Source organism: Phyllobates terribilis, unplaced genomic scaffold (assembly GCF_046119375.1).
Source record: "Phyllobates terribilis strain yellow unplaced genomic scaffold, ASM4611937v1 Scaffold_2__4_contigs__length_985480577, whole genome shotgun sequence".
NCBI classification, from domain to species: Eukaryota; Metazoa; Chordata; class Amphibia; order Anura; family Dendrobatidae; genus Phyllobates; species Phyllobates terribilis.
In genome coordinates, this window is record NW_027362762.1 from 708522826 (window position 1) to 708583773 (window position 60948).

At 44.5% G+C, this 60948-nt stretch overlaps 3 long non-coding RNA genes across 3 annotated transcripts; all 3 read right to left on the reverse strand.

Moving 5' to 3' along the window:
• Positions 1-440: 440 nt before the first annotated feature.
• On the reverse strand, positions 441-4751 carry LOC141252944 (uncharacterized). The gene is made up of 3 exons (XR_012314162.1): positions 4629-4751; positions 4407-4529; positions 441-561 (listed from the first exon to the last, which is right to left on the reverse strand). It is a non-coding gene; the product is annotated as an uncharacterized lncRNA (long non-coding RNA).
• Positions 4752-11685: 6934 nt separating this feature from the next.
• LOC141252945 (uncharacterized) lies at positions 11686-12877 on the reverse strand. Its single transcript, XR_012314163.1, has 3 exons — positions 12777-12877; positions 11980-12116; positions 11686-11891 (listed from the first exon to the last, which is right to left on the reverse strand). It is a non-coding gene; the product is annotated as an uncharacterized lncRNA (long non-coding RNA).
• A 7850-nt stretch (positions 12878-20727) lies between these two features.
• On the reverse strand, positions 20728-57612 carry LOC141252946 (uncharacterized). The gene is made up of 5 exons (XR_012314164.1): positions 57442-57612; positions 24149-24188; positions 23346-23387; positions 21882-21920; positions 20728-20779 (listed from the first exon to the last, which is right to left on the reverse strand). It is a non-coding gene; the product is annotated as an uncharacterized lncRNA (long non-coding RNA).
• Between the last annotated feature and the right edge of the window lie 3336 nt (positions 57613-60948).

Genomic DNA, 60948 nt, shown 5'->3' on the forward strand with positions numbered 1-60948 from the left:
GTTTTTTTCTGTATCTGCTAACAGGAAAAAAAGATTTGTTAAAACTTTAATTAATTAAATGAGACATATATTATATTGCTTCTTTAACCAGTTTTTGTCTAAGTTTCAATACTATGACTACTATGTGTTCATTCAATTTTCTTGCATCACTTTCTTTTCATCTCCCCCAATATATCACAAAATAATTGGACTGAACTCAGATATATAGTATGTTTGATAAAACATAAGTGTTTTTTTTATTTATGACAAATACTCATGGACATACGTAACTCATCCAACAATCAGAAATATAGGAATCCGGTATGAAAACCAAGGCGATTTGCAGTATGGCCAATATCCCATCATACAGCAGATGTCACAGAATGTAAGCCGATAGTATAACAGCACAGTCACTGAACCATGCTCAAGGCTAGCACTGGAAACCATCTGGGTTAGTGACACCCCGTACATATGGTCTGGTATTGGCTTGCTCGCTCCATCTTCTCTCTGTATTCTATGCAGGTTAGCAGATTGTAGAGCTGTTGTGTTCGCCTCCAATGATGGCCCATTGCTCTCATTTGTCTGATGACCATAAAAAAAAGAAGGGAAGAAAAATAAACATTGTCAGGTCCATTTGCCTAGACATGTCTATCTATACTGGCCTCAGTAACAATACACATATCAGGCAAGGTGATTTTTCTCCTTATCTTTTGTCAACTCAGGCATTGTGAATATAGGACGGAATCACAGTATATATGACCGGTGGTCGGTTGTATCTACAGATTATTGGATGCTGGGTCCTAAAACAAAGTCAGGAATGAACTCTACTTATCATAGTGACAGTAAACTGAACTGTGCTAGTGCAAACAGAAGTATAACTATAATTACAGAGGCTCTTCTCACATGAGCATATCATGGCTACATGCACGAGTCATGAGTAGAGATGACTGAACACGAACTGCAAAGTTCAAGGTTCGTATCGGACACCTAGTGTCCGGTGCTGAACTCCGAACATGGACTTCTCCCGAAAGTCTGCTTTAAAGTCCAAGAGTTCGGGGAGAAGGGGTGGGGAGGGGAAGAGAGAGAGAGATTTTTCCAGCTCCAAAGTTCGAGTCCCCAATGATTTCTATGGAGTTCGGGTACAGTTCTGGTACCTGAACTAAACTTTGGACTAAAGTTTGGTCAAACCCGACGAACCTGAATTTCAAAGGGTCTGCTCATCCCCAGTCATAAGTTTAAAGCCAATGAAAGGAGCGTATCTTGCCCTCTAAAATTAGGAACTTTTGTTCCATGGAAAGTCTTGATCTTACAGGACAGGATCTGATCTTGTGAAATAAGCCTTATGGTCATAAAGAAGATTTTCTCACACAATAATGAATGACATAATTGTCATTACTACATCTGTGAGGAGCTGCCCACTTACTAAAGACTATGATACTTTTCCAGCAACGGACCACCATTTTTGTCAATATTATTATTGTGTTTTATTAGTGATTACTTGTTATGTTTTATATAGTTCTGCTAACTTGTCAGTATGTACACTAGATTCAGGCTGTGTGCCCACAATGTGTTTTTTAAGCATTTCTGCAGCGGCAAAAACGCTGCAGAAATGCTTAAAAAACGCATGGTAGAAGGCATGTTCCCCAATGATAATCCGCATGCGCTGTGCACATGCTGCGGAAATTTCCGCTGCGGGTTATCATTGCGGAAAAAACGCAGCACCACCAATTATTTTGCGGAAGCGCTGCGTTTTCGCCGCCAATGACTTTCATTGGAACTCTTGGATTCCGCATCACTGGATCTGTACATGCGGAATCCAAGCGTTTCAATGTGCGAATGGTACCCGGGTGTGGAGGACAGGAGACTCTCCTCCGGACCCAGGTACCATAAAACCTGTAAAAAAAAGAATAAATAAAAAATAAATATTATACTTACCTTCTGATGGCCCGCAGTGCGCTCGTCTTCACTTGCCGGCAGCTCGCGGTGGACTGAAGGACCTGCGCTGACGTCATAGTCATGTGATGGCAGGTCCTTCAGTGTAGTGTACCGCGAGCTGCCGGCAAGCCAGGACGGAGCGAAGCAAGACTCCGGGGGCCATCGGAAGGTAAGTATAGATTTATTTTTTTATTTTTTACCATTCTTTAATGTCACACTATATAAATCCATGCCGTTTGCATGGATTTATATAGTGTGACCAAGTTGACAAGCACTTTCCAAGTGATGCTAAAATCGCTTGGAAAGCGCTTGTCAACCCGCATGCGGAAATTCATGTGAAGAACGCTTCACATCCGCATGTCCCTGGCAGGAAAAACGCATGTACAATCCGCATGTACAATTCGCATGTACAATCCGCATGTACAATCCGTATGCGTTTTTTCTGCCAGGGAGATGCAAAAACGCTCAGGAAAAAATCCTGAGCATTTCTGCATCGTGGGCACATAGCCTCACTTGTAAAATGTCCAGCATTCCACTAATCTGTATCTCAGGATATCTGTATCTCAGGAGTATCTAACCATTGTTCCAACAACCAATAATCTCATTATGTGTGTGTAGATTGTAGACACAGTGGAGCCGTCACCACAGGGGGTCTTACATGCAGTCTCAGATGAAGGCTTCTAGAATATTCTTCATTGTTTTTAGCTAACAGTAAATGCTCAAGGGGGAGGGTGATCACTTCTGACCTGGGAGGGGACTGATCCCAGCGAAAGAAAGGACAGACATGTTTTAGTCAGAGTTGGTGGAAGGATGCCGGATGCCGGTTAGGATCTGTGTCTGTGGACCTGGAGCTGTTGGATGGATGACTTACGGAGTGTTGAAGATCTGTTATTCACTAAAGGGGATGAACGTGCTTCAGTTGTGGATATGTCATTTGGATTAAACTTTATTGAAGGACTGCTGCTACTTGATATCTGTGCTTTCATCGTTTTATCTGCCGTCTAGAGGATCATGGACTGTGGCTACAGAATATACTGGCTGGAGATACGAAATCTGTGGGCCAACCAAAAGTTGGGAGACAGTGAGTATGGCCTTATACAAAGCCAGTGGAACTACTGATCCCAGGTTGAGAACTTAAGGACTGAGAGAACTGTATTTTGGCCATTTACTTGGAATTACTGCATTACCATGGAGGTGATTAATAAAATATTGCTGCATTGTTAACCTGCCTAGGTGATTACTTACAACCCACAACCTCAGATCTTTACAACATCTGTGGCTATAGTTCTATAAATGCGATATTAATATTTTAATAAAAGATAAGGGGTTAAGCAAATAGGTTGATTTTGAGTATACATAAAATCTGCCCTTTCAGATTAAAGCTCTAATTGGAAGGTAAAACTGGTCTATAATGAATGTAAGATTCCATAACCATCGGCACTCCAATGTAGCAATGGCGCATAAAGAGGATAAATAGTGCAAAATCATAGAAGTCCCGGCAATCACGAAAAGTGTAACTTTATATCTTTATTACATCACACTGATCCAACTCAATGTTTCAGCCCATCCCGAACTTTCCACAGCAGTCTACTGCCAGTCTGCAGAACGGTGACGTCACATAGAAGAAGAACAATGGCGCTGGACACCAGAGAAGGAGGCAGTAGGTGAGTATATTAATACACTCACACTACATTACATGCATGTACACATACATTTAATTAATAAGTTATTGAGAGTGTTTATTTAAGTCTAAGTGGGTGTTATTAGATAGTTTAACTGGGGGCGTGTAGTTCTGCCTCTTGTATTTCACTGACCAATCATAAGCAGGCAGCAGCATAGAGATTCAGAAGTACCTGTGATGATGTCATCAGGGTCACATGACCTTTGTCCACATGCCCTGCCAGCCAGAGTGTGCTGCCTAAATAAGCACTAAAGATATATTACACTGCATTGAAGTCCTGGAAATATTAACTGGAGTTAGCAGCTCCACAATTCTAATATATCTCCAATGATTATTTAGGCTACACATTCTGACTTGCAGGGCATGTTGGCAAAGATCATGTGAATCTGATTACATCATCACAGGTTGTTGTGCATTTCTATGTTGTTGCCTTCCAGGAAGTGGCTCCGTACAAGAAGGTCCTTGAGATTTTTGGATCACTTAGCAGTTATGCATGATTTGTCCATAATTATTCTTTTCAGGATCTGTCTGTTGGATACCCCAATGCTTATATATAATCTTAGTGAATTCCTTCCATTGACTATTAAAGGGTGTAATAAGTCTCACTTGGACAGGCTATTGTTTCTTAGGATTGTTGTTACAGAGTAATTGATCTCTTGAGACGTTCTTAGCTTTCACATAGCCTCTCCTGATTGCTCTATGGCCATACCCCCTGTCCCTAAATCTTGAGTGCCTGATATTCATAAATAAGCTGCCTGATATTCAAAGGCCTCTTGAGTGGAACAGATCCTCTTGAACCTTAAATACTGACCTATCGGTATCCCTCGAATAGTTGAAGGTAGATGTGATGAATAGGCGTGTAATATACAATTGGTGGCAGTTGGTTTCCTGAAGATGTCCGTCTTAATCAATCCTTCTTTAATTACCTGAAGATCTGTGTCAAGAAAATTAAATTTCAGACCACTTGAATATGTTAATTTAATATTAACGTCATTATTGTTCACGTTTGACATGAATGAATCCAGTTCCTTACCTGTGCCATCCCAGACAAATAGAATATCATCTATATAGCGCATCCAGTTGTGGGCTCCATCAGACCCACAACTGGAGCACATTGTAGGACCTCCCTTTCCCATGCCCCCATAAACAGGTTCTCATATGAGGGGGTGCAAGCCGTCCCCATAGCTGTATCTTGAATCTGAATATACTGTATACTTGATCCTTAAAGGTAAAACAATTATGTGTTAGAATATATTCAAGTAATATCATAATAACCTCTATAAGCTGGGGATGTAGTGTCCTGAATATATGATGGTAAAGTTAGTACAATCGGCTTTAACAAGTGATCAGTCATCTGACAAATCATCTCACACAGGCTCCCGTTCCCAGATATTATTGGGCGTCCCGGGGGGTCCGTCAGGTTTTTGTTGAAGTTTCGGGATTAAATAGAAGGTTGGTGAGCGAGGTTTCATATTAACCATTCTATCCAGAAATTTCTTTGGAATGATGTTGCTCTCAAAAGCTTTTCGTAAAATATCAATAAGTTCCTGTTGAAATTTAGCAACTGGGTTGTGTAACGGGTCTGGGAGGCGGAACCTCTGGGCTACTATACAAGGGAGCGGTCCTTGTAAGGGAGCGGGTGGCGACCAGGCAGGCAGTCACAGCAGGTGACCGGGACAGTCTCTGGGTGTACGGGCAGGAGGTCACGGCAAGTGACCGGGGCAGTCTCTGGAAGAACGGGCTGGAGGTCACGGCAAGTGACCGGGGCAGTCTCTAGGTAAGGGGTAGGTACGACCTGTGATGGCTGAACCTCCAGGTAGGCTAGCAAGGCAGATGGAGGATGTGTGCTCCCAGGTGAGCAAGCGAGAGTCTCTGGAATAGCAGGTGGTCACAGCACGTGACGGCGGAGCCTCCAGGTAGGCAAGCAGGCAGGTAGCGGAGAAGCGCTCCCAGGTGAGCGGGCAAGAGTCTGGAATAGCTGGTGGTCACAGCACGTGACAGCGGAGCCTCCGGGCAGGCAAGCAGGCAGGTAGCGGAGAAGCGCTCCCAGGTGAGCGGGCAAGCTGGTCCATAGACAGACTGACCGGAGTTGTAAGGCAGACCGTCGGACCTCAGGCAAGCAGGCAGGTAGCTGATGTGCGCTCCCAGGTGAGCGGGCAAGTTGGTCCTTAGACAGACTGACCGGAGTTGTAAGGCAGACCGTCGGACCTCAGGCAGGCAGGCAGGTAACAGGAAATCAGGCAGGATTAGGACAGCAAGCTGGCAGGAATCTGGCAGGTAACTGGCAGGTAACTGGCAACGGGACCTGAGGGCTGAAGCAGAGTAGAACGGTGCAACAACATTGCTCGGGCACCTCCATTTTGGAGGAGGTGCCTTATATATGGTAAAGTCCTCCGGCCATTGGCCGGGGACTCCTTAGGACGGCGCGCGCGGCCCCTTTAAGAGGGAGGGAGGGCGCGCGCGCGCGCCCTAAGCACAGTGGCCGGGAAGGAGCGCGCGCTGCCAGCAGAGCGGGAGAGGGACGCCGGGCACGGAGCAGAGCGGTGAGGGGAACAGCGTCCCTGCCTAGCAGAGGGCAGGGACGCCGGCACTACAGTACCCCCCCCTTTAGGCCCCCCCTTTTTTAGGCCAGATAGAAATTTAGCTAGGATGAGAGGGGCATGGATGTTCTCCCGGGGCTCCCACGTTCTCTCCTCAGGACCAAACCCCTTCCAATCTACCAGAAAAAAGGTCTTTCCTCTTACCCTTTTGGTGGCAAGAATGTTCTCTACCTCAAACTCGTCCTCAGCAGAAACCGGAGCAGGAGGCGTACCTGTAGACTTGGAAAAAGAGTTAAGCACCACGGGTTTGAGGAGAGATACATGGAAGGAGTTAGGGATCCGTAAGTTGGCCGGGAGTTTCAATTTATAGGCCACCGGGTTGATCTGACTGATGACCTCCAGAGGACCGATGAACCGAGGCCCTAACTTGTAAGAAGGTATCTTGAGTCGAACATATTTAGATGAGAGCCAGACTTTATCTCCTGGACGAAATTGTGGAGGATCCAGGCGTTTTTTGTCAGCGTGTCTTTTCATACGCTCGGATGACAGAAGGAGTGCGGACCGGGTACTCTCCCATATGGAGGAAAATTTGCTAACGAGAGATTCCGCAGCCGGGTTGTCCACAGAGGTGGAGACAGGAAAAGGAATCCGAGGATGCTGACCAAAGACTACAAAAAACGGGGATTTGGAGGAGGATTCGCTCTCGTGATTATTATAAGAGAACTCGGCCCATGGTAGGAGATCCACCCAGTCAGAATGGTGGGCATTAACGAAGTGCCGGAGGTAACTGGTCAGGTTCTGATTGATCCGCTCCACTTGACCATTGGACTGTGGGTGGTAAGCGGAAGAGAAGTCCAGGGTGACGTCTAGTAGTTTACAAGTGGCTCTCCAGAAACGTGAGGTGAACTGTACCCCACGATCCGACACGATGTGGAGGGGCAGGCCATGAAGACGGAAGATGTGGCGGATAAAGTCTTTAGCCAGCTCGGGTGCAGACGGAAGGCCTGGCAGGGGAATAAAGTGAGCCATCTTGGAAAAGCGGTCATCGACCACCCAAATGACCGTACAACCGGCAGAGACGGGGAGATCAGTTATAAAGTCCATTGCTATATGCTGCCAGGGGGCAGCAGGTACAGGAAGCGGAAGGAGGCGTCCGGCTGGCAGATGTCTCGGGACTTTGTTGCGGGCGCAGGACACACAGGCAGAAACAAAGTCTATTATGTCCTTGTGCAGGGTAGGCCACCAATAGTGCCGGGCAATAAGCTGGAGGGTCTTTTTCTGACCGGCGTGGCCAGCTAGTTTAGACGAATGGCCCCAGTGTAGGATCTTCTCCCGATCAGGTACTGAAACAAACGTCTTACCGGGAGGGAGACGATTTAGACTCACGGGAGCCACCTGCATTACTCTGGCGGGATCGATGATATGTTTAGGTTCTTCCTCGAGATCGGACACCAGAAAGGATCGGGACAAGGCGTCTGCTTTGACGTTTTTGTCAGCCGGGCGAAAATGAAGAACAAAATCAAAGCGAGCAAAAAACAAGGACCACCGGGCTTGGCGCGGGTTAAGTCTCTGGGCATGCTGGAGGTAAGCCAAGTTCTTGTGGTCAGCGTAAATTATTACCGGATGAAGAGCCCCCTCGAGTAGGTAACGCCACTCCTCCAACGCCAGCTTGATGGCCAATAACTCTCGGTCTCCTATGGAATAGTTGCGCTCAGAAGAGGAGAAGAGTTTGGAGAAGAAGCCACAAGTTACCATTCTCCCGGAAGATGATTTTTGAGTAAGTACCGCTCCGGCTCCAGAGGAGGAGGCGTCAACTTCCAGGAAGAACTGCTTGTTGCCGTCCGGGCGATGCAGCACCGGGGCGGAAGAGAAGGCCTGTTTTAGGGAAAGAAAGGCCTCCTCTGCTTCGGGCGGCCACTCTTTGGGATTAGTACCCTTACGGGTGAGCGCAGAAATTGGGGCAGTCCGGGAAGAGAAGTGCGGGATGAAGAGGCAGTAATAGTTGGCGAAGCCCAGGAACCGTTGAATAGCCTTCAACCCCTCTGGTCGGGGCCATTTCTCGATGGCAGACAGTTTCTCAGGATCCATTTGTAGGCCGGTCTGAGAGATAATGTAGCCCAGAAACGGAAGCGAGGTCTGCTCAAAGAGGCACTTCTCATATTTAGCGTAGAGATGGTTCTGCCTGAGCCTGAGCAGGACCTGACGAACATCCCTCCGGTGAGTCTGGAGATCCGGAGAGAAGACCAAGATGTCGTCCAGGTACACCACTACGCAGGAGTAGAGAAGGTCCCGGAAGATGTCATTGACCAACTCTTGAAAGACGGCAGGAGCGTTACAGAGGCCAAAGGGCATTACCAGATATTCATAGTGGCCGTCCCGGGTGTTGAATGCCGTCTTCCATTCATCCCCCTGACGGATACGAACCAGGTTGTACGCCCCACGGAGGTCCAGTTTGGTGAAGATTCTAGCCCCCCTCAGACGATCAAATAACTCCGGAATGAGCGGAAGGGGGTACTTATTCTTCACCGTGATCTGGTTAAGGCCTCTATAGTCTATACAGGGACGGAGAGAGCCGTCCTTCTTTTTGACGAAAAAGAAGCCTGCTCCCGCCGGGGAGGTACATTTCCGGATGAATCCCCTGGCCAGATTCTCCTCAATATATTCGGACATCGACCGGGTCTCAGCAGCGGATAATGGATAAATACGCCCACGGGGAGGAGAAGTACCAGGTAACAGGTCGATAGGGCAGTCGTATGGTCTATGAGGGGGTAGTGTCTCTGCCTCCTTTTTATTAAAGACATCAGCATAAGACCAATAAGGAATTGGAAGTCCAGGTAGATTAGCTGGGGTAGGAGAAGGACGGACGGGATGAACGGGAACCAGACAGGTCTTATGGCAGCCCTGTCCCCAGCGAAGGACTTCTCCGGTCTGCCAGTCAAGAACGGGTGCATGTTTCTGGAGCCAAGGTAGGCCTAGCAAGAGGGCGTGAGAGAGTTCAGGCAGAACATGGAAGGAGATACTTTCAGAATGCAGCATTCCCACCTGCAGAGTAATGGATTCGGTGATGAGTTGGATGGGGCGTGGTAAGAGCCCCCCATCCACGGCAGCAACAGACAAGGGTACAGCCAGAGGTTTGGTGGGGATGCGGTATTTCTCTACCAGGGACTGTGAAATAAGATTCCCGGCTGCTCCAGAGTCCAGTTGGGCTAGTTCGAAATAACGGTTCTCCCCGTAGACGATTGAAACTGACAACAGCAGGGATGGAGAGGATTTATTCTTGTCTAGGTGGACCTCTCTGAGCGAACCTAGACACAGGCGTTTCCCGACCTCTCCGGGCAGGCACGGATCCGGTGCTCCTTACTGCCACAGTAGAAGCAGGTCCCCTCGGCACGGCGTAAGTCCTGACGGGTCTTGACCATCTTGGTCTGGTCGACCTGCATAGGCTCAGGAGGGTGTACCTGGTTAGAGACAGAAGGAGTGACGGGTTTCTGAAAAGTAGGAGCTAGACGTGGTAACCTCCTCTCACGGGTGACCTCTCTGGCACGCTCCTGGAACCGTAGGTCAATCCGGGTGGCAAGAGTTATTAAGTCATCGAGAGTGGTAGGAATGTCCCGACCGGCAAGTTCATCTTTAATACGGCCGGACAGACCCTCCTAGAAGACGGAAACCAGAGCGTCGTTATCCCAGGCCAGCTCCGAGGCAAGGGTACGGAACCGTATGGCATATTGGCCCACGGTGAGACTTTCCTGACTGAGGCGTAGCAACGATGATGCGGATGAGGTCTTCCGTCCGGGTTCGTCGAAGACTTTCCGGAAAGCCGTGAGAAAAGCAGGCAAGTTGGACACCAGGGGGTCTCCTCTCTCCCATAGAGGATTTAGCCAGGCCAGGGCCTCCCCGGTGAGATGGGACATGATGAATGCAATTTTGGCTCGGTCGGAGTTAAACTGGTGGGACAATAGTTCAAAGTGCAGGGTGCACTGATTTATGAAGCCCCGAGCCTGGGCTGAGTCGCCTCCGAAGCGAGGAGGTGCAGAAAGCCGAGGTCCGGGGTAGGATATCATGGTGTTAGTGGACAGCGGAGCTGCCGGATTGCGAGACATGGCACTGGCGGAGGTTGTTGGTGGAACAGTCAGAGTGTCCAGGCGAGTATTGACATTCCGCAGGTGACCCAGGATGGACTCCTGTTGGGACCTTTGACGGGACAGTTCATGACACAGGTCCGAGAGCGAGGGAGCTTGGGTGCCACCGGGTTCCATGGCCCGAGCAAACTGTAACGGGTCTGGGAGGCGGAACCTCTGGGCTACTATACAAGGGAGCGGTCCTTGTAAGGGAGCGGGTGGCGACCAGGCAGGCAGTCACAGCAGGTGACCGGGACAGTCTCTGGGTGTACGGGCAGGAGGTCACGGCAAGTGACCGGGGCAGTCTCTGGAAGAACGGGCTGGAGGTCACGGCAAGTGACCGGGGCAGTCTCTAGGTAAGGGGTAGGTACGACCTGTGATGGCTGAACCTCCAGGTAGGCTAGCAAGGCAGATGGAGGATGTGTGCTCCCAGGTGAGCAAGCGAGAGTCTCTGGAATAGCAGGTGGTCACAGCACGTGACGGCGGAGCCTCCAGGTAGGCAAGCAGGCAGGTAGCGGAGAAGCGCTCCCAGGTGAGCGGGCAAGAGTCTGGAATAGCTGGTGGTCACAGCATGTGACAGCGGAGCCTCCGGGCAGGCAAGCAGGCAGGTAGCGGAGAAGCGCTCCCAGGTGAGCGGGCAAGCTGGTCCATAGACAGACTGACCGGAGTTGTAAGGCAGACCGTCGGACCTCAGGCAAGCAGGCAGGTAGCTGATGTGCGCTCCCAGGTGAGCGGGCAAGTTGGTCCTTAGACAGACTGACCGGAGTTGTAAGGCAGACCGTCGGACCTCAGGCAGGCAGGCAGGTAACAGGAAATCAGGCAGGATTAGGACAGCAAGCTGGCAGGAATCTGGCAGGTAACTGGCAACGGGACCTGAGGGCTGAAGCAGAGTAGAACGGTGCAACAACATTGCTCGGGCACCTCCATTTTGGAGGAGGTGCCTTATATATGGTAAAGTCCTCCGGCCATTGGCCGGGGACTCCTTAGGACGGCGCGCGCGGCCCCTTTAAGAGGGAGGGCGCGCGCGCGCGCCCTAAGCACAGTGGCCGGGAAGGAGCGCGCGCTGCCAGCAGAGCGGGAGAGGGACGCCGGGCACGGAGCAGAGCGGTGAGGGGAACAGCGTCCCTGCCTAGCAGAGGGCAGGGACGCCGGCACTACAGGTTGTATGACAGTTTACCATAACAGTTCTTATCTAGAAGTAATTTCTACGCTTGTTTTTCATACAACTCACATGGCCATATGACAAGGTTACCACCCTTGTCGGCCATCTTGAAAACAACATCATTCCATGACTGCATTTCTTTTATGGCTCGTTCCTCGCTTTTTTAAGTCTAGGTGATCTTATGGACCCCATTTTTTCTACACCCGTGGAAACACGTTTGAAAAACATATTGACTGTGGGGCAGGAGGCTAAGCTGGGAAATTTTTTTGATTTATTACATAAATATGTTGGAAACGTGCTTACCATATTAGAATCATCATATAGAATCATCATACACGGGGCCATATTCCTCAGCTAAGGACTCTAAACTGGCCAGTGCTGCTTTCTCTTCCTCAGTATCAAGTCTAATCCCCATGTTGCTCTTCTCATGAAATCTTTTTAATACAAGTGTATGTCCTTTACGGTCGTGAAGGTATCTATGGGTTGAGTAGGGGAAAAAGTTAAACCCTTCTCTAAAATGGTAATCTGTAATTCAGTGAGATCATGGGTTGAAAGTTTGATTACCTTTGGTTGGTCCTGACGTCTCTTCCCACTGCTCCCTTTTGTTGGACCATAATATTTCCTTTTTCCACTGTATCTAGTTCTAATTGCGTTTTGATTCACCAGCATACGCTCAGCATGGGCAGATGAGTCGCTGGACACTGATGATGACGAAGAAATAGATGGGCTTTTGGTTATTACATTATCCCTGTCATTGCTTTTATATTGCCACTTAAACACTCTTTTCTGCTCGCAGTCACTGACATCTCGTATATATTTTTTCTTTTTATTGGCACTAATGTCCTGTTCCCATTTCTGCATTTCTGACTCCAGGTTTTTCTAGAATTTTTCTAAATGCTCAGTCTTGATCTCCTGAGTCAGTTGGGTTTGTAGCGAGGTAATTTCCTTATCAAGTCCGTCCAATAATTGTGTATTTCTGGCATTTATGATGTCAATAAAAGTAAGCGAACACATGGAGGCTGTCATCTCCCATTTGTTAATCAGATCAGGTGAAAGGTCCTCTTTAAATTCAACTTTCCTTTGAAATTTCTGGAAATTGTCTTTACTCTCATCTCACTTCCATTTGTAGTCTTAAAGAATTATATCATTGGTCAAAGAGACAACACAATAAATTTTTCAGTATTTGGCAACCCTGGCTTAACTCCTAGATGTGGAGCTAAAGCATTGAAGCTAGATTATAACAACTTCTCTATCATATGTGACTTAAACCTGAGTTTGAAGGACCTAGGTAATAAAACTGGTATTGAATATTACAACTTGATTGTGATGTAATCCCCCTATCTCCCTTCCTATACACCTACCCCGCTTTCATCGCTGTATAAGAGGTTCCTTTGTATCAGCCATCAACTTGAAGGGAATTGTCAGGTCAAGATAACCATTTCTTTGCTGAAGCATAAAAACTGTAGACAAAACAAAAATTATGCAATAAATTAGCAGAAAATAAAGGTACATAGGTGTGACCTATGAAGAATGAATGATCAGAGGAAAGGAGCAAAACTAAGAGTCTCATTGAGACCATGAGGTTGCATAGTTTGGGAGCCAGAACCATTTGCTCACTCACTATGTGCGGAGGCTATTAATGTTGCCCCCTCTAATACCTGGATGAATCCAGTGAATGTCTCTCACATATAGAATAGATGGATTACATTGATGGTACTGTTTAAAATGTCTGAGAATGGTTCAAATATAGAGACAAGCGAACACGAACTGGAAAGTTCAAGGTTTGTACCGGACACTTAGTGTCCGGCTCTAAACTGCGAACATGGACTTCTTCGAGAAAGAGAGAGAATTTTCCAGCTACAAAGTTCGGGTCCACATTGATTTCCATGAAGTTCTAGTTCATGTAAAGTTATGGTACCCGAACCGAACTTTGGACTAAAGTTCAGTCGGGTACCAGAACCAGAACTTCAACGGGTCTGCTCATCTTTATGCATAAATGAGCCAGCTACTTTTCAAACTTTGCTGCTAGGATATCCCTGACGTGTTCCGTCACTCTCACTTTTAATTCTTGAGTATTGAGTCCCACATATATTTTGGAGCATGTACAGGTTGCACAGTAAATGCTTGGGTGGTGCAGGTGATAGATTGAGTAACATGATAGCTTTTATTGCAGTGGAATCAGTCAAATCAGTGGCCTCCTCGATATTCAAGCAGGACACAAATCTTCCGCAGGGAATGCAGACCTATTGAGGACCAGAGTGTTGTTTTTTTGTCTTATAATGGCTTCTAACAAATAGATCTCTTAAGTTCCGTGTTCATCATGCTGTGATAGTTGGTTAAGGAGATAAATACATCTCCAGAAAAGGATCTGGAGGACAATAGTCCAAATATGCTTAATACAATTTTTCATCAGTCTCCAATGTGAATAGTACTGAGTCGTTACTTCTGGTCACTTCTTGGAGGAGTGTACTAGTTCATACAGACTAGTAGATCTGGCTCTAATTATGCCTATTTAATAGATCTTCAAATGTACCTATGGCAAAAAACATTTATTTATATTTGCAGCTTAACCTTCAAAATCTACATCGATGGAGCATATTCTTCTTATTCAAAGAAATTGACCAATCGGAATGGCTATGATCACTTGATGGGAATTTGACGAAGAAGAGTAAAGGACTGAAATAACAGGTGTTTCTTTACAAAATATATTCGTCTGTAACATACCCTTGCAGTCACGTGTACTAAGCACATCAAGGAAATCAATCTGATGGAAGTCAAATTTATAAATCTAACATATAATTAAATTATTCTGATACAGAGGATGAAAAAAAGACCTTCTGTGGCTGTCTGCCAGATCAGAAACACATACCATATTTGTCGGACTATAAGACGCACCGGACCATAAGACACACCTAGGTTTAAAAGGAGGAAAATAGAAAAAAAAATTTAAGCAAAAAATGTGGTCATGATGCCCTGTTATGGGGAGGGGATCTGCTGCTGACACTGGTATTGGGGTAATGTCCACCAATTCTGTTAATATCATCCATCCTGGTATGTATGGCCCCTCCTTCCTGGTATAAGTGGCCCCCCATCCCATCCTGGTATGCATGGCACCCCTTTATTCCCCATCCTGGTATGCATGGCACCCCTTTATCCCCCATCCTGGTATGCATGTCACCTCTTGAGCCCCCATCCTGATATGCATTGCACCCCTTGAGCCCTCATCCTGGTATGCATGGCACCCTCTGAGCCCCCATCCTGGTATGCATGACACCCCTTGATCCCCCATCCTGGTATGCATGGCACCCCTTGAGCCACCATCCTGGTATGCATGGCACCCCTTGAGCCCCCATCCTGGTATGCATGGCACCCCTTGATACCTCATCTGTCAGTAGGATCGTCCCTCCTAAACCGTCTATATGGGCATGTAGGTCACTGGAAGTTGAATAAAATGATACCTTGATATCTGCGATCCGATGTCTTATTCCAGAGAAATCCACGTTTTTCTTGCCTCTCTGAAGTGGCCATGGAGCACTGGAAATGGTTTTGCTGATGGCTACTGTGACTACCAAGGTTGAAGGTAGAGGGGCTGGTGTCTGTTTTCAGTGCCCCATGGCCATATTGAAGCGGCATCGCTAATCAGACAAGACCAGGAGCTCAGAAAATTGTTCTTACTATAACCCTCGTGTAGGGGATCCCTAAGTTAATAACCCCCCCAATATGTACATCCATAATTTATATTCATTAGCTACTAAATCATATGCATCATATAATATCTGTGTATGTCACTATCTCTCTACTTACAGTCTGGTATTCTCTGCGCTGTGGTCTTCTTCTCTCATCTCAAACTCTATTCCATCCATTTCTGATTCTTCCTCCTCTTCCTCACCACTGACACATAACATAGACTATATGTAGTAACGCACTCATAAATGACCACTGTTGTAATTGCTCTTTTTTATAAGGAGTGTTAGAGTGGGTTCATACAATGCAATCATGGTACATTTTTTTTGACAAATACACCGTTCATGAATAGGTGTAAGATTTTTTTGACAAATTCCGAATGTTACAGGACGGCGCACAGTACTGCACAACTCCAGCAGGTGGCACTTTTAAGAGAAAGAGGACTGTGTATTGTGTAGTAAGTAGTGATACAGGTCAACGCAATGATGACATCACACCAGTCTGTGTCTGCATGTAGTAGGAGTAAGGATGTAAGACAGAGGTCCCCTTTCTGACTTTCAGAGCCACATCCAGCTCCTGCCCCACTCACAGCAGTGACACCCAGAGCCCACTATTACAGGTATAATGACAGCCAAAGCTTTTCCACTGAAATCACATCAAGGCAGTATGCCAAGCTCCAGGGTTTCCTCTCTTACCCCCATTCAGATCTGCTCTTCTGTGCAGGGCTACACACAAGAGTCACCATAATAATAATAATCTTTTTATGTATATAGCGCCAACATATTCCACAGCGCTTTACAATTCAGAAAAGTCATACATTATCGGCACTGTCCCCAACGGGGCTCACAGTCTACATTCCCTATCAGTATGTCTTTGGAGTGTGGGAGGAAACCGGAGAACCCGGAGGAAACCCACGCAAACACGGGGAGAACATACAAACTCCTTGCAGATGTTGTCCTTGGTGGGATTTGAACCCAGGACCCCAGCGCTGCACCATCTAGAGATCTACTCTTAATAGCTGTTTGATACACATGGAGCTAATGCACCAAGCTGTCAGACAGTCACGAGCCACACATCACGGGCCTGCGAGCCACATGTATCAGTAGAATTAACCCTTCTAAGCCGTCTATATGGGTATGTAGGTCATAGGAAGTTGACTAAAATGATACCTTGATATCTGCAATCCGATGTCTATGGGAAGAGGCAGATGGCCGTATAACTCAGACGAGGATCGCAACGCAATGCTCAGACTATCCAGAGGCTCTCCCAACCTGAGTGTAACAACAGTATAGAAATACATGATTTCAATCTCGGGTGGGAAAGCCGTCAGCCAGTCCAAGCATTGTGTTGCGATCCTCGTCCGAGTTATCGGCCGTCTGACTCTTCCTTTATTCCAGAGAAAACTTTCTTTGACCTGTATGCCCATACAGACAGCTTACGAAGGTTGATGCTACTGACAGATTCCCTGTAATACTCTTCTGTGCCATATGGGTGCTATATGAGCAATAAACTGGGAATTATCTTCACCAAGAGGGCGCTAAAGGGCCAAACGAGGCATGTAGGAGGCAATGATTTCAGAAAAACTTAGTGCCCCATGGGAACACAACGATGCCATCACGCCGGTCTGTATTTGGTGACTGGAGTCAGGGCGTAAGAGCACAGCAGCCTTCTCGTTCTTCAGCACCGGGCAGAGAGGCTGCACAATTCCAAATCTCTTGTCATTAATTTTAGCTTTAGGTGACTAGATGAGAGCAACTGGGCCTTGACTAGAAATGCCTGGCATAAATAAAGGGGCAATAAATGGCAAACTGACACAAAATTCAGCGCCTCCTTTAGTGCCCACTTGGCATTCAGTCTCCCTTTTTGGTGCTTTTCTGTAGGGTGCTATGTGAGCAATAAATTGGAAATGGGAATCCGGAAGGACACTAAAGGGGTAAGTGGCACTGAGGAGGTGCTGATTTATGTGACGATTTGCCCTTTATTGCTTCTTTTCTGACCCTTTGTCCATTATCCCTTTTACAAGTGACATTCACTGACCCAGTTAGAGGGGCAGGACTTTTAACAGTGTCAACTATAGTAACTGCTACAGGGTCAAAGAAGCCGGGTATGGAGAAGAAGCTGAAAGGGACCACGCTCATCGGTATCTCACGTCATCTGCCAGTTAGGTTTCATTGCAGCAGTTGGAAGACCTCGATTTCCCTGCACCACCTACCAGCGCCTCAACCTCCTATTAGTCACAGTAGCCATCATTTCAACTGTTCTCAATGCACCATGGCCACATTTTGGCAGCACTGCTCAGGCAAGACCAGGGGGTCAGAACATTGTGTTTACTACAACATTGGTGTACGGGCCCCCTAAATAATTAGCCCCCAATCAGCCTTTGATACTCAGGTATATGTACAGCCATGTTTTATATCCTTCTCAGTCTCTACTCAGTTATAACAAGTCATTCCCCATTTACTATTAAAACATCTACAATCGTCTACAATCCATGAAAACTGTATATGTCACTGTCTCTCTACTTACAGTCTGGTGTTCGCTTTTCCACCATTTTCCTTTCCTTTTCATCCCTGGAACACTGCATCTTGTTGTAAATAATTTATTGCTTCTTCTGTGACCTTCCGTTCCTTATCCCCATTCTCACAAATTGACATTCATTATCCTTTTAACAGAACTACAGCCGTGTCAGCCATAGGGACTGCAATAAAGAAATCAAGTTGGTTTGAGAGGATGAGCAGTGAGAGAGAGAAATGTGCAGGAAGAGAGCTGCACAAATCTCCCTCTCCTGCCTGACAATGATCGGTGCAGGAGAGGAATTTGGAGGTTACCTGTAAAGGTCCTATTTAGTTCTAGACCCCTCCCTGATGTCACTTACCTGTAAGGAATTTTATAGAATGGAGGAATAGAAATGGAGAACAACTTTATAGACGGTAGGGAAATGCTCTTGAATAAAGGATCTGACCTCAATGGTCTTTTGTTTTTGGCTCCTTCATCAGTTATCATTATCTATATGCAGCCATGTTTTATACCAAGTGACTGAAAGTGCCATAATTCTAAGTATACAATGTTCTATATTGTATGTATAAATCACCCATTATATATTTAGTCTCACACTCTCCACTTATCTACTCACACTACAATTCTCACTCTTCACAGTTGTTTCCTCTTCTTCCTTGCTCTTATTTTCCTCACTATCAGACACATAAAATAAGTCATATAAATCATATATAATCTACTTTGACATCCGTAGGACACAGGATTATATGAAGACTGGGGTAGTATAGTTAACCTCTTATTAAGGGCGCACTTTCTCTGTGTGGAATGGGTTCAAGAGTTGAGTTTGCTTCCTGCAGCGCTGGTGATGGCTCTGTTACATAGCTGCCACCAACAGTAACTGATGCAATTGGAACTAGCCATGATCGCATTAGTTTAACCCTTTAAATGCTGCTGTGAAGTATGACAGCAGTATTAAAAGGGGCTTTAATACAGCGGCTGTCACTTTGTATGGCCATCTGCCCCCCATGCAAGAGGATCGTAGGGTGCCAATTGGTTGCCATTGTAGCTAGGGATCTACTAGAGGCCTCCATGTCTGCCATGTGTTATCTCCTACAAAGCCCAGCCTGAACTTTCTTTACCCATAACAAGTCATTCATTAAACATCAACAATCATATACAGCCAATAATATATCTATGTATCTCACTGTCGCTCTACTTACAGTCCAATGTTATCCTCTTTGCTGTTTTGCTTTTTTATCACTATCACCTTATTAATGATGTCATCTTCTCCTTCCTCTTCCTCTATACTGAACACATAACATAACCCTTTATAAGTGAGGGTTAAAGGGGGTCCATGCATTGCAATCATGGTGCATTTTTACAATGGTTTCCAAAATCATTGCAAAACTGCAGTGTTTTTACTATGATTTTGGAAAAACCTGGTAAGAAATATACTGTGATCGAAGCAATTAACCCATCCTAGTGAAGATAACTACACCATTCATGAACAGAGGAGATTTTACTGCTGAATTTAGAATTTTACAGTAGACAGTTGGGCACAGCCCCAATAGGTGGTGCTACTAAGCCTAAGAGCACTGCGGATTGTACCATAAATAGTAGTACAGATCAGCACAATTATGACATCACTCTGGTCAGTATCCACAGTCAGGAGTTAGGACGTAAAATGGAAAACTACAGCAGCCTTCTCCTTCTGTGACATTGGGGCAAAGGGGCTGCACGAGTACAAAACCTAAGTCTGATACTGAGTCACTTCTCACGGACAAGCCGTGAGTCAGGGTAGCCAAGGAGTCCGTGGTCTAGAGCCAGGGGGGTACGTCATAAACAGAGGGAAGAGACGAAGGCATAGTCAGGTAATGGTCCAAGTTCAGTATACCAGGAAGATAGTGGATCAAAGCAAAAGGGGTAATACAAACGGGTAGTCAATAGGAAAGTCCAGGGTCCGTCAACAAAATATCAGAAAGTCAGAATGCTGAGAACAAGGCATAGAGGAACAAGCCACACAGAGCTGAAAGCAACAAATGGCAGCTATCTGGGCCAGACAGTTTGGTTAAATAGCTAAGTAATCACTGGAACAGCTGAAGGCACCTCAGCACTTCCTAGACTCAGATTCGATAGCCGAGCTGTCAACAAAAACACCCCCAGTACATCCCTGCATCTGGTCAATGGAGCTGTAAAGCACTGCATAGACAGCTCAGCTTGCCCCTGCATCAGACTGGACGACCGAATTGTCAATCACTGCATCCAAAATATACTGAACGGTGATATTGTGACACTAAGTCAGTCATTGTGAACCTTAGGTGATTAAATGGCGGCACCTGGGCACAGAATATAAATAAATGGCCTCCTTAGTGTCCACTTGTCACTTGTTCATTTCTTATCGCTCTTCTGTGCCATTTGGGTGCTATAGGAGCAATAAATTGGAAATGGGCATCCAGTAGACACTGAACAGAATGATACTAAAGGGGCAAACGGGCACTTAGGAGACATTGATAATTCTCTGCCTCTTTTCTGACCAGAAAAAGTGTTAGAAATTCTTTTAAAGTTAGCTTCTCACACAGATCTAAAAATATATACTATTTTTTTCCAGGATTTCCCCTGTCCTGGTCTATGGGTTCCATTAATACAAATGCAGTAATGAAGGTTCTAATAACTTACTTGATGGATTCCGTGCTCGCCCAGGCTGTTTTTATTTTTCTTGGCCTATAAAGATGTAGCTTTTGTTAGAAACAGTGTGATACTTAAGAAACCTACAGAAAATATCATCTATATAGTGTATCTATAATGCAATAACAAATGATAGCATTCAGGAGCATAACTATATGGAGGAATTTGGAAAAAAATAGTTTTATGGTATCCGAGTTGAACATTTACATCTACTGTAGCTATAGGGAGTGTAGAGCGAGCAGTCGCATTGGGACACCCTCATCTGCCACATATATATTCATCACTGTTACAAATGGTTTATGGTAGTTGAACGGCCCTGTTACATATTTTGTATTAGGGCCCAAGAGGTTCAAGTTACACCTCTGATTGCATCTATGTTTCATAGTCAAAAGAAACTGAAGACTACAAACATTGAAAGTCGTGGACCATGATTGCACCAGTTACTTACGGCAGTGACTCTTCATTAGGCCATCCAATCTTTCTATGGGACTCAAAGTGCCTGAAATTAAAAAATTACAGCTCTGGTTAGAAGAATTGATGCTTAGGAAGCCAATGGATAAAGTTATCTTCCGTGATGTGCATAAAGGCAGTGCACTCTCTTGCCGGCAACAAAACAGAGCGCACTGTTAGTGCGCATTGTAAGATGAATTCTCAGCATGCAACGACCAGCGCCGCCTCTGCAATTGACGTAACTTGTGGGGACTGGTGCTTGTTTCTGCAAGCCGGGTATTCGTCTTACAGGGCAAAATTACAATCGCTCTGCTCTGTTTCCAGGCTCATTACTACTGATCTGAGCCAGCAAGAAAGCGCACTGTCTTTATGCACAGCGCACAGTGCACATCGCACAGGGACTAGCCCAGCCCCTGAAATTAAGGTCAGTGCTGTCGCTTCATTTCAGGGAGTGGGAAGAGGCTGGGACAGTGACCGTCACTTCTGCCCCCTGATGTCGCTTTGTTTGAGAATCCCAGCATGCACTGGGATTTTCAAATGAAGCGTCATCAAAAAAGAAGTAGGAAAAAGAAAGACAAGCAGTTAAATAGTGTTGTTAGGGAAGAATAGAGAATTTTTAATTAAAGTATATAAAAAAAATAGCTTAGATCATGGCATTAAATAGATAGGGATTTAGAATGAAAATCACTTTGTATTTCAGACCACCCTTTAACACCTTGGCTAATATAAAGAATAAAGAAATATTATCTATATAACCTGTCCCTCAGATAACAACATGGACATCACCTCCAGAATCTATATAGCTCTACGTTCACATAGATTGTACTACACACTATGATTATCCTTTAATCCAGGGCTCCAAGACAATATTTGGTTGATCAGGAGTCCGGGTAAATTTTTGGCGTTACTGTAATTTGTTCATGACCTCATTGTTATCCTATGGGGGAAAGGGATGAGAAACAGTATGAAGAATTCAATGGGGCCTAAATTCTTTATTATTGAAAGCAATTGTATCCTTCATATGGAAACATTGTAAATGCCCATGAGTGAGAGCGGTAATGGCATGATACCATCACTATGAAGTCCTCCCCTTATTGGTACACATACTACTCCTATAGGAATGTGGTAGGAAGTTGTAATAACATAAATACCCGAATATTCGCTGTGTGTTCTCTATGTTCTCTATCAATCTGTTATGGAAAAAGCCAAGAAAGAAGCAATGAATGATATTACACATTAAATGACACTATTGAGCCTTAAACCCTTCGCAACCTTGGGTTTTGTCGTTTTGGCTTTTTCGTTTTTTGCTCCCCTTGTTCCCAGAGCCATAGCGTTTTTATTTTTTGGACAATATGGCCGTGTGAGGGCTTATTTTTTGCGGGACAAGTTGTACTTTTCAACGCCATTACTAGTTTTACCATATCGTGTACGGGAAAACGGGAAAAAAATTCCAAGTGCGGTAAAATTGCAAAAAAAGTGCAATACCACAGTTGTTTTTTATTTATTTTTTTTACCACGTTCACTGAATGCTAAAACTGACCTGCCATTCTTATTCTCCAGGTCATTACGAGTTCGTAGACACCAAACATATATAGGTTATTTTATATTTAAGTGGTGAAAAAAATTCCAAAATTTGGTAAAAAAAAAACTAAAAAAAAATGGCGCCATTTTCCGAAACCTGTAGCGTCTCCATTTTTCGTGATCCTGGGCTGGGTGAGGGCTTATTTTTTGCGCGCCGGGCTGACGTTTTTATTGATAACATTTTGGGGTAGATCCGATGTTTTGATCGCCCGTTACTGCATTTTATTGCAATTTTGCGGCGACCAAAAAACGTAATTCTGGTGTTCAGAATTTTTTTCTCATTACACCGTTTACCGATCGGATTAGTTCTTTTTTTATATTGATAGATGGGGCGATTCTGAACGCGGCGATACCAAATATGTGTATGTGGGGTTTTTTTTTATATATTTTATTTTGAATGGGGCGAAAGGGGGGTGATTTAAACTTTTATATTTTTTTTATTTTTTTTATATTTTTAAAAACATTTTTTTTTCACTTACTGCATGCTTCAATAGTCTCCATAGGAGACTAGAAGCAGCAGTTGACTGATCGTCTCTGCTACATACAGGGGACGAGCAGATCCCCTGCATGCAGCAGAAATGGTCCTGTGCTATGAGCGCCGACCACTAGGTGGCGCTCATAGCGACCAGATCATGACAACCACAGGCGTCTGCTGCAGACCCTGGGTTGTCATGCCCACCCATCGGTGACCCGCGATCACGTGACGGGGTCGCCGATGGGCGGGGCTTATGACGCGCAACCCGGAAGCGCTCGTTAAATGCCGCTGTCGGAGATTGACAGCGGCATTTAACATGTTAACAGCCGCGGGTGGATCGCGATTCCACCCGCGGCTGTTGCGGGCACATGTCAGCTGTAAGAATCAGCTGACATGTGCTTGGTTCAGTGAGGGCTCAGCGCAGCAGCCCTCACTGAACCGGGGGTATGCAAATGTGCGTACTAATACGGCAAGGGTTGGAAAGGGGTTAATATAACCAGTGTATTATTACAGGGAGAATATGGGAAAATCAATAATTCCAATAATATCAGATACATACATCCCATCTGGATATTCCTCCTCCTCTTCTGCTAGCTTCATCCTATTAAAGAGTAAGCAAGACAATGAGAATTGTTGGCATCTGCTCCATAGCTGATAACAGGAGATCATCAATGGTCACTAGAGGGTTTTTATAATCAGATATAGACAGTAGTTATAGAATAGAGACCCCAATTTCTAACATAATTATCAATATTACAGTAGCCAAAACTGGGACACATAAACCAGTACTGTCTCCACAAACCGGCATGGCAAGCCCTCCAAACATAATCCCAAACACCGGACTTAGGGTGTAGTTTGCCCCTTTTACAACACTTTCTGGTGCATATTATAACTATTCTGTTGGGCCTTGCCTTTTCCCGGTCCTTTTACTAGTCCGTACACATGTTTTTGAAACGTGTCAGGGAATGAAAATTTGGATACTATGAATTTGCCATGTCTGATCTTGGCCTTAAGGAAGAGTCAGACAGCCGTATAACTCGGACAAAGATCTCAACAACAAGGCTCGGACTGGCCGACAGCTTTCCTGACTGGAGCAGGACAGCGAGTATTTCTATGCTGCTGTCACGCTCGGGTCAGGAGAGCTGACAGTCAGTCCGAGCATTGTGTTGCGATCCTCACCCGCGTTATACGGCGTTCCTTAAGGCTAAAGCGGAGTCACCTGACATTCTCCTTACTCAGATGGAGCTTCAATGTTTCTCTATGGGAAGAGAAGTTTCAGGAGATTATGGGTGACATGGAAAGTGACTCTCCACCATCAAGTCTATTAGAGAAATTTAAAATTTAGGATATGTAAGCATTTACCTTATTCTTCTCACAAATAACGCTCACAAACAATTAAACCCTAAAATGATAGAAAAAAAAAAGAATTATAGTAGACATTAAATTTCATTCCTGTTTTGAGATTTGTGAAGAAGTGACGGGGGAACAGTCGGTTACCGACAACTCTGCTCATTAACTAAAGGTTCACTTTTAAATAAGGGAATAAAAATATATAAGGGAGAAAGAGACATCCTGACATTAAAGGGTTAATACCTATAGAGAGAGGAGAAAGTAACACAACATAATAAAGGACATAAAAAGAGACTAATACAAAGCTTACTTACACTTCTCTGCCAACAGCAGCCCCCTAGTGAGTGTCCCCTCGGCAGTTATCATGATGTCACTGTGTGATGTCATCCCATTCCAAGAATTACTAATCACCAGTAACAACAGTAACTGTTGAAAGTGACAAAAATCTGCAGCCACTCAAGTTTACATGAAATGGTCCTTTAAGGGATTGTACAGGATTAGAAAAACATAACCACTTTCTTTAAAAAACAGCGCCACACCTGTCCACGGGTTGTGTATGGTACTGTAACTCAGCTCCATAGAAGTGAATAGAGCTGAGCTGTAACACCGGACACAATCAACAGTTTGTGTTTTTGAAAGAAACGAGACAGAATATTTAAAATCTTGTACAACTCCCATTGGTTCCTTCCCTTATACCAAAACCTTATACAAGAGATATCAATGTAATTATTGAAATATCAAGCAAATAGCTTCTTCAGAGAGGAAGAGGATAGGAGCTCAAGAGCCACCCATTGGAGGTAGCAATTGTCAAAGTCAATATCGACCCTTTAAAGGGCCTCGTTAAATGACTTAGGATAGAAAACAAAATCAGACAAGCTTTTTGGGCTTTTTGCTTATCATCAGTGCAAAGTTATGTCCTATAGATGGCACTAGAGCTACTGTCCGCTTCCTCTGAACAAACTACTTACATTTTTAAATTCCTAGAGAACCATTTTATGGCCTATACAGGTGCAGCTCACTAAATTAGAATATCATCAAAAAGTTAATTTATTTCAGTTCTTCAATACAAAAAGTGAAACTCATATATTATATAGTCATTACACAGTGATCTATTTCAAGTGTTTATTTCTGTTAATGTTGATGATTATGGCTTACAGCCAATGAAAACACAAAAGTCATTATCTCAGTAAATTAGAATACTTTATAACACCAGCTTGAAAAATGTTTTTAAAATCCGAAATGTTGTCTACTGAAATGTATGTTCAGTAAATGCACTCAATACTTGGTCAGGGCTCCTTTTGCATCAATTACTGCATCAATACGGTGTGGCATGGAGGCGATCAGCCTTTGGCACTGCGGAGGTGTTATGGAAGCCCAGGTTGCTTTGATAGCAGCCTTCAGCTCGTCTGCATTGTTGGGTCTGGTATCTCTCATCTTCCTCTTGACAATACACCATAGATTCTCTATGGGGTTAAGGTCAGGCGAGTTTGCTGGCCAATCAAGCACAGTGATACTGTTGTTTTTAAACCAGGTATTGGTACTTTTGGCAGTGTGGACAGGTGCCAAGTCCTGCTGGAGAATGAAATTTCCATCTCCAAAAAGCTCGTCGGCATACGGAAGCATGAAGTGCTCTAAAATTTTCTGGTAGACGGCTGCGCTGACTTTGGTCTTGATAAAACACAGTGGACCTACACCAGAAGATGACATGGCTCCCCAAACCATCACTGATTGTGGAAACTTCACACTAGACCTCAAGCAGCTTAGATTGTGTGCCTCTCCACTCTTCCTCCAGACTCTGGGACCTTGATTTCCAAATGAAATGCAAAATTTACTTTGCATTTACTTAGTGTCAATGACTGCCTTCTGGACATCTGTCAAGTCAGCAGTCTTCCCCATGATTGTAGAGCCTACTGAAACAGACTAAGGGACCTTTTTAAATGCTTAGGAAGCCTTTGCTGGTGTTTTTTGTTAATTATTCTAATTTACTGAGTTAATGACTTTTGTGTTTTCATTGGCTGTAAGCCATAATCATCAACATTAACAGAAATAAACACTTTAAATAGATCACTCTGTTTGAAATGACTCTATATAATATATGAGTTTCACTTTTTGTATTGAACAACTGAAATAAATTAACTTTTTGATGATAAAAAGTCTCAAACTCTGCTAAGTATATGGGCTGCACATAGAAAAAAAATGTGAATTTACAGGGGCGCATTCTGTGCAGAATGATATGAAATTTATAATGATACCATAGTTTTTTCTATACACCTTTTGGATCATTTTTTGAACATTTTTGGCTTTTTTATTTTATTCTTTTAATCGGCATTCATTTTATGGGCTAAGGTACAGTTTTATACTTTTTACAAGTTTACAGTTTTACTGTTTTTACAATTTCTATTTCCTTTTTGTGTCCCCTAATTGGCCACATGCAGTGATTTTTTTTCTTACAATTAGCACCAACTTCTTATAGTAATGTCCCCATCTTGTAGTAGTTTCCCCATCTTGTAGTAATGTCCCCATCCTTGTCCGCATCTTGTAGTAATGTCCCCAATCTTCGTCCTCCTCTTGTAGTAATGTGCCCATCCTCATCTCTAACTTGCAGTGATGGCCCATCCTGGTCCGCATCTTGTAGTAATGCCTCATTCTGGTCCTCATTTTGTAGTAATGTGCCCATCCTGGTCCCCATCTTGTAGTAGTTTCCCCATTTTGTAGTAATGTCCCCATCCTTGTCTGCATCTTGTAGTAATGTCTCACATCGTGGTCCTCATCTTGTAGTAATCTGCCCATCCTCATCCCCATGTTGTAGTAATGTGCCCATCCTGGTCCCCATCTTGTAGTAATGTGCCCATCCTGGTCCCCATCTTGTAGTAATGTGCCCATCCTGGTCCCCATCTTGTAGTAATGTGCCCATCCTGGTCCCTATCTTGTAGTAATGTGCCCATCCTCATCCCTAACTTGTGGTAATGCTTCATCCTCGTCCCCATGTTGTAGTAATGTGCCCATCCTGGTCCCCATCTTGTAGTAATGTGACCATACTGGTCCCCATCTTGTAGTAATGTGCTCATCCCGGTCCCCATCTTTTAGTAATGTGCCCATCCCGGTCCCCATCTTGTAGTAATTATTATTATTATTACTTATTATCATAGCGCCATTTACTCCATGGCGCTTTACATGTGAAAAAGGGGTATACATACAAGAACAATTACAATAATCTTGAACAAAACGTGACAGCGACTGGTTCAGGAGGAGCGAGGACCCTGCCCGCAAGGGCTCACAGTCTGCAAGGAATGGGTGAGGATACAGTAGGTGAGGGCAGAGCTGGTCGTGCAGTGGTATGATGAAGCAAGGGTTACAGCAGGTTGTACGTTTGTTGGAAGAGAGGGATATTCAGGTTCCTTTTGAAGGTTTCCACGGTAGGTGAGAGTCTGATATGTTGGGGTAGAGAGATCCAGAGTAGGGGGGGATGCACGGGAGAAATCTTGTATGCGACTGTGGGAAGACGAGATAAGAGGGGAGTAGAGCAGGAGATCTTGTGCGGATCGGAGGTTGCGAGCAGGTATGTATCGGGAGACTAGGTCACAGATGTATGGAGGAGACAGGTTGTGGGTGGCTTTGTATGCCATAGTTAGGGTTTTGAACTGGAGTCTCTGGGCAATGGGGAGCCAGTGAAGTGATTGACAGAGAGGAGAGGTCGGGGAATAGCGGGAGGACAAGTGGATTAGGCAGGCAGCAGAGGTTAAGATAAATTGGAGGGGTGCAAGAGTGTTGGAAGGGAGTCCACAGAGCAGGAGGTTGCAGTAGTCGAGGCAGGAGATGATGAGGGCGTGCACTAGTGTTTTTTCAGATTTGTGGTTGAGGAATATGCGGATCTGGGAGATATTTTTGAGTAGGAATCGGCAGGACGTTGAAAGGGCTTGGATATGTGGTGAAGGAGAGATCAGAGTCCAGGGTTACCCCAAGGCAGCGAGCTTGCGGGACTGGGGAGAGTGAACAGCCATTGACGTTGATAGATAGGTCGGGTGGCGGGGGGTGAATGAGATGGTGGAAAAATGATGAATTCTGTTTTTTTGCATGTTAAGTTTTAGAAATCTAGCAGAGAAAAAGGATGAAATAGCGGACTGACATTGTGGGATTTTGGTTGGTAGGGAGAAGATGTCGGGTCCGGAGAGGTAGATCTGTGTGTCATCAGCATAGAGGTGATACTGAAAGCCGTGAGACTCTATGAACTGTCCCAAGCCAAAGGTGTAGATGGAGAAGAGGAGGGGTCCTAGGACTAAACCTTGGGGAACACCGACAGATGGGGGCGAGATGAGGAGGTAGTGTGTGAGTGGGAGACACTAAATGTCCTTGTCTGTTAGGTATGAAGAGAACCAAGAAAGGACCAAGTCTGTGATGCTGAGAGACGAGAGTCTGTAGTAAGAGGGAATGGTCCACTGTGTCAAAGGCAGATGACAGGTCTAAGAGGAGGAGGACAGAGTAGTGTCACTTGGATTTGTCGGTTAGTAGGTCGTTGGTGACTTTAGTCAGGGCAGTTTCAGTAGAATGGTGCAGTCGGAAGCCAGATTGAAGGCGGTCAAAGAGAGAGCAGGAGGAGAGGTGGGAGGACAGTTCGTAGTGGACATGTTGTTCCAGTAGTTTTGAGGCATAGGGGAGAAGTAATATGGGGCTATAGCTAGTCAGAGAGGATGGGTCAAGGAAGGGCTTTTTGAGGATGGGTGTGATTGAGGTATTTTTGAAGTATGAGGGGAAGACACCAGTTGTTAGTGACAGGTTGAAAAAGTGGGTTAGGGTTGGGATGAAGATAGTGGTAAGGTTGGGGATCAGGTGGGACGGGATTGGGTCAAGTTCACAGGATGTGAATGTGCCCATCCCAGTGCCCTTCTTGTAGTAATGTGCCCATCCCAAGTAGTGACAAGTTGAAAAGGTGGGTTAGGGTTGGGATGAAGATAGTGCTAAGGTTGGTGATGAGGTGGGACGAGATTGGGTCAAGTTCGCAGGATGTGAATGTGCCCATCCGAGTGGCCTTCTTGTAGTAATGTGCCCATCCTTGTCCCCATCTTGTAGTAATGTGCCCATCCCGGTCCCCATCTTGTAGTAATGTGGCCATCCTAGTGCCCATCTTGTAGTAATATGCCCATTCTGGTCCCCATCTTATAGTAATGTGCCCACCCTGGTCTATATCTTGTAGTAATGTGCCCATCTTGGTCCCCATCTTGTAGTAATGTGCCCATTTTGGTCCCCATCTTGTAGTAATGTGCCCATCCTAGTGCCCATCTTGTAGTAATGTGCCCATCCTGGTCCCCATTTGTAGTAATCTATCCATCCTAGTGCCCTTCTTGTAGTAATGTGCCCATCCTGGTCCCCATCTTGTAGTAATGTTCCCATCCTGGTCCCCGTCTTATAGTAATGGCCCACGCTGGTCACTAACTTGTAGAACATTCAACTGAAAAGAATCACTGACTTTGGCAGGCCTCAGAAATAGGCTACAATCAGTACAGGGCTCCGGGGCCTGTGGGCCGCATTAAGCAGCCACAGGGCGTGTTTGAGACCCCTGCTCTACACCAACTTGGCACTCTCTTCAAGGAAACGCTTTACCCCATAGACCATTTAAATATTATGTAATTGTGATTAAAATGATAGTAGATAAAGATTTCTGACAGTTATTTCTATATTCCTAATTACACTTCATCCATACATAATGATTAATTTTAAGCGAACATGCTCGCCACTGCTTGTTACTCGGCCGAGTATCACTGTGCTCGATGAGCTCGGCGAGTATTTCCGGGTTGCTCGGGTGGGAACTCGGGTCACCTCCCTGCATGTTTGGCACTCTTTAGAGAGCCAATGAACATGCAGGGATTGCCTGCCATGCACTGTAATGCCGTAGCCATGTAGGTTGTGGGCATTAGAGTGATTGGCTGGCCACACATCATCATCAGGTGTATATAAGACAGGGCGCCACCATGCTTGTCACAGTCTACCCCGAAATCAGGCAGAGTAGGGAGAGCTGCTGCTGCGTCATGGAGAGATTTGCTTCTTCATAGTTAGTATATGTATTCCACAACATATACACTACCGTTCAAAAGTTTGGGGTCATTTAGAAATTTCATTATTTTTGAAAGAAAAGCACATTTTTTTTCAATGAAGCTAACATTAAATGAATCAGAAATACACTCTATACATTGTTAATGTGGTAAATGATTATTCTAGCTGCAAACGTCTTGTTTTTATTGCAATATCTACATAGGTGTATAGAGGCCCATTTCCAACAACCACCACTCCAGTGTTTTAATGGTACATTGTGTTTGCTAACTGTGTAAGAAGGCTAATGGATGTTTAGAAAACCCTAGAAAGCCCTTGTACAAGTATGTTAGCCCAGCTGAAAACGGTTTGGCTGGTTTCAGAAGCTATAAAATTGACCTTCCTTTGAGCTAGTTGAGAATTACATTTGTTTGTTCTATGAAACTCTCAAAATGGCCAGAAAAAGAGAACTTTCATGTGAAACTCGACAGTCTATTCTTGTTCTTAGAAATGAAGGCTATTCCATGCGAGAAGTTGCCAAGAAACTGAAGATTTCCTGCAATGGTCTGTACTACTCCCTTCAGAGGAGAGCACAAACAGGCTTTAACCAGAGTAGAAAGAGAAGTGGGAGGCCGCGCTGCACTACTGAGCAACAAGACATTAGAGCCTCTAGTTTGAGAAATCGACACCTCACAGCTTCTCAACTGGCAGCTTCATTAAATAGTACACACAAAACGCCAGTGTCAAGTGTCTACAGCGAAGAGGCGACTCCGGGATGCTGGCCTTCAGGGCAAGGTGGCAAAGAAAAAGCCATATTTGAGACTGGCTAATAAAAGGAAAAGATTAATATGGGCAAAAGAACACAGACATTGGACAGAGGAAAATTGGAAAAAAGTTTTATGGACAGACAAATCAAAGTTTGAGGTGTTTGGATCACACAGAAGAACATTTGTGAGACGCAGAACAACTGAAAAGATGCTGGAAGAGAGCCTGACACCATCTGTCAAGCATGGTGGAGGTAATGTGGTGGTCTGGGGTTGCTTTGGTGCTGGTAAAGTGGGAGATTTGTACAAGGTAAATGGGATTTTGAATAAGGAAGGCTATCACTCCATTTTGCAACGCCATGCCATACACTGTGGACAGCGCTTAATTGGAGCCAATTTCATCCTACAACAGGACAATGACACAAAGCACACCTCCAAATTATGCATGAACTATTTAGGGACGAAGCAGGCAGCGGGTATTCTATCTGTAATGGACTGGCTAGCGCAGTCACCAGATCGCAACCCCATTGAGCTGTTGTGGGAACAGCTTGACCGTATGGTAAGCAAAATGTGCCCATCAAGCCAATCCAACTTGTGGGAGGGGCTTCAGGAAGCATGGGGTGAAATTTCTCAAGATTACCTCAGCAAATTAACAGCTAGAATGCCAAAGGTCTGCAATGCTGTAATTGCTGCAAAGGGAGCATTCTTTGACGAAAACAAAGTTTGAAGGAGAAAATTATTCTTTCTAATAAAAATCATTATTTCTAACCTTGTCTTGTGCAACTCATTTGATAAATAAAAGTATGAGTTTTCATGGAAAACACAAAATTGTCTGGGTGACCTCAAACTTTTGAACGGTAGTGTATATATATACAACTGAACTAACAGTCCTTCTGAAGACTAATCCAGCTGCATATATTCAGTGGTGATAGCAGGAGTTAGGCAGGCAGTATATGTGGCAGACTGCAATGCATGATACAGCACAAGAGGGTCCATTGAACATCCTGTTCGTATAGGTATTCCACAACATATATATATATACATAAATAGATACATATATATATATATATATATATATATATATATATATATTCATCTGAACTAGCAGTCTTTCTGAGGACTAATCCAGCTGCATATATTCAGTGGCGATAGCAGGAATTAGGCAGGCAGGCAGTGCATGTGGCAGACTGCAGTGCATATAGTGCAAGAGGGTCCATTGAACTTTATTTCTGCTGCTGTTCTTACAGATATTTGTAGACATAGCTCCAGATATCAGGAGCCAGGGAAAAAAAATCTGATCTTAATCCTGGTTATTTGCTTAAAAATCAATCCAGAGTACACATTTTTCTGCTCCATTTGCTTGTTCTCACTTAAATAGAATAAAGCCAGATCTGTTCCATATTTCAGCGATAAAAATCCAGAAATTTAAACTGAACATGGAAAATATTGGCCTCCTTTTTCATTCTGTTGCAGTGTGTCAGTCAAGCTATTCACACTAAGTGTCTGTGAAGGATAGTATTAGCAAATTACAGGCCTGCTATTTAAAACCGTGGTTCTCTGTCAGACATATCACCTATAAGAGTGTTCCAAAATCAGCCATTTCTTCCATTTTCATTTCATTGCAGTGTCGGTCAAGCTATTCACACTAGGTTTCTGTGAAGAACAGTATTAGTAAATTAAAGGCCTGCTATATAAAACCATAGTTCTCTGTCAGACATATCACCTATAAGAGTGTTACAAAATCAGCCATTTCTTCCATTTTCATTTTGTTGCAGTGTGTCAGTCAAGCTATTCACACTAGGTGTCTGTGAAGAATAGTATTAGTAAATTACAGGCCTGCTATTTAAAACCGTGGTTCTCTGTCAGACATATTACCTATAAGAGTGTTCCAAAATCAGCCATTTCTTCCATTTTCATTCCATTGCAGTGTGTCGGTCAAGCTATTCACACTAGGTCTCTGTGTAGAATAATATTAGTAAATTACAGGCCTGCTATTTAAAACCATGGTTCTCTGTCAGACATATCACATATAACTGCAGTTCAAATCCAGCCATTTGCAGTGAACGTGGAAAATATTGTCCTCAATTTATAGATTGTAGCAGTGTGTCAGTGTACACCATTTTACAGCTCCATTTGCTTGTTCGCAGAATACAGCCAGTTTTTTTTGTTTTATTCATATTACTGTATTGTGGAAGCAGAGGAACTTTTTTCAATGATCAGACGCACGTGATCATTGCCGTAATAATGCAGAAATTTTGTGGAGCGTGCCAAATATTCCACTCCTTTTAAAATCAGCCACCTGTGTTTTGTTGAACCAATTGATACTTGGTCGCTGACAAATACCATACTATTAGGCAATTGCCTGAAACCGTGGCCATCAGACGCTATCCCATATGACTGACCTAAAAATCCAGCAATTATTGTGAGCATGTCAAATATTACACTCCATTTAAAGTATTGCAGTTGAGGGTTCAAACCTATTCTTAGGTGGCCGCTGACAAATAGCATATCAGTGAACAATGTTGTCAGAGTATTACGCTACATTTGCGGACTGACAAAAAACAAGAAATATACAAAAAACAAGCTAAAATGGAAAAAATGTTAAGAAACATTCTCTCCAGGGTAATGATTTGTATATAAGGCCAAAGAAATAAAAAAAATAAAGTTATGGACTGTGAAAGACTTTTATGCGACCAGAATGCAGCACCTGTTCCTATTGTAGATGCATCTGACAGCATTATCGATCGGGAATAGAATAGATTTAAAAAAAATTTTTGGCAGCACCAGCAGCACGCAGTATAAGGCAATAATACCTGGCTGAATAGGTGTAATACGCAATCGATACTGCGATACCTCACCCGTTAAAGAATTTCAGATAAGACAGTTAATATTCTAGAGCATAGAATCTGTTTGAATTGTCCTTCCCATTATTAACGAGTGTGTCTCCTATACTGTTATTGCATATGCAGCAATTTCAAGGCCTGACAAAAATTAGGATGCACTCCAATACACATTTGAAGAGACGTAAAAAAAAAAAAAAAAAAAAATAGCAACACAGTAGGATCTTTCTTTAGTGCAAAAACCAGACTCTCCAATGTAACCTCAATGTAATCACTTTGTTCAGCTCCTGCACCTCCTCCTCCGGTTCGGCCTCCATCTCCAAAATGACCACATCAGTCACAAGTTGGAAACACTGCAGCACTGCCTTGGCCAAGCAGCAACAGGCTGTCCTGAAGATAATATGCTTAATGCTTAGGTGACAAACCGCCCACCGCTGCAGAGTTGTTGAAAGCTGTAACATAGCAGCCTGATCTGTGGCTCTCACCGCTGAACATACAGTCAAGCATGGTCGTGAGAGACAATGGGTGGAACCTGGTGGCGGAGAAATGACAGCCAGAGTAGATACGGTTTCCCTCTATGACAGTCCTTTCACTGAGCTAAAGAATATGGCTGTGGTGAAATACAACTCTCACCAAGAAGCAGTGTCAGTGAAAAACATTGGGCCCACCAGAGGATTTGATTTTGAGGGCCCACCTTTCTCCCCCGCTCAAGAGCCCCATAGCAGCTGCAAAATTTGCGCTATCATGAACTCTCCTCATGGAGAAGCCAGGGCCCACTCCAGCAATCTATAAGATTGCAATCTATAATCCCTTCACTGGCTCCCCATTGGCCAGAGACTTTAGTTCAAAACTGTAACCATGACATGCAAAGCCATCTGTCTGCTCCATACATCTGTGACCTAGTCTCCCAGTACATACCAGCACGCAACCTCCGATCCTCACAAGATTTCCTTCTCTACTCCCGTCTTCTCTCCTCTTCCCACAATCGCATACAAGATTTTTCCTGTGCATCCCTTCTACTCTTGAACTGTGTACCCCAACATATCAAACTCTCGCCTACTGTTGAGACCTTTAAAAGGAAGCTGAAGACCCACCTCTTGCGACAAGCCTACAACCTGCAGTAACCTTCGCTCAACCATACCGCTGCACGACCAGCTGTACCCTCACCTACTGTATCCTCACCCATCCCTTATAGTCTGTTTGTGCGCCTTCACGAGCAGGGTCCTCTCTCCTCTTGTACCAGTCAGTGACTTCTTTTCACATGTAAAGCGCAGTGGAATAAATGGTGCTATAATAATGAATAATAATAATAATTATACTACTTCTACTCTGGGTCAATTGATGGCACTTTCCTGGTGACTGCCCCTAAATTGATGTGTTTTGGCAGCTTTTGGTCCCGTTTGAAGGTGTTGTGTATACATTGGTTTTGGCACCCATTTAATCCAATGGCATTTGGCAATGTTCGGCGAATATTCGACAATTACATTGGCGAATATTGCAAAAACTGGCTATTGTAATCCGAAACGAATATTAAAATAATTGCTCGTCTCTAACCAGAAACACCCTTAAAGAAATTATGTGGGTGTTGCATCACGGTCTCCCTGGTGATACGGTGGAGAAGGAGGAGGGCGACATAAAATCAACAATTTCTGAAGGGTATACCCATGTCTGGGTGTGAAGGGGTGCATGAGACTAGACCCCCAGAAAAATAACCACAGGATTTGAGTTTATGTTTGATGCTATCATCTGGTGGTGCTGAGAAGTCTGTCTGGTCCAATTCAGCCTTTTTTATTTTAGAAGAGTCAGCCTGTCAGCATTTTCAGTTGACAGGTGAATACGCCTATCAGTTTTATCAGTTATAATGCCCCCAGCATTATCTCTGACAAAACGCTAGCGCCCAGGACCTCCAAGGCGTAGAAAGGCAGTGCATGCCATGTGTCCAGCTTGCATTAGAGTACCCTGTGTATCAGGGCCTGGGTGCTGAGAGGGTCTGAGAAAACTGTCCCAGACCTTTGACAGCATTCTCCTGCCTCTGCCGCATCTGGTTTGTGTCTTCCTCTCTTGTACTCCTTGGTTGTCCAATGAACTGTCTGACTGTGACCTCTGCCGCCAGCATTGTCAGATGGGAATTTTTTTTTGTTATAATTCTTCAACAAGAGCCTTAATATCTCCCAAAATGAACTCCTTCGATTTCCTCCCTCTACTAATCTACCTATACCTGACTTTGCAATTTCCTTTAGGTGCTGCCACCATAACTCCCACTCGGCACGCCTGCTATGTTGGAGTCATACTTGACACACAACTTTCCTTTATTTAACTTGAAAAATCACTCACTCGCTCATATCACCTGCACCTTAAAAACTTCTCCAGAAGTCGACCTTTTCTCAACTTTGATACTGCAAGAACTCTTACTGTCACTCTTATTCACGAATGCAACTCTCTTCTAATCTGTCTCCCTTTAAAAAAACTGTCTCCTCTCCAATCCCTTCTAAATGCAGCAGCCAGGGTCGTATTTCTATCAAGCCACTTCACCGACGCTTCTACCCTGTGCCACTCATTGCACAGGTTAGGTTAAACAAAGACTACAGAATACAATACAAACTCATCTCTCTCAGCGACGAAGCTGTCCACAGTTCTGCACTGGCCTATAACTCTTCCCTCATTTCTGTGTATCACTCCTCCTGTGCCCTCCGTTCTGCAACTGATCTAAGACAGATATCCTCCTTAATCAGAACCTCACACCTCCGTCTCCAAGAATTCTCTTGTGCCGTGCCAGGTTTCTGTAATGCCCAAAATGCGTACAACGCGATGGTCATGGTAAAGGCAGGGGAACATAAAGTCAGCCTTGTGTGCCAGACTGCCAACAGCCAAAACTCCCCTGTTCTCACCAAGAGTATTACTGTCTATGTTCTCTTCCTCCTCCTCCTCATTATCACTCAATCCATGCTGAGATGAGGCTGGGCTGGGTAGAATCACCTTGTACAGTTCATTGCTCCGCCTGCAATGCCTCCTCTTTAATTATGAGCAGCGAGCATTTCAGTAGACAGAGAAGTGGGATGGTGACACTAATTATGGCATCATCGCCACTCACCATCTTCGTGGAGTCCTCAAAATTTTGGAAGAGGGCACAGATGTCAGACATCCATGCCCACTCATCAGCTCTTATGTGCAGAGGCCGACCTGAATGCCGACGGACGTGTTGAAGCTGGTACTCAACAACTGCTCTCTGCTGCTCAAAATCATTCCAGACATCTGCAACGTTGATTCCCAACGTGTAGTCACATCGCACAACAGTCGGTGAGCTGGAAGCTTCAACTCTGCAACGGTGTGCGGTTTGCCGCCTAAGCATATGTTACACGCACGTCCCTATGTTCAGATAGGGGCGAGACAGGTTACATAAATTCTTTGGAATCCTGGGGAAACCATTACTCAGGGCGACCATAGACCATGTGCTGCAGCTTCTCTAACGCACACAGGGGTATTGACCCTCAGGCACAGACACGTAGGTTGTTTCACTGGCTGACCAGACACACTTGACAAGAGTCCTCATAAACGGTTGAACAGGAGCATTTAATAAGAAGTTGTACAGCCAGTGCAAGTTAAGTCTTATGAGCAACAGGCTCCAGTGACAAACAGTACAGTTTCCTTAGCAGCACAGCAGTTCACACTCCTCCCAGTAGTACAGGACAGCACAGTTCTAATGCAAAGGCACATTAATGAACACAGCATTCTTTACAGCACAGTGAGATGGAGGAGGGGGGGGGGGTTTGCTGAGTGAGATGATCCCTGTGACACCATTTATTCCAGTCCTTATCTTTCTGCCTGACAATACTCTGCACTGCTAGTTCAGGAACTCTACCTTGCCTGTGCTTAGCTTCACTCGTGACTTGAATCCTTTTTACTTGCAGGGGCTCTTCTGTGAGATACAGAACACACACACACCACCTTTCTTTTCGGCTCTGGCAAGACAGTAAACATCTTCCCCACAATCCCCTTGGGGCTCTGCTAAAACACTCCCCTTCTCCTCTGAATGTGTTAACCCCTTTAGTTGCTGGATGCTTCTGGAGCACAACGCTTCCTGTCTCATGTGCTTGTGTTACTTCTAATAGTTGCTGACTGCTTTTAAAGCAAAAGCACTACTTCTGCATGTCACACATACAGTCCTGCTTATTGTTATTGGCACACATGAAGTTTAAGTAAATAATCTGGAATATGTCCTGAAAAAATGAATCAAGTGATGGAGATGGAGGCTGAAGAGGAGGAGGTGGTGCAGGAGCTGTAGAATGTAGGGGTAACCCTGATTGACCCATTGCCCGCAATCCTCTGCGTCGGGAGGATGTGTTCCGTCTCATGGTTCCACTGGGTCCCGGCTTCCACAATATTAACCCAGTGGAATGTGTTAGTGAGATGAACCGTCCCTGGCCACATTGACTTGTCCACGTGTTTGTGGTTAGGCAGTCCTTCCCGCTTTAGTGTTCTGGGACTCGCACTTGTGGAAGGCGAAGACGATACCGGGAGAAATAGTGGCGGCTGGGGACTGAGTATGGACACCCAGCCGCCGCCGGCATGAGGTTGTGGAAAGCTTCCGCCTCCACAAGCCTAAAAAGCAACATTTCAAGTGCAAGCAGTCCAGAAATGTGTCAGTTTAGGATTGCAGCCTGTGGGCGGGTGGGTGGTTGGCAGCATACTTGCGCTTGCATTCCAAGTAACAGAAAACTAAGCAGATGGTGGCCTCTATCATCATCATGACCTCACCTTGGCACTATGAACTCTCCTGAAGGAGAAGCCAGGGCCCACCAGAGGGTTTTCCTGTTCTCTGGTGGGCCTGTCCAGCCCTGCCGAGAAGCAGCCCTGGCTAAGAAAAGTGTGTGGGAAGGTTCCTGGACACTCTATGGCTGCTTTTTTACTGGGGGGAACCCATGCAAACATGGGGAGAACATACAAAATCCTTGCAGTTGTTGTCCTTGGTGGGATTTGAACCCTGGACCCCAGCGCTGCAAGGCTTTAGTGCGAATCACTGAGCCACTGTGCTGCCATCTCTGTTCTCCCTCTGAAATCTAACATGCTGGACAAACTTGTACCTACTGCCGCTCAGTATCTTCAGCTCCTTTGTGAGAAACTAATGTATTTGGGCAGCCACTCAGTCTGCCAAATAAAATTCCTGAGAAGGAAATTGTGGATGGCTTCGCTTCTGGTACAGGGTGCCAATACCAAACCACTGGAAATATTCCAGGCTGGTTGGAGCTAAGCTGATTCCCACAGAAAAGTACCGGTAGTAAGCTAAGGAGATGGTGGCCTCTATAACCATCACGACCTCACCTCGGCACAATGAACTCTCCTGATGAAGAAGCCAGGGCCCACCGGAGGAGTCTCCAGTTCTCTGGTGGGCCTGTCCAACCCTGCCGAAAAGCAGCCCTGGCTAAGAAAAGTGTGGGGGAAGGTTCCTGGACATTCTATGGCTGTTTTTTTTTTTTTTTTTTTTACTGTGGACTAGCTCCGTATCGTCCCTGGCCACATTCACCTGTCCACGTGTTTGTGGTTAGGCGGTCCTTCCCAGTAAGTGCACTGGGGAGGGCACGGGTAATTTTCTGGGACCTGCGCTTGTGGAAGGCAGAGACGATACCGGGAGAAATAGTGGGAGCTGGGGACCAAGTATGGACACCCGGCCGCCGCTGGCATGAGGTTGTGAAAAGCTTCCGCCTCCACAAGCCTAAAAGGCAACATTTCAAATGCAAACAAGCAGTCCAGAAATGTGGCAGATTAGTATTGCAGCCTGTGGGTGGGTGGGTGGTTGGCTGCATACTTGCGCTTGCATTTCAAGTAACACAAAGCTAAGGAGATGGATGATCCAACCATCAAGAATAATTTGGTCACTGTCTAGGAGACCGAGCACAATATTAACCCAGTGACATGCATCAGTGAGATGTACCTTCCCTGGCCACATTAACTTGTCCACCAGAAATGTGTCAGTTTAGTATTGCAGCCTGTGGGTGGGTGGGTGGCTGGCTGCATACTTGTGCTTGCAATTCAAGAATTTTGGTAGGGACAACTGAACGCTGCAAAGGGACAAGGTCGTGGTCGGTGATGGTTGCAAGTCTTCAATGACAGGTGCTGGGCTTGAGGCTTCTTCGCATGTGCCATGGACAGGGGATTAGTGTGCATGCACAAAAGCGGAAGAGGCAGTGGTGTCACCCACAGACACTGTTTCTGGACCTTGGTGTTTGGCCCAGCTGGTCAGGTGCTTTGCTGACATATGCCTGAGCATTCTGGTGGTATTCAGGCTGGTAGTTTTGGTGCTCTTGCTGATGCTGGCCTGGCAGATGTTGCAAATGGCCTTTTTGGGGTTATCTAAACAGTCTTTAAAAAAGAACCAGACTTGGGAAGACCTAACAGTTGTACTGGCAACTTCCGTTGTGTTAGTGTTCTGGGGAGCAGTTGCCCGCCTTGCGTCTGTGGCCACCACACTGCTTATTCCTGCCTGTTGTGGTGCTACACCTCCCTCCCCCTGTGTGCTGCTGTTCTCACTCTACATGCCCCCTTGCTAGGTTGGGTTAGTGACTTCATCATCCACCACTTCCTTTTCCACTTCCGCACCCTGGTCCTCCTCCTGACTTTCTGTCCATTGTGTCTCATCATTATCCACCTCTTGTGACAGCATTTGCACTTTCCCACTATCACCTTCGGGTGACCATGGCTCCTCAAATCGCTACATGTGATTTTCTGTTGCCCTGCTCGAAGCTGGCCGGTTGACAGGCCCAAATTTATCGATGGAAAAGTAAGCAGCTCTTGGGGTAACCCTGGACTCTAATCTCTCCTTCAAACCACATATCCAAGCTCTTTCCACTTCCAAGCGGACTGAGCGAGAGGCCGGAATTTATAAATGGAAAGATGAACAAAACAGCTCTTTGAAGTGTCCAAGTGTGGGATCAGTTGTCTCAGGGCACTCGCAATGGTGGGAGGAAGGAGGATCAGGGTGAGGAAGATGCCGACTCCAAGTAAAAAAAATCTCCCAGATCCGCACATTCCTCAATCACAAATCTACAAAACCACTAGTGCACGTGCTCATCATCTCCCTTCTCGACGACTGCAACCTCCTGCTCTGTGACCTCCCTTCTAACACTCTCGCATTCCTCCAATCTATCCTAAACTCTGTTGCCCGACTAGTCCACCTGTCCCCTCGCTATTCCCTGGCCTCTCCTCTCTGTCTATCCCTTCACTGGCTCCCCATTACCCTGAGACTCCAGTTCAAAACCTTAACCTTGGAATGCAAAGCTATCCACAACCTGTCTACTCCATACATCTGTGACCTAGTCTACCGGTACTTACCTGCACGCAACCTCCGAACCTCAAAAGATCTCCTTCTCTACTCTCCTCTTATCTCCTCTTCCCACAATCACATTCAAGATTTCTCCCGTGCATTCCCCCTTCTCTGGAACTCTCTACCCTACCATTTCTGACTCTAGCCTACTGTTGAAACCTTTAAAAGGAAGCTGAAGACCCACCTCTTACGACATGCGTACAACCTGCAGTAACCCTCACTCCACCATACCTCTGCAAGACCAGCTCTATCCTCACCTACTGTATCCTCACCCATGCCTTGTAGACTGAGCCCTCGCGGGCAGGGTCCTCTACTCTCTTCTCCAGTCGCTGTCACATTTTTGTTCAAGATTATTGCAATTGTTTTGCGATGTATACCCCTTTTTCACATATAAAGTGCCATAGAATAAATGGCAATAAAGTAATAATAATAATGTGATCCAGACTCACATCTACTGAGACTGGACCATGTGGAACACAGGGTAGTGGTGGTGGCAAACTGACTGGAAGCTTTATCTGCTATCCAACCAACAACCTTTTCACACTGCTCTGAATTCAATAGTGGTGTTCCGCAGCCCCCTAGAAATTGGGACAGGAAGGTAGTTCGACATGACGTGGGTGTTTGTTGTGCTCCCTCAGCAAGCACAGTTTCATCTTGCCCACGACCTCTGCATGCACTATCACCATCACCATAACGTCCACTTCCCCGTCCCTTGACACACACCTTGCCCATTTTAAATGGAGTTTAAGATCCGTCATGTTGTCAAAAATGTCTGTATTATTACCGCAGTAATATAGGATCACGTCTGATGAGATGATCACAGTTTTAGGCAGTGCCCTGGGAGTCAGAGATGCTTCCAGTCCCAGGGGTCTTCCCCATGCTGTTCCGAACGCACACACCACAAGGCCAGATAAGGTTGTAAAATGTTAAAATGACTTTTCCCGGTGAATGCATTTATCTTGATTGAAAGCAATGCAAATGTACAAGAACGCACCAAAACACGCTACGTGTGAACATAGCCCAAGGTGTGGAGGAGCATTTTTGTCAACGTTGTTGACGGCAGTGACCTGGGAGTCAGAAATGCTTCCAGAGGTCTTCCCCCTGTTCCCATGTCATTTGAACACTGTTCCCATCGATTTAGGTAATTTTTAGGCCCTCTGCAGACCGCTGGGGGAAGCAGCCGGAAAAATGCTAGAGTTTCCCATAGACTTTGTGGTAGGACGACTCGCTCGGCCACTTCCGGAAGTAGACTCAGGAACCCGGGTTTTCTTTGCAGGCTTTATTAGCAGCATAAAGCTCTGCACTCCAGCAAAATAAATACAGCCTTACTTGGCTAAACCACAAAAACAAAAGATAAACTATAGCACAGTCCATATATGTGTGTGCAGGTCGCACACACAGGTTATGTCCATCCTTCAGCTCCCTCCTGAGCTATGGCTGTCCAGTCTGGAGACCTTCCCTCTCCAAACACAACACACAGAAAGAAAAAACAGGACTGAACATTTAAACATCCTCAGCCACACCCTGAGGTGGAGGTATGGGGAATGATGTCCCTCCCATCACTGTCATTCCACTAAAACCACGCCCTTTAAGTGAGTTAACCCACCAGCATATAACATGCTGGCAGAAAGTCCATTGGTTTCAGTTCACACAGGCTAGTAACCTGTGCGACACATACCTCCCCTCATATATCATACCAGTGACTCTGTCACAACTTACATTGGGATCATTACTCAGTCCGAGCACTAGAGCATTCCAATTTGCTCGACTCGAACAACGAGTATCCAAGCATTTTAGTGCTCGCTCATCACTAATAATGAAGTATTGTACACATGTACGGATGGTGGATTCAAAGACAGAAGGACGGTGGGATAGATGACACATTTTGCTTATTAGCTAAACAAAAGTTCAAATATTATTAGAGAATGAAGGAAATGAGAATCGAGAGTGAAAGACTCAAGGAATAAAATAGGACATAAATCAGGAGGTAATATAAGGCTACTTACACTCCACTAATCCACTAACTGTAACCCTCAGAGGAGTTCCGCTCGGCAGTTGCTTATATATCAGCGTCACAACATTCCGTGACCTCATAACCAGCAATCACCTACAACCAATACATGGAATGGTCTTCTAACCCCTTATGGACACAACTGGTTTTAGCCTTAAAGAGACAAACCATTTTACTTTATTTATGTTTTTATCATTGCATTGCATCATTTTTTCCTTGTTCTTTTGTGACATTTTTTTTTTCTTATTTGGCATTGAGGAAAGAGTGAAATTACCCTCCGAAATGCGTTTAGTGAATACTATATGCAGCCAAATTTATCCAGCTGTTGAACTACAAATTACAACATCTTTGAGTGTACTATTATCCAATTCTCTTGCTTTTATAAGCATTCTGTATGAACTGTGGTACAGCGAGCTGCAGCATTTTCAATTGCTTCACATAAAGTTAATAGAAATATCTAAAAAATAAATATGAAAATTCTAAATCACCCCTTTTATTCCGATAATGACTCAGAAATAAAAACAACAAAAAATAAGCATTTTTGGTAATGCTGCATCTGGAAAAAACATGATCAAAATATAAAATTAATAAACTAAAACAGTAAATGTCTTAATGAAAAATAAAAAAAACTTGAAAAAATTTGAAACGCAAAGAATTGAAGTCTTTTTGGCCAAGACATCTCCTTAAAAATTGCAATAGAAAGTTATTATAAAGTTTAATCATTAATTAATCATTAATGTTATCATTGAAAGTGTCAGCTTACCGCCAGTGGTGTACCACTAATGGTGGCAAGTCTCCCAGCAGCTATACGGCCCGTGAGTCGGGGGGTCTAGTGGCACCACTCCCCCACCTGGCATTGCACTTTCAACTGTATCAGCATCCTGAATACCAATACAGTTGAAAGCAATAATGGAAGAGAGATCATCTGCTGACGTCTCAACGCAGCAGGTGCGATGATGTCACTATAATGTGCCCACTGTGCCAAGCAGTGCAGAGTATTTATTAGTGAGTATTTATTTATTTTAATCAATGAGAACATGTGGAGCCATTCTATTATATGGAGGGCAATGGGGGCCCATTATAATATATGGAGGGTAATGTAGGGCCATTATATCACATGGATGGTTATGTGGGGGCATTACATTTTATGGAGGGCTATGTGTGGCCATTATATTATATGGAAGGCTATGTGGGGGCCATTGTACTGAACTGTAGAATTATATTACCAGGTCATTTTTACCAAACAATGAGCACCATAACAACGAAATGGAAAAACAATATCAGAATTGCATTTATTTCACAAATTCACTGCAGTTAAAGAATTGAGTTATTCCAAATTACAACTTATCTAAAAAAAAATTCTCATCTGCCTTTTTCAACGGAAAAATGAAAAAGTTATGGTTCTTGGAAGAATTGGAAGAAAAAGCAAAAACAAAAAATTGTCCTATTGAGAAGGGGTTAAAGTCAGGGGTGTAACAACCGTGGTCGCAAAAGCCCGTCGACACCAGCGCAAACTTCAGCTGGATGTGTGTCCTCGAACACACATCCAGTTGAAGTGTATTGCAGTGTAGAGACCCTTCAGCTCCGTGCGTGACCATACATGCTGATGGCCAATCAGAATCCAGCAGCTGACATCGGCATGCACGTGACTGGTGTCACATAGCAGTGATAGCATGTGCTCACGTCACTAGCACACTGAAGTCAGCTGCCAGCTTCACAAGAGGGTGTCGTGCAGCAGGGGACAGAATGGAAGGTGATTATAATGGTTTATTTTTTAATACATTAAAGAACAGCAGCAGAACTAGGGATATATACCAGGATGGGGATATATATACCAGGATGAGGGATATATATACCAGGATGGGAGATATACAGTATATACTAGGATGGAGGATATATATATATACCAGGATGGAGCCCAGGATAAGGTAGATATATACCAGGATGGGGGGATACATATTCCAGGATGGGGAACATACATAACAGGATGGGGGATATATATATATATCAGGATGGAGCCCGGGATGAGGGACATATATACCAGGATGGGGGATATATATACCAGGACGGGGAACATACATACCAGGATGGGGTATATATATATATATACAGTACAGACCAAAAGTTTGGACACACCTTCTCATTTAAAGATTTTTCTGCATTTTTATGACTATGAAAATTGTACATTCACACTGAAGGCATCAAAACTATGAATTAACACATGTGGAATTATATACTTAACAAAAAAGTGTGGAACAACTGAAAATATGTCTTATATTCTAGGTTCTTTAAAGTAGCCACCTTTTGCTTTGATGACTGCTTTGCACACACTTGGCATTCTCTTGATGAGCTTCAAGAGGTAGTCACCGGAAATGGTTTTCACTTCACAGGTGTGCCCTGTCAGGTTTAATAAGTGGGATTTCTTGCCTTATAAATGGAGTTGGGACCATCAGTTGTGTTGTGCAGACGTCTGGTGGATACACAGCTGATAGTCCTACTAAATAGACTGTTAGAATTTGTATTATGGCAAGAAAAAAGGAGCTAAGTAAAGAAAAACGAGTGGCCATCATTACTTTAAGAAATGAAGGTCAGTCTGTCCGAAAAATTGGGAAAACTTTGAAAGTGTCCCCAAGTGCAGTTGCAAAAACCATCAAGCGCTACAAAGAAACTGGCTCACATGAGGACCGCCCCAGGAAAGGAAGACCAAGAGTCACCTCTGCTTCTGAGGATAAGTTTATCCGAGTCACCAGCCTCAGAAATCGCAGGTTAACAGCAGCTCAGATTAGAGACCAGGTCAATGCCACACAAAGTTCTAGCAGCAGACACATCTCTTCAACAACTGTTAAGAGGAGACTTTGTGCAGCAGGCCTTCATTGTAAAATAGCTGCTAAGAAACCACTGGTAAGGACAGGCAACAAGCAAAAGAGACTTGTTTGGGCTAAAGAACACAAGGAATGGACATTAGACCAGTGGAAATCTGTGCTTTGGTCTGATGAGTCCAAATTTGAGATCTTTGGTTCCAATACCGTGTCTTTGTGCGAGGCAGAAAAGATGAACGGATGGACTCTACATGCCTGGTTCCCACCGGGAAGCATGGAGGAGGAGGTGTGATGGTGTGGGGGTGCTTTTCTGGTGACACTGTTGGGGATTTATTCAAAATTGAAGGCATAGTGAACCAACATGGCTACCACAGCATCTTGCTGCGGTATGCTATTCCATCCGGTTTGCGTTTAGTTGGACCATCATTTATTTTTCAACAGGACAATGACCCCAAACACACCTCCAGGCTGTGTAAGGGCTATTTGACCAAGAAGGAGAGTGATGGGGTGCTACGCCAGATGACCTGGCCTCCACAGTCACCAGACCTGAACCCAATTGAGATGGTTTGGGGTGAGCTGGACCGCAGAGTGAAAGCAAAAGGGTCAACAAGTGCTAAGCATCTCTGGGAACTCCTTCAAGATTGTTGGAAGACCATTTCCGGTGACTACCTCTTGAAGCTCATCAAGAGAATGCCAAGAGTGTGCAAAGTAGTCATCAAAGCAAAAGGTGGCTACTTTGATGAACCTAGAATATAAGACATATTTTCAGTTGTTTCACACTTTTTTGTTAAGTATATAATTCCACATGTGTTAATTCATAGTTTTGATGCCTTCAGTGTGAATGTACAATTTTCATAGTCATGAAAATACAGAAAAATCATTAAATGAGAAGGTATGTCCAAACTTTTGGTCTGTACTGTATGTATATATATATATATATATATATATATATATATATATATATATATATATATATTGAGATAAAGTCACTGGCAGAGTGGAGGGGAGGTATGTTTTACTGAGGCTATTAGCTTCAGTGATTTGAATCCCAGAAGATTTGCCCCAGCAAACTAGGTGTCTAGGGATACATCAGCCATTTTAAGGGCTGGGTTTTCGTGAATGACCATAGAGCGGGTGGGAGGATGTTCAATATATCTCCACTCCAGAGTGGGTTCTGGGGTCTAAATAGACGGCCTGCTGAGGTATTTATTGTTCAGTGTCTGGAGAGGTTGGCTCCAGAGAGAGGAGCTTGTGTTTGTTTTCCTGAACCGTGTCTGATGTGCTAACCCTGTGCAGACAGCTCTCCACAGGCCTTCTGACTGTGCTATTTTTCTTGTGTTTACCCTTTTATGCCAAGAAAGGCATCTTTGTTTTGATGGACTTGACTGTGGTTTATGCCGTGCCTTAATAAACAACTGAGAAATTTAAAGTAATAGCGTTCCTGTGTCTACCTCCGTGTGCAGCTGAATGGGCGATCTATCACAATATATATCTATATATATCAGGATGGGGCCCAGGATAAGGGACATATATATCAGGATGGAGAGCATATATATACAAGGATGGGGACAGGAAGAGGGATATGTCTGCAATAAACTTCTCTGCTCTATCTGCAATAAACTCCATGTGACTCATGACCTCTTTACCTCTCGTAATCTCTCCTTCCTGGGCCTCACCGAAACATGGCTGACATCCTCCGACACTGCCTTCCCTGCTGCGCTGTGTTACGATGGCCTCCACTTCACCCACACTCTTCGCCCCGGTAGCAGACATGGTGCACAAGTGGGTCTTCTCCTTTCTACCAACTGCACCTTTAACCCAATCCCACCTCTACCCTCCCTTATCCTCCCTTCTTTTGAAGTCCACTCTGTCCGCATCTGCTCTCTCTCCAACCTACAAGTGGCCGTCATATACCAACCTCCTGGCCGGGTCACTGCCTTTAATGACCAATTCTCCACCTGGCTTCTCCACTTTCTGCTGACATTCCCACCATCATCATGGGAGACTTCAACGTCCCCACTGACACCCACCAGTCATCAGCTTCCAAACTCCTGTCACTTACCTCATCTTTTGGACTTACTCAGTGGTCCACCTCAGCCATCCACACAGACGGACATACATTGGACCTTATCTTCACCTGACTCTGATCCCTATCTAACCTCACTACCTCCCCTCTCTCCCTATCTTACCAACATCTACACAAGTTCTCATCCCTGTCCTCCTCATCTGCCACCCATGTCCAGCAACTAACGCACCCCCAGAAAGCTTGCACACCTAGACACACACACTCTCTGACTATTCTACCACTGGCATCCATATCCTAACTCCACAACACAGACAGCGCCACTACTTTCTACAATTCCACTCTCACATCTACCATTGACTCGGTCACCCTTTTTGTGCATGACAGACAACCCTGGCACAATAACATCACTAAAAAGCTTCGGCAAGCATCCAGGGTTGCGGAGCTGCGTTGGAAGAAACCACTTTCCCAAGATGACTTCACTATATTCAAAAAAGCAACACTCTCATTTAAGTCAGCCCTCAACCTCTGCTAAACAGGCCTAATTCACAACCCTCATATTTTCCTTATCCTACAACCCCAAACAGTTATTCAACACTTTTAAATCCCTCATCCACCCTCCACTGCCCCTTTTGACCTCTATTATCTCTGCTGAGGACTTTGCCACACACTTCAAAAACAAGATTGACCAAACAAGGCAAGTCTTTATTGTTCGACCACCACAACCCCTTTGTTTACCAGACCAATGCCATTCCCTCATAACCTCACTCCCCAACATCACCAGGACTGTTACCGGGAATTTCGGACCCCTTGAGACTCCGCCCAGGCTCCACCCCAGCTCTGCCTCCACCCCAGCTCCGCCTCCACCCCTCAGACCTTCCACAATCCCACTGCCCACTCTTGGAAAAACTCAATTTCTCCACTACATCCTCACTAATCATACATTAACAGTTCCCATCAAACACCATATCACATACATAACCAACAGCTTTGGTTTTGGCAAGTAGATTTTTTAAGCCGCCACCACAAGGTAGACTCTTTTGGCAGAGTCCTACTCTACTCTAACGTATTAAACATTTCGTAAAATATCCAATACTCTTTTTAGGTATATTTTTATTTATTTTTCTTTAAGGGAATGTGTCACATACATTTTTTAAAAAGACCAATAATACCACATACAAGTGACTAATACCACCACAACATGGCCGGACTACATATTAGCACCACATGGTGACCGAATAATACCACATACAAGTAACAAATACCACCACACCATGGCCGGACCACATATTACTACACATAGTGACCGAATAATACCACATACAAGGAACAAATACCGCCACACCATGACCAAACAACATGTTACCATTACATAGTGACCGAATAATACCATATGCAAGAGAGAAATACCACCACACCATGAAAGACCACATATTGTCACCACATAGTGACCGAATAATACCACATACAAGAGAGAAATACCGCCACACCATGACCAGATCACATATTACCACCAAATAGTGACTGAATACTACAATACTGATCATTAATAAAAAAAGCACAATACTAATATTACCATAAGTATCATTTTACACAGGAGCTCTGTATATAGTATACAGTGTATAGTGTCAGTGTACAGGTAATACAGTGATCACCAGTGACATTATACACAGGAGCTCTGTATATAGTGTCGGTGTACAGGTAATATAGTGATCACCGGTGACATTATACACAGGAGCTCTTTATATAGTGTCAGTGTACAGGTAGTACAGTGATCATCAGTGACATTATACACAAGAGCTCCGTGTATAGTGTACAGGTAATACAGGGATCACCAGTGACATTATACACAGGAGCTCTGTATATAGTGTACAGTGTATAGGTAGTACAAGGATCACCAGTGACATTACACACAAGAGCCCTGTATATAGTGTCAATGTACAGATAACACAGGGATCACCATTGACATTATAGACACAAGCTCTGTATACAGTGTATAGTGTATAGGTAATACAGTGATCACCAGTGACATTATACACAGGAGCTCTGTATACAGTGTATAGTGTATAGGTAATAGTGATCACCAGTGAAATTATACGCAGGAGCTCTGTATACAGTGTATAGGTAATACAGTGGTCACTAGTGACATTATACACAGCAGCTCTGTGCACAGTATACAGTGTAGAGTATCAGTGTACAGGTAACACACTGACTCACCAGTGACATCCCCAATTTTTCCCCAACTTCTACACTACACCAGATGAAGAAAAAAGAAGCGACATAGTATCGCCCTGCACAGTAACAGGACCCCCCTCCCTCACTGAAAACAGTATTCTCAAAAATAAAGTACATCACACCAGTAATAATATCCCTTAGCTCCTACAGTAATAATGTCCCACATGCTGGCCTCCTTGTGTCTCATTCCTAGCGCCATATGTTCTCCCATTCTGCCCCCATGTGTCTACATCCTGCCACATGTGATCTCCCATCCTGCTCCCATGTTTCTCCATCTTGCCTCATATGTCTCCCATCCTGACTCCATGTGTCTCCCATCCTGCCCCATGTGTCTCCCATCTTGCCCCATGTGTCTCCCATCCTGACCCATGAGTCTCCCATCCTTCCCCATATGTCTCCATCCTGTCCCCATATGATATCCCATCCTGTCCCCATATGATTTCCTATCCTGCCCCATATGATCTCCCATCCTGCCCCATGAGTCTCCCATCCTTCCCCATGTGTCTCCATCCTGTCCCCATATGATTTCCCATCCTGTCCCCATATGATTTCTCATCCTGTCCCCATATGATTTCTCATCCTGTCCCCATGATTTCCTATCCTGTCCCCATATGATTTCCTATCCTGCCCCATATGATTTCCTATCCTGCCCCATATGATCTCCCATCCTGCCCCATGTGTCTATCATCCTGCCCCATGTGTCTCCCATCCTGTCCCCATGTTTCTCCATCCTGTCCCCATGTGATCTTCCATCATGCCCAATATGTCTCCATCCTGTCCCCATATTTCGGCTTTCAGTACAAAAAAAAGTAAAAAAAAAAAGTTTCTCCTTACCTCGCTGCGATCCACCGACGTCCTCTCCCTCATATATTTAAGGAGCGGATGCGTCGATGCATGACAGTGACGTCATATGCCGGCGACTTGCACGCAGACGTCAGCTGCCTGCCTGTGATTGTCTGCTGGCCCCTATTGCAGTGCAGGAAGCCTGGGGCTTTCTGTACTGCAATACATTTCAACTGAATGTGTGACCTCGTATATACATTTATTTGAAAATTGGGGGGTCAGGGAAACTAGTTGGGGCGCTGCTTCTTGCCGGTTCGGGCAACCGCCTGTAATTTTAACAAGCGATTCCACCAAACCGGGGAGAACCCCCTGAATCCGACCACTGCAGCCAATGTCTTATATATAGCCAGTCTCACTTGTGTCTCTTGCCTCTCTCTGTTGTGTTTCCTGTCTCTCTCATCTCAATTTTTCCATCTTTTCTCTCTCTCACTCTTTTGTTTATTTCCTTGACTCCTTTTCCCTGGTTGTTTGTGGCTCCACCCCACACCAATTAGTCCAGCCCCTCCATGTCACTCCACAGTCTGATAGCTGTGAAGCTGCAGGAGGTTAGGGATCAGCTGCTCGGCTCCTGGCTTTGCTGGTGACAGTAGGCACTGGTGGGTGAGTATTGCGCATCCCTGCTCCACTGCTGCCTGCAATTCCCGCACGGCTGTGCGCACCGCCCACGCTTTGCTCCTCACTATTCACAGTGAAGGAGCGGAGAACGAGTGTGCGCGGCTGCGCAGATACTCGGCATTACAGCGCCGGGTATTACAGCTTCAGGTGCGCAGAAGCTAAAAGAGGGAGGCCCGGTCTGGTCCACGCCAGTAAGAGCAGTAATGCCCTGATGGTGGCCCTGTGGTGACGGAAGCCAGACTGTAATATAATAGGTCTGTGGGGTCTCTGGAGCTACTGATCCAACCATAGATACTGGCCTATGTCTGGAGATTTGGACTTTTAAATCAGTTTTACATGCTTGCCTCAGGAAACTTTACAGTGATTGCTATGTCTACCATCTGGTATTCAGAATGATTCCAGATAACAGAAAACTAACATAAAGTAATTAACCTGGACTTTAACAAAATTACTGTAAACTAAGTATTTTATTAGCAGTAGTAGCCTGCAGGATGACCATATATGTGTTTATATGAAGAAAACGATCCTTTACGGAATGGCTGTGTTTGAGCAGCCCTAATTCCAGCTTAGAAATTTCTGGGATTCAGTCTTTGGCAGGAGAGAACAGAAGAAATACACATGCTTGTGATTTTTAACAATCTCTAGGGTTTGCCGAAGTGTTCTTTTATTTTATACCCTTCATGAATATAGGCGTTCCGTATCTGAATTTACGCGGTTCATACATTCCACCAAATAGCATTATTCATCGCTGCATGTTAAGTAAAAGACAATCCCTGTGTCCATCCAGCTTAATCGCACCCCTCAACAGTTCTATGTTATGAACAGTTCTCCTTAGAGCTATCACACCCTGTGAGATTTGGCAGGCCTAAAACCATCAACCCCTTCCTTAAACTGGCTCCAAGCAGAGTGTGGCCTGGTCACGATATGAAACAAAACACCCTTGGTAATAGGTAGACGTTTCATTGATAGATTACAATCTGGTTAGACTCTCTTGAAGTGGAGCCATATTTGGTATTGTAAGGAGATGAACATACTGCCGATGTTAATTTATAATGTGTATTGTGACGTGTTATTAGTGACAGTGTTGTTTTTTGCCCAACAATAGGGAGAATTAAGGTTAATGTTTGGGAATAGCCCAGAGTGGGACCTTCCTGTTAGGAGGTGAGATAGGCCCTGGCCTATAGCAGAAGCAGACCTATTGTCTGAACAGTATGCAGAGTCGCATTACAAGGGTGTCCCTGATGTGAGTGGAGATCAAGGGAATGGATAGCGAGATCCAGAAAAGAGGCACGAGACAGTTACAGAAGGTGTGAGTGAATATCCAGAGACAGGATCTTGGGCAGTAAACCTAGCTACACAATAACATGCTTGCAAGTTCAGGAGTTAACGGAACAGGTCAGCACAGGGAGCGTGAAACGAAGAGAGTGCCCCAGGTGGCAGTTCCAAGGCGTCGGTCAGTAGAGAAGCTAAGTAACGGTTCATAGTGACCAAGTAGCTTCCCTAAGGGGAAAAGGACACAGAACCGCTGATTACTGACTGTAGTACCATTATTGGCAACAAATGAAGTCCTATAGTAAAGTTCTGGGTGGTGGTGAAGACTGAGGACTAAGTAAGGAAGGATAGAGAGAATGTGTATGAAGATGTTCCATGTTCTAAAGGAAAAATTCATGAAGTTATGCACCTGCTATCTGTTGTATATAATTCCCACCAAGTTATTGTTCAGTAAAAGACAGTTCCTTTTTAAGGGGTGGTCTCCCTCATAGAACTTTGTAAGATCTAGTCCTGGCAAGACGAAGTCACCAGCATCATGCAGCCTGCCTGTAAGGGCATGACGCCCCCGTAGCTAAAGTCCACACACCCAGCCAGCACCCCCATCTTCATGTAGTGTGCCGGGGTGTGAAAGACGAGTACCTCACCATGTTACAGTATAACCATATAGAGGAAAATGTGGTTGCGACAAAGATTAGTGTAATACTGGTGTCATTGTTATGCACAATTATACACACACTAAGCTAATAGTATCTCCAATAACATACGGAGGCATTTGGGGTTTTTATTCTATACAAAATACGTCACATAATATCTGCATAGCCATGCACATGGTTTTTGGATGATGAAGTGGCTGCTTGTGCACTTAGTTTGAATTTTCTGTGTGCTAGTACCTATTGGTCTGAAAGTTAGCACACCTGGTTAGTTTGAACTACGCTTCATTGGACATGATGCATTGCACTGGGCCCAAATGATCATATCCATTAGCAAATTGCAATACACCATAAGCTTCTGTTTATTCCATTTTTTTTTAGAAAAGATATGAAATGAAGGTCTAGATCGTAGGATATTAAAAACTGGATTTTTTATTTTTGGATCTTTAGACAATGCGATTCAAAGTCATTCCAGACTTCTACCTTAGGTCAAAAACCATCTGTATTATTAGATATAATAGATATACAGTTTTTGTCCTGAGGAAGAAGTCTGGAATGACTTTGAATCACGTTGACTAGTGTTGAGTGAGCATGCTCGACACTGCTTGTCTCTGCCCTGCATGTTTGGCGCTCTTTACAGAGCCAATGAACATGCAGGGATTGCCAGCCAGTCACTGTAATGCCGCAGCCATGTTGGTTGTGGGCATTACAGTGATTGGCTGGCCGCACAGCGTCACCTCGAGTATTTAAAACCGGGCGCCGCCATCTTGGACACAGTCACTCCGGATCAGAAAGTGTAGGGAGAGTGCTGCTGAGCTAGGGAGAGATTTATACTGCGAAATAGGTAGTGTAACATAGTTTTAAGGTTGAAGGAAGACTAAGTCCATCTAGTCCAACCCATAGCCTAACTTGTAGGGTCTCTAAAGCCTGCCAAAGTCTCTAAAGCCTGCCAAATCAAACAAACAGTCCTTCTGAGGACTGATATCGATCCCAGATATCAGACAGGCAGGCTGTATAGGAGACGCAGTGGTTATACCAACAAACACTGCATTACAGTCCTGTGTGCTGCTGCTGCTCAAATTGCTAGACTTATCCCCAGGTCTCAGGGGCCAGGAAAAATTATTTTTTTTTCATCTAAATTCTCTTTTTTTTTCCCTCAGTCAGACTGTACAAATACCCATCTTATTAACCTTTTGGGCAGTGACCTGGGTGTCAGAGATGCTTCCAGGGGTCTTCACCATGCTGATCCCATGTCTTTTCAGCACTGTATGCATGTGTCACACAGCACATGGCCAGATAAGGTTGTAAAATGTTAAAATGACTTTTCCCGTTGAATGCATTTGTCACGGTTGACAGCAATACAAAAGTGCAAACACACATAAAAAATGCTACTTGTGAACATAGCCCAAGGTGTGGAGGAGTATTTTTGTTTTTGGTTATTTATTTTACCTTATACACAAGTCTTTACCCTGGAAAGGATGTTCCTTAACATATTTCACAGGAAAACAGTTTCAGTTTCGTTTTTGAATGTTTTGTGAGCCCGTAAAAGTGGCTTAATACCTCTGACCACGTTGTTGACAGCAGTGACCTGGGGGTCAGAAATGCTTCCTGGGGTGATGCCCATGCTGTCCCCATGTCTTTTGAGCACTGCTGTTTGTTTTGGGCACTTTTTAGGCTTTCTACAGACTGCCGGGGGTGCCGCCTGCAAAAAATGCTCAAGTCTCCCATACACTAACATTGGGCTCGTTGCTCGGGTCGAGCACCCGAGTATCACAGCGAGCTTGGCCCGAGCTTCGAGCACCCGAGCATTTTAGTGCTCGCTCAACACAAGCGTTGACTATAGAACCAAAAATAAAAAATCCAGTTTTTAATATCCTACGATCTGGAGCTTCATTACCTATCAGCAGCGCAGATAAACCACAATTGCCTCCCTCTTTTTCTATCTCTCTGGTCGGAAGACCCGTGGATCTCCAGCAGCTGTTCATGTGTATACGTGGTTGTGTGTCACACAACCCTCTCAGGTTAGCATATCCTTTTATTGCATTATCCATTATTTTTGGATAAGACCCTATTTGCACTTTTCTTTGTGCTTAGTTTCTACTATTCCACTCTTAACTCTTGCAAAACTGGCACGTTGTATGGCATCAGGTGAAGAGATTTCAGTACACAGCGACATGTTCTGCTGACATTCTGGGATAATATTTGCACATGCGCAGCCAGCTGATCGGCCACTGGAATGGACGGATAAAGCTCACAGATGGAATACCGCCAGGAGACCCATTTCAGAAGATGAAAGGTTGCTATTTTTTGAATGGAGCGTCATTTTTAATAACAGTAAATTGCAAAAACATTTATTTTCACATTTTCTGCTTAATTAAATGTATCCTTTTATGGTGAAATAACCCTTTCAAATGTCCTGCAGATCTGTGTATGGGCTCAACAGAAAGTCTATAGGTCTATACATTGCTTCGTCAATAGAGAGACAGCTATTATAAAGGTACCAAAAATTGTGCAATTGTCGAATACCCCTTTAAAGGGAACTTGTCAGGCGATTCATGCTGCCCAAAAAGTAAGCAGCAAGAATTTCAGCCTGCCTGCACAATTGCTGCCAGGTGTATTATTTTCTGAAATGCTCTGACTTTTCAAAGAGAGATCTACTTTGAAGATCTGGCCGGAGACCATACCTGGAGAATAGACTAGATTGGCCCAGTCCCCAGTTCGTTGTTCCCTGCGTTGCTAGAGGTGATTAACAGGTCTCTCCTTATGTACAAGTGAGGGAGAGACCTTCAATCACCTGCAGCAGCGGTGCTGGGAAGGGCTGGACAGAGGTGGTGCTGGCCTAGTCTGGACTCCAACTATTGTCCCTGGCCAGATCTTCAAAGTACATCTCCTCTGAGAAGCCAGAGCATTTTAGACAATAACATACCTAACCGCAATTATGCTGCCAGGCTGCAATTCATGCTGCATGCGGTTTGGGCAGAATGATTCGCCTGACAGATTCCTGTTAAATATGCCATAAAATTGCTTAATATATGAAAGTAACAGCAAGTTTACTACTTTTTTTTTTGCAATAATTTTCCACAGACTGTGAAACAAATGTGAGGATTTCACACATGGATATCTACTTGTCAGAATACATCCCGCCTAGGAAATAATATTAGCATTTTAAGCAAACAGGCTCCTAATCTCCATACACAATTTGCATGAAAATACCAGCATCTTTATTACAAATCAGAAACAGGACATAGAGATTCACAGCTGCAGCCAAGGATTAGAGGAGTATTCATCACAATGGAGCCATTGAAAAGGGACGAGATGATGTTTGTAACATTGAATTACGTAACCTCCATTATCATAGTGAATGAGCAATGGTGTAAGGGTTAAATATGTCTTCGAAAATGTCACATCATATTGTGTTGGGAAATGTGAAACCCTAGATACTGATTTACGTAAAATGCTGATTCCCTCATTAGCGTTTCTTACTTTGCTGCAAGAGTAACATTTCAACATGGCAAACATTTACTTTTAAGATGGCATTATGGCAATTCAGCTCCTTTAAGTGATAATTTCTAATTAGCTCTACCAGATGTACAGTTAAGGTCGGGTTCACACGTCTGTATTACGGGATACAGTGTCCGGACTGACTGCTTGTCTCCTAACCATATTTTATAGCCTCATAGACACATATCAAGCTGTATATTTGGTTCAGGAGACCCGCAGTCAGTCCGGGCACTGTAGTCCGTATATGATCCATGAAATACACACATGTGAACCCGACCTTAAATACCTAATTTACTTTATAGGTGCAGAAAATCTGCAACATCAAAAACTCATCAAAACCTCATCATGGAAACCTAGCTTTAGGCCACGTGCACATGTTGAGTTTTTTACCTCAGTATCTGCATAGCTCCCAACTGTCCCGGATTCAGCAGGACTGTCCCGCTTTGAGGGCTCAGTCCCGCGTCCCGTCACGTCAGGGCTTTTGTCCCGGCTTCTGATACTCGCCTCTCTCCGACGTCTTCATCGCCCCGTAGCTCCTCATCATCGTTTGGAGGGCCGCTTCCCTTTGCTCAGTGCATAAATTAAATTATATATTCACTGCTTCTCCCTCTTGTGAAGCAGGAGGGAGAAGCAGCTTATAATGATACACATAGGAGAATTTGGTAATCTTGATCTCTATCGCAGGCAGTCAACCCAGAAGCAGATTATACATGTCCATAGAAATACATTGTATATATAACAATTTATTTCTATGGTCTCTGAATATTGAGGTGAGGTAATATTTTTTTTATTCCTATAAAAGTAGTAAAACTTAAAAAAAAAAAAAATTTTCTCTTTTTTGTGAGTCTCACCAGGTCTCAAACCCACAAACTTAACATAACAGGCAGGAGCCTAAGCTACTGAGCCTCAAGCTCTAGTGATGTAATGAGAAGAATTTAGTGCACTTGATCTGTATTGCAGGCTCTGACTCCACAGACAGATTACATAGAAATTCGCTGCTGTGTACAATGTACACTGCTCAAACAAATAAAGGGAACACTGAAATAACACATTCTAGATCTGAATGAATGAAATATTCTCATTGAATACTTTGTTCTGTACAAAGTTGAATGTGCTGACAACAAAATCACACAAAAACCATCAATGGAAATCAAATATATTAACCAATGGAGGCCTGGATTTGGAGTCACCCCCAAAATTAAAGTGGAAAAACACAGTACAGGCCGATCCAACTTTGATGTAATGTCCTTAAAACAAGTCAAAATGAGGCTCAGTATTGTGTGTGGCTTCCACGTGCCTGTATGAACTCCCTACAACGCCTGGGCATGCTCCGGATGAGGTTGCAGATGGTCTCCTGTGGGATCTCCTCCCAGACCTGGACTTAAGCATCCGCCAACTCCTGGACAGTCTGTTGTGCAACATGACGTTGGTGGATGGAGCGAGACATAATGTCCCAGATGTGCTCAATAGGATTCAGGTCTGGGGAACGGGCGGGCCAGTCCATAGCTTCAATGCCTTCATCTTGCAGGAACTGCTGATGCACTCCAGCCACATGAGGTCTGGCATTGTCCTGCATTAGGAGGAACCCTGCACCAACCGCACCAGCATATGGTCTCACAAGGGGTCTGAGGATCTCATCTCGGTACCTAATGACAGTCAGGCTACCTCTGGCGAGCACATGGAGGGCTGTGCAGCCCTCTAAAGAAATGCCACCCCACACCATTATTGACCCAATGCCAAACCGGTCATGCTGAAGGATATTGCAGGCAGCAGATCACTCTCCATGGCGTCTCCAGACTCTGTCACGTCTGTCACATGTGCTCAGTGTGAATCTGCTTTCATCTGTGAACAGCACAGGGTGCCAGTGGCGACTTTGCCAATCCTGGTGTTCTGTGGCAAATGCCAAGCGTCCTGCACGGTGTTGGGCTGTGAGCACAACCTCTATCTGTGGACGTCGGGCCCTCATACCACCCTCATGGAGTTGGCTTCTAACCGTTTGTGCAGACACATGCACATTTGTGGCCTGCTGGAGGTCATTTTGCAGGGCTCAAAGGCGGAGGTAGCGGTCCTGCTGCGGTGTTGTTGCCCTCCTACGGCCCCCTCCACGTCTCCTGGTGTACTGGCCTGTCTCCTGGTAGCGCCTCCAGCCTCTGGACACTACACTGACAGACACAGCAAACCTTCTTGCCACAGCTCGCATTGATGTGCCATCCTGGATGAGCTGCACTACCTGAGCAACTTCTGTGGGTTGTAGAGTCCGTCTCATGCTACCACGAGTGTGAAAGCACAACCAACATTCAAAAGTGACCAAAACATCATCCAGAAAGCATTGGTACTGAGATGTGGTCTGTGGTCCCCACCTGCAGAACCACTCCTTTATTGAGGGTGTCTTGATAATAGCCAATAATTTCCATCTATTGTCTATTCCATTTGCACAACAGCATGTGAAATTGATTGTCAATCAGTGTTGCTTCCTAAGTGGACAGTTTGATTTCACAGAAGTTTGATTTACTTGGAGTTATATTCTGTTGTTTAAGTGTTCCCTTTATTTTTTTGAGCAGTGTATATCTATGTATTTTTATTCTAGAGGGAGTATAAGAGATTTATTTTAATACTATAAAATGACTAAAAAATAATAATGAAAAACACTTGATAATGAAAAAGATAATGTAGTTTTTAATGCGCTTTTAATAAACATCCCAAATCAGCAAATAACACGGACATATTTGGTGTCCCTGTAATCGTAACGACACGCACAACACAGCGGTTAGATTATTTACGGGAATCGGTAAATGGCGTAAAAAAAATGGCATGATTGATATTTTTTCTCTATTAAACTCATAAAAAATGTAATAAAACTGTAATGCTGAGGCCGTGTTCACACGTAGCGCAAATGCTGGTTCTTTCTGCTCCTTTTTTTTTGCAGGTATCTGCATCATACAACGTAATAACAATTTTCTCGGATTATTGTGTGTGTGCGCTGCATTTCTTTTATGTTTTTTCCCCCTTATTTGATGCAATTTTGGGGCTTTTTTAATAGTACAGAAAAGAACTGCACCCCCTGTGGTCTAAAGACGCCGCTGAACTACGCAATTTTGGTGCTTTTTTGTCTTCTATGTGGAGCCTAAAAAAAATGCATGTAAAAAACTGCAGTTTCTTTTTCAAGTGCAGAATCAAAATTTTTCTGTACTATAAAAAACATATTAAAAACGCGGCTTCACACCTGCACCAAAACACATCAAAAAAGGGGAGAAGATTGTTATTGTGTAGTTTGGTGCAGAATCTGCAAAAAACACAGTATTTACGCTACGTGTGAACACAGCCTTACAGACACAAAAAAGCCAGATATTGTATAGTGAAGATACATAAAGATGAGAAAGTTCTGTCGGCTCCGGCTGTGAATGAATGAACAAAAAATAATCCACAGGTCCCAACTAGAGATGAGCAGGATGCACAGATGACAGAATAATCAAAAGCTGCCAGGGACACCGGAAGATAAGAGATTCGCGACCTCCCATCCAGCTGCTAGGTAGCACTGACCTGGACGCTGGACTGGAGTCCCCTGGATACAGAGGACAGTCCCGGATTTTGTTCTACGCCCTGCAGTCTCGGGCGTCTGCTGAATGTCCCTTACTACCACCGCCTCTCTGACATCTCCTCCTGACAGGGGAGAAAGAAATGGTAAATGGACGTGGCTTGGGTGTGGCCAAATTTTCCGAGGCGCACTAAGCGAGCTGCATGATTTGTCCCTCTTTCTGTTCCTCAAAAGTTGGGAGGTATGGTACCTTAAAGCCAAACTCAGGATTGACTAAAAATTGTAAAAGTGGTGCACTACTATACTTTTCTTCTGACTGTTCAACTCCTGGTTTTGGCTTATAAATACTGATGTAAAATACT